The sequence below is a fragment of the Nyctereutes procyonoides genome, unplaced genomic scaffold (genome assembly GCF_905146905.1).
Source record: "Nyctereutes procyonoides isolate TBG_1078 unplaced genomic scaffold, NYPRO_anot_genome, whole genome shotgun sequence".
In the NCBI taxonomy this organism is placed as follows: Eukaryota; Metazoa; Chordata; class Mammalia; order Carnivora; family Canidae; genus Nyctereutes; species Nyctereutes procyonoides.
Window position 1 is genome coordinate 12,334,010 of NW_026575051.1, and position 71,724 is coordinate 12,405,733.

At 49.8% G+C, this 71,724-nt stretch overlaps 1 long non-coding RNA gene across 1 annotated transcript; it reads left to right on the forward strand.

Moving 5' to 3' along the window:
• Positions 1–10,428: 10,428 nt before the first annotated feature.
• On the forward strand, positions 10,429–31,287 carry LOC129512813 (uncharacterized). Its single transcript, XR_008665097.1, has 3 exons — positions 10,429–10,501; positions 24,045–24,210; positions 31,241–31,287. It is a non-coding gene; the product is annotated as an uncharacterized LOC129512813 (long non-coding RNA).
• The last annotated feature ends 40,437 nt before the right edge of the window (positions 31,288–71,724 follow it).

A 71,724-nucleotide genomic window follows, 5' to 3' on the forward strand; every position in this document is an offset into this window, starting at 1 on the left:
AATAAACAAAATCTTTTAGAAATGATAAATTAAAACATTTTCATTAGCCCCTCAGGGTCTCATGCTATCTTCTGGGCAGGGGAGCCTGCATGGGCCAGGAGTTGAGCCATCTCTGGCTGGGCCACCTTTCCCATCTCTTAGCTCTCACAAGCCTCACAACGTCTCTGTGAGCCAGGCAGGCCAGAATTCCTACCCCACACCGACGGCAGGGCCACGGCAGGGACCCCAGCAGTGGTGTGCTGCTCCGTGCCAGGTACTCTTCTGGGCACGTGGTCACCTTAATCTTATCTAATCCTCACAGCCATCTTGTGAGGCAGGCACTGTGATTTTTTTCCCATTTCACAGATAAGGAAAATGAGGCTCAGGGAAAAAGTGACAAGTTCAAGGTCACCTAGCCAGTCAGTGACAGTCAGCCAGAGGTCCTGGCTTTGGAAAGTCTAGGTTCTTTCACTGCACAGAAGGTGAAGGGTATGGCAAGGTGTAGGGGTCAGCCGGGGTCAGAGATTGGTTCTGATGTCTGCAGGTGGGTCAAAAGGAAGGTGTCACATACCTGCCCTGGGATTACCTACCTGCTCTCCTGCCCCATCTCCTCTCTGGCTGCCAGCCTTGGGGGGCTTTTTCGCTGGGAATTGTAGACTTGATTCCATGGTGGGGAAGGGGTACAGGGATTCCTGATGAGGTGCCCCCCACCCATCCCCCTGGAGGTGTGCTAGCTTTCAGGCTCTCTCCCCTCCCCATTAAGAAACTTCATTCCAAAAAAAAAAAAAAAAAGAAAGAAAGAAAGAAAGAAAGAAAGAAAGAAAGAAAGAAAGAAAGAAACTTCATTCTATAAGCTCCCTGGGAACCTCACCTGGACTGGGAGCCACGTGGGTCTAGACGGTATGTGCTAACCTCATGTGCAGTGTGTGGGTGAGCTCAGTGTGGGGGTCGGGGCTGACGGAACCCTGGTCAGTGAGGGCATGGGGGTGCTCAGGGTCCTGCTGTAGCCTCTGCCCCAAGGCCTCCCACCTGGGATGCCCTCCCTTGCCTTGCTGGCTCATCTCCACAGCCCTGGAGCTGGCTACCTCTTTTCTCCTCTTTGCTCTTTCTTCTTCATTTTTAGTCTGGCTTTTTAAAAAGTCTCTCTCTCTCTCTCTCTCTCTCTCTCTGCCTGTCAATCTCTCCTTCACATTCTTGTCTTCACCCTGTTCCTCTCTCCCTGTCCCTTTCAACCCCTGCCATCTCTACATTTTCTCACATTTTCTCGCATTCTCCTCTGCCCATCTGGTAGGCTTCTGCTGTCTCTCTCCTCTCTGGATCTCTGTCTCTGAGAGCTTCTCCTCCTGCACCGGCTGTCTCTCCATCATGTCATTCCATTTCTCCCTCTCCCAAATGATGGTGCCTGGCTCGGTGTGGACAACATCTTCCACAGTCTCATTGCCCAGCAGAGGTGATGGGACCATGCACGGAGGGGACCCCCAGGCCCTGCTGTGCGCGTGATGGAGGAAGGAGAGGCCTAGGAGCCAGTGGGGTGTGGGCATCCACCACCACCCTCTGGGAAGGGCTCAGCTTCGGAGCCCTGGAAAGGAAGCGGGAAAGGCCGTTTGTGCAGACTGGCTCCACTTGGCTTTTAAGCAGCACGTCTTTCTTCCAAAGCCAACCCTTTGATCCCTAGAGACATAAAAGGAGCCATCTGCATTTGTGTGGCACACAGGTAGTGAAGTGGGGGAGGGCAGGGAGAGAAAGGGGGAGGGAGGGCAGGAGACATCTGGAGAATGCTCAGAGGGCTGCACTAGGCCTCTTGAGCCCCCATTTGAGACCCACCTCTGTGCCTTCTCAGCTGGGGGACCTCTCTGTCAATGACCGTATATAATAACTAACTAAGGGGGCAGTTTTCAAGATCAAATCAGATGATGTGTTGTAACAAAAAAACCCTGTAAAGGGACTTTGAGGGATTTGGTGGGGCCAAGAGCAGAGCCATGCCCTCTCTAAGTGACTGCCAGGGCTTCCTTTTAAAGCATTCATGTCCTCAAGGTGAATCTCCTCCTCCAGGAGACTCCAGGGTTTCTCAGCCACTGAAGCTCTCCAGTGCCCAGGTACCTTGGTCACCCTCCACCAAGAATGGATGATGGTTGTTTCAATCTCCCTAACACACCAGAGGGTGGCAAAGGGCAGGGCCACAACTTCACTCTCCCTTATGGCTTCAGAGCCTGACCCAAATAGGATGCATGGGATGTTCTTGGTCATAAAAATGCTCTTCTGGGGACACCTGGGTGGCTCAGTGCGTTGGGCATCTGCCTTCGGCTCAGGTCATGATCCCACAGACAGACGGTGGGGAGCCTGCTTCTCCCTCTCCCTCTACTGTTCCCCTTGCTTATGCTCTCTGGCTCTCTCTGTCAAATAAATAAATAAATAAAATATTTTAAAAAAAGAAAGAAAGAAAGAAAGAAAAAGAATGCTCTTCTGTGGTCATGAGGAGCCTCTGATTTCCAAAGCAATTGATCCTTGACCAGCCCAGGGAGGACGGCAAGGCATGGATTGGTATCCCTATTTTAAAGTCAAAGAAACAGTTTCGAAGAGGTCAAGTAATTTGCAGATCAGTTAGCAGGTGGGATTAGTAAGATGACTGGAGCCTGCCTGCAATTCACATTTTACTGATAGGGAAACTGAGTCAGAGAACAGTGGAAAAACTTAATAGAGGTAGAGTCTGGATGAAAACCAGCTCTAAGCTTGCTTCCAGGATGGATGGAACCAACTCTAAGCTTGCTTCCAGGTTCTTTCTTTAGAACCATAATGTCTGGACCACCCTCCTGACTCCATATGGCAGAAACATACGGGGGGACACCAGGCTTTCAGAGAAGGTTCAGGAGCCTCAGGGCTATACCAGAGGGTCCTGCCAAGTGACTCACTGGGTTAGAGTTCAATGCTATGGGGATCCCAGATGTGCCCTCGTGAGGATAAACCACTGGTCCTGTTCATGGGTGACATGAGGCTGAGAGATGGGCTGGATGAGGACCCTCCTATCCTTTTTTCCTCCTCCCCTGCACACCAGGCTCAGTGCAAACCTCTGCCTTTGGCTGCCAGGAGGGGAGAGCAGTAGGAGACAAGGACAGAGGGCTGGTCCCATGGGAGTCTTCCACAGGCCACCCCAGCCCAAACCTCATGTCCCCTTCAGACAACGAAGAGCATCTCACAGGTGGTCTGAGTACTCACTGCAGTGTGCAGACCTCTCTCTAGCCATCGTGGCTCTCAGGACCTCCAAATTCTGACTCAGAATCCTCCAGCGTCCTTGATCTGAGGCTTCTCCCTCCCTCGGCCCCAGGACTTCAGGATTAGCGTCCCTGCCTAGGTTCTATGTTTTGTCTACCAAATATGCTGCTTTATTATGTCCTGATCCATTTCCCCATGTTATTAATGAAGGATGCCTATTCGTGAAATAACCAGAGTTTCCAGTGTTACTGTACTGATAAAGTGTTGGCTAAGGGCAGAAATTTGACATTTGAGTTAGTGGCTGCAACTGCGCAAGGCAACTGGTAGGATTTCCAGGTCAATGTTTGCAACACGGGAAAGAGCTCAGGGGTGATCCTTACTGTCTGTCATAGACTCCTGAGGGCTTAGGCCCCCATGCTGGGGACACTTAGAGCAGACACACACCCACGTGTGCATGCACACACACACACACACACATACACTCATGTTAGCACACATGCCTCTGAAGAACCAGCAGATTGGGCCTAGGATGATGTATGACTTGTTGACCACCCCAGTCCCTAGGCTCGAGCTTATCTCCTGGCTCCAGGCATTGTGATTTCTCGCTTTGGGCTGGTTCCCTTTAAGCCCTTCCCAGAGCTGTGAGCTGGGTCATGTGCAGGGACTAACCATCCAGTTGGGAAACAAGCCCTGTGGACTGGAATCCCAGCCCATGCAGTGAGGGACATGTGCTCTGGGTAGGAGGAGGCCCAGGAGAGCGGCAGAGGTGGGGGCCACATGGAAGGCATATCATATTGCATAGTCTCTGGCGTGGTAGGTACATTCGGGTACTTTCTTGCCATGATAACTATGCTCTGCAGGAGTGGCAAGGAATTCTAGGCTTCTAGCGGCTGACTGCCCTCAAGTCTCATGTATGCTGCCTTAAGCTACACTTGTAGGATTTGTTTTTGCAGGCAGATTTACCTCCTCGATTAGGTTTGGCTCCAACTAGAGTTAGAATTAGAATTCATTCCTTAAGAAGGTGCCCAGACAGATTGAGGGGCCTCAAATGTGTGCCTGGAGCCGAGAGAAGCTCATCTGAGAGGCAGTGACAGCCATAGGTAATCCTTGAGCTGTGCCATCCACCTGCCTAACAGAATTCACAGCCCCCAGCGGGTGCTGGGGAGATAATGCCAGCAGGTCTAGCCTCCAGTCTGGGATGGGAGATACAGCCCGTTGATTCAGAAGCTAGTCTCGTCTAACTCTTTCACTTCACAGATATAGAAACTGCAGTCTGGAGTGGAAAGTGACCCTCCCCCAATCCCACCTCTAACAGGACAGCCTGGAGTCACATCCCCTGTGGCTGCCATGTGAATCTTCTTCCCTCCTATAAGTGAGAACAAGGAGGAGGGGTGGGAGCAAGAAAGGAGGGATGTAGGCAAGGATGGGACTACTTTGGCTAACCTCTTCCTGGCTTGTCCTGTAGCCTATCTCAATTTCTTTATCCATAAAATGGAACACATGGCCTCCATGAGCTCCAAGGTTCCAAGATGTACCAGACCAGAACATTCCTCCCTGGCCGCTGAGGCCTCAAGAGATGGGATGAAGCCAGAGTGAAGCAACGGAAAGCTGTAACTCCAAGACCAGGAGGCGCCTGGTCCAGGGGAGGGGGGTGTGTAGAAAGCAGCAAAGTTAGTGCTGTGCCCTCCACCCCAGCTATTTTTACCCTAGAACACTGGACTACAAGAGGCCTGGCTAAAAATACCAACAACCCAAGCCCGGAGCATCTTCCCCCTAGAGAGACGGCGTGGGGGCTGGCAAGGAGCAGGCTGTGGGGACTGGGATTTCCAAGGGCATCCATCCTTCTCCTTCCCAGGGCTAGGATGCCAGGGGTGACTGGGAAGGAGACCCTTCCCTTCAGAGGGCCTTTCCTTCTAGATAGCCCAAGAATAAGCTTGTTTTTGTAATTTTCGGCAATTCTAGCCAGCCTTGTCCACACACATACTTTGTTTTTTCACAATGTAATCAGAATCTGCCACAGTTTTGTGTTCTATTCTTTTTCACTTATTCTTCATAACCATTTTATGTCACTATGTACTCTTAATACCTGTCATTCTTAATGGCTGCATAATATTCCGTCTTGGGGACTTTCCCCTTCCCTGATCATCGGGCCTTTGATGGCTTCCAGTGTTCCATTATTATAAATAAAGCTTCCTTGCACATCTTTGTGCATGTGGCTTTTTTCTCCTCATTAATTATTTCTGTAAGATAAGTGTCCAGGTCAGCGGGCAAGGCTTTTTTTGTGCTGTTTGATGTGGCTTGCCAAACTGCTTTCCAAAAGTAAACGAAGGAGGTTTAATGTAAGGATGCATCCCACACTGGGAGCCAAGTACAGTCAGGCTTCAGGGAAATTGGAACTGAGAGCCAACAGGAGCTCAAATACTGCCTCTGGCTCCTGGGGCCTGCCTGTCCCAGCTTCTCTCTCCACTTTCTGCTCCAGGTATTTTTCTTTTCTCTTCTCTTCTCCACTTCTCCCCTCCCCTCCCCTCCCCTCCCCTCCCCTCCCCTCCCCTCCCCTCCCCTCCCCTCCCCTCCCCTCCCCTTCCCTCCCCTCCCCTTCCCTTCCCTTCCGTTCCCTTCCCTTTTCTCTGTGATCCAGCAGAGCTGTCAGCTCTGAGAACATACCACTTTGTAACTAACCACTCACATGTCCTGAGGACTTACTTTGTCGCAGGCACCATACCAATCATCAGTATTGATTATCTTTAATTTTCACAACCACCCTCAGGGGTGGGGGTAATAATAATCCCCATTTTACAGATGAAGAAACTGAGGCATGGAAAAACTGAGTAACTTGTTTAAAGATGCAGTCAGTAACTGGTGGGACCAGGTTCCACCTCACTGGCCTACTTCAATTCAAAAAGGTACTCAGGGGATGTGTGGGTGGCCTAGTGGTTGAGCATCTGCCTTTGGCTGAGGTCATGATCCGTGGTCCTGGAATCAAGTCCCACATTGGGCTCCCCACAGGGAACCTGCTTCTTCCTCTGCCTGTGTCTCTGCTTCTCTCTCTGTGTCTCCCATGAATAAATAAATAACAGCTTTAAAAAAAAAAAAAGTACTCACGACCACTGCACCAGTCTCCCTGGGAGCACGGGGGCCCCAAATCCACAACTACCAGCCTAGCTAGCATTTCTGTGTTTCTGAGTTAGAGTTCCGAAAAGGGAGAATGTGTCTGGCTTAGCCCAGCCTATGGCTTGGAACCCTGAAGTCAGGGTCCAGTCGTCTGCAATGGAGGTAGGACCAGATAGGAGATGCTAAAGAGTAAGCTGGGCCATGGCGGCAGGTGGGTAGACAATTGTGATGTCCCAGTGCTTGATTTCGTTAAAAAATATTTAAAAAGGAATGTCATTGGCATAAATACTATCTTGTTTGCCTTTGCTTTTCATTGGTTATTTGAAAGACTGAACACTGTTTCCATAAGGTCCCTTTCCTCCTGCAGTGCTACCCAAACCTGCCTAAGTCAGTCCTGCTTTATATATTACAGTAAGAACATCACACAGAACCAAAATGTGCTCGGAGGGGTTGCAGATGGAGCGAGAATGGTTTCTCACTAAAATGACTTCTCCTTTGTCCTGAAGGCCTTGGGGGTTGGGGGGGTTTGACTGACTTCTTAATCAGCGTTTCTGAGAAACAGGCTTCTCCCTCCCTACCTGTCATGTTACTAGAACTAGACAGTCTTTAACAGGGACATCTCTCACCAGGAGGGTCTCTGCATTTGCCCTCTCCTTTCTGGCACCTTCTCCTGAATGAATTAACTTCTGGATGTTCTCAGGGGCTGAAACAGTTTGCTGGTCATACTGTGGGACTTGTCTTGGAGTTGCATCCACATCTGTTCTTTTTTTTTTTTTTTAAGATTTTATTTATTTATTCATGAGAGACACAGAGAGAGAGAGGCAGAGACACAGGCAGAGGCAGAAACAGGCTCCATGCAGGGAGCCCGACGTGGGACTCGATCCTGGGACTCCAAGATCACACCCTGAGCCGAAGGCAGGTGCTAAACCTCTGAGCCACCCAGGCATCCCCCACATCTGTTCTTTTTTTTTTTTTTTTTTTTTTTTAATTTTTATTTATTTATGATAGTCACAGAGAGAGAGAGAGAGAGAGGCAGAGACACAGGCAGAGGGAGAAGCAGGCTCCATGCACCGGAAGCCCGATGTGGGATTCGATCCCGGGTCTCCAGGATCGCGCCCTGGGCCAAAGGCAGGCGCCAAACCGCTGCGCCACCCAGGGATCCCCCCCCACATCTGTTCTTATTGGGCTTTTGCCTCATCTCGATTCTGGGCTACATGCACACTTCTGCTTCCAAGCCCTGGGGACAGAGCACCTGTGTCTGCACCACTGTACTTAGAAGATGTGCCATCGTACTGCTAAGATGCTAAGGGTCCTCTCCCACTCTCTGTCCTCAGACGCTGGGGGTGACAAAGTACCCACTGCCGTAGCTCTGAAGCAAAGAGCCTTCCACCAAAGAGGGTGAGGCCTGGGAGGTGGCATGCTACAAAGTAAACTATGCGGCTGACATAGACAGTAAGGGCCCCAGGCCTGGCGGGAGACACATGGCAAGGTTGCTGGCAGTACTGGGCAGGAGAAGCCCCTGTGGGCCGGGACAGCAGGCAACTCTTGGGTCAGCCTTTTACTCAGGAGCCACGTGAGCTGCCGCTCTTGCCAGCCGTTCACAGCTGTGGGATAGCTGGGGGTGGTGGAGGCACAAGCATTGCTCTCTGAAGCCAGGGATTCAGGTTTATTTGTGGGATTCCACCTGCGACTGTGGCCTCTGCAGCCTGGAGCTCCATATGAGCTCTTTGGAACCAGTCCACACCCGGGGCTTTGAGATCTGGTGGATAGTTCCTGGCATCCCCTTTGGAACTGTGACTGGTCTCTCCGTGGCCCCTCCTTGACCATGCCTTGGAGATGTTCAAGAGCTGCCCGTGGGCAGTGAAGTTGATAGAATTAGCAGGAAATGGTGTTCCTAGGAGGTCAGCTGGCTCCTGGTTGTGCAAAGCCCAGGCTGCCTGCCACCCATGGGCTACCCTTCTTATATCATGAACCATAGCGCAGGGTCATTTTTTAAATCTCTGCTCCTGATGTCAGGAATATGGTCCCTTCCAACTCACTAGATTGGCAAACAGAACATCCCGGGGATGGTCATTTGTTTCCTATGGCTGAGACCATCAATGGTTCCCTTATATCCATTCTCTTTTTCTACGGTAACAGAAGTTTTAGTTGGTTGCAAAGCTGTCCACCAGACACTACATTTTCCTACTTCCCTTGCAGTTTATTTTTTTAAAAGATTTATTTATTTATTTATTTGTGAGAGACACAGAGATAGAATCAGAGACATAGGCAGAGGGAAGAGCAGGGTCCCCACTGAGAGCCTGATGTAGGACTCGATCCGGGACTCTGGGATCACACTGTGAGCAGAAGGCAGACACTCAACCACTGAGCCACCCAGGCACCCCTCCCTTGCAGTTTAGATGTGGCTTATGACTAGGTCCTGGCCAATGAGGATGGTTAGGAAGGGGCACTCCCTTTCATCTTTCTGTTTGCCACTGACTGGAAGGCAGATGTGGTGGCAGGAACTGGAGCAGTCGTTTTGGACCACATGGAGAAAGCTACACAGTGAGGAAAGCAGAATGACAAGATTGAAGGAAGCTGAATGCCTGACACCAATCATCTATGAACTACCTGGTTAGATGTTTATGTGTGGGATAGATCAACCTTTATTCAGTTTAAGCCTCTGTATTTGGGGGTCTCTTTGTTCTAGGAGCTGAACTCATATACTCACTATTGTTGTCCCTTAGTGGAATGGCCACATCTAGATATGTTTGCTCACTGGTGATGCTGGGAACCCCATGTTTTAGTAGACCAATACTTGGTGGTCTCCAATAGATCATCCTTCTTAGTATTCCCACCCTAGTGTGACCTCTGCTCATAACCAGGCTTGGCTATGTGACTTGCTTTGGCCAATGGGACCTTAGTAAGTGTGATGGCTAGAAGCAGAGACTCGGTAAGCACTTGTCATAATGGGGCTTGTCCTTTTAGAACACTAACTCTTGGGATGCCTCTTCTCCAAACCCAGCTGCTGATCTTGAGAAGCCCAACACAGCCACAAGGAAAGGTCACATTGGGGAGAACAGAGGTGCTGCCCCCGCTGACCCTGTACCAATCTGCCAGCATGTTAGTGAAGCCCTTCAGGAAGTGAATCCTACAGTCTGAGGGATGGAGTAGAAATGAGCTGTCCTTGCCATACCCTGTCGAAGCTGCAGAATCAGGATCAAATGAACACTTGCCGTCTTAAGCCATTAGCTTTTGGGGTAGCTTGTTACACAGCACTAGACAACTGAAACAGAGGTGGATAGCCCAAGGCCCTTTGTACTGTCTGAAAAACTACATCCACCATGCTTCCTTTTATACAGCTTGAAACTAAACCACGACATGGGAAGTTGCTGATGCTCTGGAAAATACACAAGAGTGGCTACTTTTCCCTCCAGAACCCCATGCCTTGCCTTCGACCCTTGCCAGGTGTTTATCCTTTGCCTTCCCGCTTGGATTTGTAGCTTCTTCAATAGGGGTGGGCTCCATGGACCTTCCCCTGATTTTTCAGAAAGTTGGGAAGTGCCACATCACTTAGATCAGGGTTAGGCAGCATCTGACAGCCAAAGGCTGCCCGTGGCAACGGCCTCCCTAGCGCCCACGTAAGTGCTAGAGGAATAAACGAACGAATGAGCAAATGAATGAACTGTGACAAGAAGTGACTTAGTTGGACCCCAGCACGAGGGGTCACAATGTGAGCGAGGCGTATAGAAGGGTCTCCAGGAAGGACAGGATCAGTAGAGTCAGGCCTAATGATAGATTGCTTTGGAAATATGTTAACCCTTTTAAAATATAATTATAGTAGCTAACATGATTGAGCTCTTACTATGTGCCAAGCACTGTGCAAAGTGCCTTATGTGATTGCATTAATCATCCCAACAACCCTGGGAGGTAAGTTCTAACTTTCATCCCCTTTTATAGGTGAGGAAATAGTGGCCCAGAGAGGTTAGGTAACTTGCCTAAGTGGGGATGGGAAGATTTGAACTCAGACAGTCTGGCACCAGCACCCAAGGGCACAGCCCCCACGCTCTGACAAACAACAGGAGTCCCCGTATTCCACCCTTGTAGAAAAGGCCAGCACCTGGAATGCTTTAGGGCACAAGCCCCAGCCCGGAGTCTCTGAAGTGCTCCTGGGAACCTTGGAAAAGCCGGGTCAGAGGAGAAGAGGAAGGAAAAAAGGGAGGTGAGTCTGGGGTCCGCGTGCCAGGCAGCATCGGTGTCCTGCCCCAGCACCTTCACCAGCTGCTCCCACTCACTCCCCAGAAATGAGCCTGGCCCATTCACACGTGTCCCTAATGCCAGGTTCCAAGAAAGCCACCTAAATACCTGGTATTTGAGATGTAAAGAGACCGGCTCCCTGTACTTAGCGCTTCGCTAACTTTTCCAATTATAGCGCCCTATTTTCCAAAGTCTAAAATGGACATATGTTATAACTGTCTTGGGCCTCAAGGTTTCAGAAACACCCTTAAGGCTCCTGAAATACAATCGTATATTTTAGACTAATTCCTAAAGGGCTGAGTGGGGTTATCTTTAACATCTGCCAGCAGACACACAGATCTGGCCTTTGTGTGCAAATGAGCCCGGGGCCTGGACACGGGGCAGCCTGAGGTGCACTAGCTCCAAGCCGGGCTGCGTGGGAAGGCGTGAAGAAGGCAGATCGCAGGCTCGGGTTGGGCTGAGAGGGAGACACAGGCCTGCCCTCAGGGGGCCCTGGTCTGAGGGGAAGCTCCCGGGCTGAAGGAGGAGGCAGGACTGTACTGAAACACAACAGAGGACCTCGGAGGGCCGTGGGATTCCACGGCTGGAGGCTGCCTGGGGCCCAGAGAGCCCGGACACAAGCACTTTCGGTAGAAGCGGGCGGTGGAGCTGAACTGTAATCGCTCCCTGGAGCCCCTGTGGCTTCGGGCCTGCCAACCGGGGGGCACTTTCTGGTCAATCCCAACCGTCGTTATTAAACATTTATTATGTAAGGGAGATGTGCTTTTCTGGTGGCAGCGTTTGGCCAGTGGACTTGGTGAGTAAATGGACTAGAACTAATCCTGTAGCTAAGTAGTGAGGGCCTCAGAAAAAAAAATGCCTCACTTGCCAGGGACGAGAGATTTAGAAAGTACCAGCCCTGGGACTGCCCCTTCTCCCCAGGCTGCCTAGCTTGGCAGCCAGGCCTCCAAATGGCTTTGTGAACACGCAGGGCAGAGATGACACTGGAGCTTGTTAGGATGTAAAGCCCAAATTGGGAGTTCGGAGAAGTCATATGCAGGGGGCGGAGTTCTGCTTGGCATCGGGAGAGCTGGGTTTGAGTCAGCTCAGCCCTTAATTTGTGGGATATCACCTCAGGAGTTGGGAGGGGCATCCCGCCTCTAGGAGAAGAGGAGGAAAAGGAGAGTCTCCACTCTGAGGGGAGACACAGCCCTGCTTCAGGGAGCCCCAGTCTGAGGGGAAACATAGCCCCGTCCTCAGGGAGCCCCAGTCTGAGGGGAGACACAGCCCAGAGACTTAAGAGAAAGAAGTATCAAATAAGCTGGGCCTTTGGGAAACAGGGTTCATCCTTCCCCATCCACTTCATTACTTGTACAGAGAAGGCCAAGGACTCCTCAGATAGCTATCTGGAGGCAGTCATTCTGCGTCTGGACAGAGACCAGAATGGGGTAGGGCCTCTACTACGGCCTGGAGCCTCTTGCTAGGCAGTGCCAGCGCCTTACCTCATGTGAATCTTGCAGGTCATGCCCAGAGTGGGTACCCACAGGGTCAGGAAAGTGTCCTTGCAGTACTAGCCAGGCCATTTTTTTCCTTCGTAGAAAGGAGCTTTACTGACCCTCTTAGTGGAGAAAGACCAGGAAAAGGGCTTATTTGGGTCTGGAAAAGTCTCCTTGTCAGACTGGGAGCTTTAGTCCTAGGCTAGAATGGAAACTGCACATGGTAAGGGTTTGGACCTAACTTGTACACTGTTTCACCCCCAGGGCCTAAGATCCAGCCTGGCCTAGCGTAGGTGCTCACTAAGAAATTGTTGAATTAATTAGAGCCTTTTCAAGACTAACTTAGAACTCATCTCCTGCGGAAAAATTTCCATGATAAAACTTGCCCAACTTTAGTGACAACTGCTCAAATTCACTTGCAAATATAAGTAATTGAGTTCCAACACTGTCCCTTTTGAAAGGGAAGACCATGAATTTAGACTATTGTTATTGCTGTGCAGCAAGCCCTACACTAGTTCCTTTAGGGACGTCCTATCACTTAATCCTTGAAGGAAGACCCTGGTTTACAGAGGAGACCAGAGGGATGCCTGAGTGGCTCAGGGATTGAGCGGTTGAGCGGTTGAGCGTCTGCCTTTGGCTCAGCGCGTGATCCTGGGGTCCTGGGATTGAGTCCTGCGTCGGGCTCCCTCCATGAAGCCTGCTTCTCCTTCTGCCTGTGTCTCTGCCTCTCTCTCTGGGTCTCTCATGAATAAATAAGGTCTTAAAAAAATACAAAGGAGACCAGGCTTGGGAAGGTTACATAGCACACCTGAATTTACACCTCCAGAAAATTGTAGTGCTGGAATCTGAAGCCAACCTGGCTCAACAACTCATCCCTGGACTTTTTTTTTTTTTTTTTTTTTTCCTGAATCCCATGGAATTCTTTTTTCCCAATTAGCTTTGTGATCCCAAAGGTAACGCTACAAAGACTTGTTCAGCTCCTGTGCGTGCCCCATGCTGGATAGGGCACCCAAGAATTCCCAGTCCCTGGAGCCTCCGGGACAAGGACAGCAGAGCACTGAGCCCAGCGGAAGCTCCTGTGACAGTTGACCCAGTCTCCCTGTGGCCCTGCCAGCCCTGACTTAGTGACACCTGCCACGCAGACCAACAACGGATTAGCCTCCAAAGTGGAGCACACGTGGGCCTTGTCAGAGCTTCTGGGAAAGTAACCGTCACTCCCGGCCCCTCTCCCCACACTGTTGGCGAACTCGGGGACACGGGGTGGAGGTGGGGGGGGGTGGCTCATTCCCCCACCTTGTTCTTTCATGAGAATCTTCCTGTGGCAGAGCTGAAGGGACTCGTCCCGCAGGCAGCCTGTGTGAACTCTGTGCTGAAACATTGTGATCTGTTTCACCTTACGGCGCATGTCTGTGAATGTCTCATCCCCCCATCATTATTCACTCCTGGTAGGCACCAGGCACTTGCCATAAATTCTTTCTAACCTCCATGAAAACTCTGCCATTATTACTGGCCTGAGCACAGGAGAGCTAAGGTTTGGAACTGGGAGAGGTCACATATCCTGCCCGAGGTCACTTAAACTTGTAAATGTCAGAATCAAGATTCAGATCCAGAGCCATCAGCTCCAAAGAAGTTCTCTAAACTTGCCTTTTCCAAAACTAGCTGTTTACCGACTTTTGCCCAGGAGCTTTTTACAAGCACCTTCCTTACAACAGTATCATGAAACAGGAAGGAGGCAGCTCTCTGTATGCATCAATATGGTGCTGTGTGTGCCTAGAGCATCTCCAGAGAGGGGGCAAATAGCTAGCCATTGGTGGCCCTGGGGAACAGTCCCCGGGAAGCAATATAGGAGGGTGACTTGATTGTCACTGAATCCTCTTCAGTACTGGTTGATTCTTCCTCTCTTCCTCCCTCCCTCCTTCCCCACCTGCCTTCTTCCCTCCTCTGTTCTTTTCACTTTTTAAAAAATATATGAAAATAATTTTGAAATCAAACAAAACTATAGATCCTGGGGCCCTCTTGCTGGGATTCATGTAAATTAGAGTCTCCAAGGGTTAGGTCTTCGGAAGCTGTATTTTATTTTGTTTTTTTTTTTTTGTTTTTTTTTTTTTTTAATTTTTTTTTTTATTTATTTATGATAGTCAGAGAGAGAGAGAGAGGCAGAGACACAGGCAGAGGGAGAAGCAGGCTCCATACACAGGGAGCCCGACATGGGATTCGATCCCGGGTCTCCAGGATCGTGCCCTGGGCCAAAGGCAGGCGCTAAACCGCTGCGCCACCCAGGGATCCCTTTATTTTGTTTTTTATTTTGAGTAGGCTTCACACCCAGCACGGAGCCCAACCCAGGGCTAGAACTCGAAACCCTGATAATAAGACCTGAGCTGAGATCAAGAGTCGGATGCAAGCCACGCAGGCGCCCTGGGAAACTAGATTTTAAAAAGCATCCCAGGCAGGCTCCGGAGCCCTCTGATCCCAGCCTCTTAGAGGCCAAGCCTTGCCTTGCCTGGCACATCTCCACTTCCCTTGATCTTGAACTTGGTGCTATCAGCTCTGTGTGGGACCAAAGGCTGCCTAAGACACCCTGGGTCCTCCCATCAGTGCCTCCCTCAGGACCTTCTCCAGCCAGACGTCACGAGCCCCAGACCTGCCGAGAAACCAGCCCCACCCGAGGACACAACCCCTCCTCGGGTGTCCTGTGTCTGCTAAAGCTCAGAGGTCACACCCGTTCTCACACCTCGACGCCACACACATGCCAGACCCCTCTGCCCCCGAGGTCAGCCAAGGCTGTGTTAGCAGGGCTCCCTCCTATACACAGTGGCGGCCTAACGTCACTATTCTGCTCCTTGGCTTTTTCCTTTTCAGTCTGTCTGGGAGAACTGGTAGCAGTTGTCAGCAGCGCACGGAGAGCAGCGCAGCATTGCCCTGCGTGGAGGTGTTGGCATTTGTCCAGGAGCCGTGTGAGTTCCTGGCTCCTAGGTTCAAAGCCCTGCTCTTCTGCGCTTAGCTGTGTGACCTGGGGCGAGCTCTAATCTCTGTGACATGAAGATGGGAAGAGCGGAGGCACGCAGGGCTGTCAGGTAGTGACTGGCACATAGCAAGTATGCAGTGAGTGTTCTCATGATCTCTCCTGCCTTTCGAGTCTCAGAGGGAAGACCAGTGGGGGCTAGTGAGCCATGTCTAGAAGCTCAGCATCCCATCCCCACTCCGCGTCTTTCTAGCTCTCTCAAAGTCTACTTTTCCTCATCTGTAAGACGGGGATGACTCCTGGCTCACAGGAAGGTCCACGATGGGGTGTGGCACCAAGCCAACACGCGACAAATATTTATGGAATGAACAATGGAATGGAAGTGGGGCCAAACCTGGGTGGCTCAGTGGTTGAGCATCTGCCTTCAGCTCAGGGAGTGATCCTGGGGTTCTGGGATCAAGTCCTACATCAGGCTCCCTGCATGGAGCCTGCTTCTCCCTCTGCCTCTGTCTCTGCCTCTCTCTTTCAGTGCGCCTCTCATGAATAAATAAATAAAATCTTAAAAAAAAAAAAAAAAAGCAGGGAAGTGGGACTGAAGCAAGGCTGGGGGACAGAGGCATACTGCATCCACCCCTGCCTCTACCGCTGATGAGGCTCGATGGACACACCCGGCAGGGGGCACAGGAGTTCTGGCTCTTTCTCCAGAGTGCCCAGAATCATAGCCTGAGAAAGCCCTAGACTACCCAGGCATTCATCAGGGGTGGGAAATGGGCCCACCACCCAGGCCAGGCATGCTCCGGTCAGCAGCATCAGCCCACCCCTCCTGCCGAGAAGTGGGACCTCAGGAAGCTGACTATAATTAGAAGCCATGTCATTCACATCCAAGAGAAAACATTGCCACAAGGGCTGGGAAGTCTTCTCGGCTGTGTGGTGGGTGAAGGCTCTGGGAGTTAAGAACGCCTGGACTTGGCCAAGAGGGGAACAGAACAGGTAAAGTGTGAGCTGCGTGCTTCTGGCCAAGCCTTGCTCACTGGCCTTGGAACACCAGACCTCCATGTCCCCAGAGTGCCTTGTTCCAGGGCCATCCAGCCCTTTGGGCACTCCAACCCCGCTAGGGATTTAACTGGCCTGTCTGCTTTGCTCTCCTGATTGAAGCAGGAGGAAGAACTGCTGCCTCTGGTCCTCCCTGAGCCTATTGCCCATGGGCTAGCTGTCCAGGACCAGAGATTGTTAGGTGCTCACTGTCAGGCAGTTACCCCATTTATGCCTTAGTTTAGTAGTTACTTATCCATCCAAGCTCCCTTTAATAAACTGAAAATCCCATGAGAGCCAAAAGGCAAGCTCTTATTCATTACCATTCCTAGGGATTAAGTGAGTAAAGCTCCAATGCAAAACTGTTATTAATATCCCCACAGGTCAAGGACAAAATAGTAGCTAGATTAATTGAGCACATGGCTTAGGCACCTGCTAAGCTCTACGGGTATTAACTCATCAATCCTCACGACAACTCTATTGAGATCAAAGCTGTACGATCTTCAGGGATAGAGAGGAAACTGAGGCACAGAGCAGTAGATTGACTTCTCTCACAAGATCATGCAACTAGGAGGTAACAGGATTCAAATTCCAGTGCTCTGGAGCCTGAGCCCACCTTCCAGCACAGCATGAACACTCTATGGGTGCTTATGGAGTAACTGGGAGACTGGTATGCAGATGAGCAGGTACACTGTGAGGAAGGGCCAAGGGGGCCAGGCCTGGGTTTCTGGACTGATTCAGGCTTGACCTCAGCGGCTTGGAATCCGAAGGCCTCTTGGCCCTGGCTCCTCCTCCCCTAACACTCACCTGGCCCTGCAAGGTGACCCAGAGAAGACTCCATGGCGAGGGTGCTAGGAGGGACGCCTGGCTCGATAATCCCCACCCCCGAGGGAATCTGGCCTCTCACTGCCATGTCCATCAGGGTACAGCGTGGCCTGGCTGCCAGCTGCGCCCAAGGTCCTGGGCCAAGGGTATCGTCTCTTTCCCCACCTGCTTCTTCATGTGTTCTAGAATATTTCATGGTTAAGAGCAGGCTGCCTGAGTTTCAATCCTCACTCTGTTACGTGGCCTTGGGCATGTTACCTAACAACCTCTCTGTGCCTCACTTCTTCCTCTTTGAAATGGAAATCAAAACAGATTATTGTAAGGTTGGGTGCGAGGATTAAATGAGTTAAAACATGTAAAAGCTTAGAACAGCGGCACATCTCAAACAGCACAGACGTTCTCGTGACTGTTATTGCATTTCTTCTTACCCGTGCGTTTAGACCGGTAGCTAAATAGGCAGCTGAGCAGGAGGGGAGGGGCCAGGAGGGCAGCCAGAGTAATAATGGTCCACAGTCAGCATCATGGGAAAACCAGAGAGGAGCTGCCAGGACATCCCCTTGCTCTTACAGAAAGTCATCCCCAGATGGGGCAGGGAGGGAGAGACAACACAACACCCCCCCACCCCCCACCAGAACCCTGGTCCTGGAGACTCCATGTCGTCTTGCCCTCTGCTGAGACGGATAGCCAACAGCACCCCGTCCGATACTTAGAGCTCAGTCACACCTGACCACAGGCACAGGTCTCTACTTGATGTATTTCAATGGATTTTTAAAAATCTCTATCAAAGTTTTATGTGAGTCACTAAAAGAGTCACTCGGCTCTGTAAGGTTCCATAAGGTACAAACAACAGTCTCCTTCGGCAGAGGCGACCACGTTCACTTGCTGCGACAGATTCTTCTGGTGCTTCTAGCCACACTCACAGGCACAACCTTCTCTCCCTCCCTCTCTATAATCCCCATGTCATTCTGGTTAGATGAGAATGGACGTGACCTTATAAAAGCATTAACATCCAGGGTTGAGCCATCTAGTAAACTGCGATTATTTTTCTTTGCATAACATTTTATTCTCCCTGGAATTGATGGTGGTCCTTTTGGTTGTTCACTTCATTTTCTGTGTACTTAGAATGTATTCGGGGCCTTCTCTCTTTAGAACAACATCTACTGAGCACTTCCTATGTGCCAGGCACTCTTTAAGTACTTTTCACGTATGAACTCACTTAGTCCTTATAATAATAGCCCTCAGAGGTGTATACTGTATGATCTTGTTTTACAGATAAGGAAATTGAGGTACAGGGAGGTTAAGTGACTTGCCCACAATCCCAGAGCAAGTAAATGGCAGAGCCAGGATTTGAACTCTGGCTCTTACCACTGCAGGGTCTGTGGGCACCTGGCACCCCCTGGCACCTGGGAACGCATCTACATGCCAATCTCCTCCAAGCCCTTCCTTGTCCTCCTGCTGTTTTCTATGTCAAAGGGCAGACTGTAAGCTGGGTGAGGGCAGGCCCTGTGTCCTGCTCCTTTGCAATCCTAGAAGCAGGGCCCACCCAGCTGATCTTCCTGCGCCTGCCAGGATGGTCCTGCCTGCAGCTGCCTACTTGTCATGTTCCTGCACCGTGGGCCTTACAGGTGGGAGACAGAGCAGGGAGCAGAGCTGGTGTGGTTACAGTTGGGTGGAGAGAGGCTCAAAAATACCAAGCCTGGATTTGGCTGCAAATCCAGGGCTGTTCCTAACACGCAAGGCTGCCTCCTATGGACACAGGCACATACACACCACATATATTACACATACAAATATGCAAACATATAGATACATTGTTCACATATACTATTACGCACGTACATTTCTACATGGGCATATAATATACACATATAGACAGACATGCTCACATTTCTTACATACATCCATACATAGAGGCGCACACACATCCACACATAATATGTAGGCATGCCAATTATACACAGATGCATTATATCCACAAGCATATGTTAACATGGAAACGTATTATACAAACACATACTTTATTTATAGACACAAACCCAGTACATCATATATTCACACATACATAGACTCACATAGCATATACACATATGGTACATAAAAAACACATAAATATGTAAAATATATGTGTATGTACACATAAACATAAAATCCTCGTTTGCATAACATACTAAAGCATAGTCATACCGACATGTGCACATGCTTTTCACACATTAAAACACACATTCATCTGCACAAAACATATACAAATAAACACACACAAAATATACATATGTAGACATAAGCACATGTGTACATCCACAGATGCAAAAACGTGTACAAACACACCCGTACTTACGTGCGCACACAAATATACAAGCACGCGTGCGTGCACACATACAGGTGTGTGCCCGTCTGGGTGGAATACTGTGGAGCGGTGGGAGAAGGCCCATGTGTCCCAGACCTCACAGCTGTCAGCTGACTTGGGGGGAGTGTGTTTCCCGACATCCCCCCTTGGGGTTGCGTCATAGTGTACCTCCCTTGGGCAGGGCCAGGGCCAGCCCTGTTGCATCAGTTTGGGGGTGGGGACTGGGGAGGATGCAGTCCCCAGTCCATGGGGGTTTGAGGGTCCCCCAGACCTCCTGCCTTGCTCTGGAGCCCCACTTAGTGTTAGCACTGGTCGAATTTTCAGGGAAGGCCTAAGAGGCTGTAAGATTATCCTCTTACAAATGAGAAAATGGAGCCTTGCCTGGAAGGGTTAAATTTTGTGAAAGCCAGTTTAGGGAGAGAGGTGATTTGAACTTGAGTCTGTCAGAACCTAAAACCACCACACTCTGCCCATTCACACCATAGAGTATAGGCTTTCTGCACCTGTGGCTATGCATACAGTAGGTGCTTTAGCGGTGCCCACGGAGCAGACAAGCTCCTTGATCTCAAGGGTAGCATCCCTCTAGGGCCTGGGTGTGGCAAGTGGTTGGGGGTGCTACAGGGAACCAGTCAGTCCCAGAATTCTGAGGGAATGTAGACCTTCTTTGGGTCCGGAGACCCTGCCTTCATCACCCCCAGCCCGGAGGTCCAGCCGCCCAGAGAGGCCCCCTTCCCCAGAGGCCCCTAGGCTTGCTCCCTTCCTCTTCCCCTTGGCTTCCTTCCCTAACCTGGTCTCCCCTCCACCACCAGCACTCCCAGACACATTCCTCTCCCTCAGACATTTATTTCAAGGGCTCGGCAATTTCTTTGCAGGATTTGATTTGCTGCTCAGGCATTTCCTCGAGTGGCCCCTCGGTGTTTACCCTCGTCCAGATGGCATCCAGATGCAAACATCCCTCCTTTCCCCCCAGCTCTGGCTTCTCAGCTGGGGGAAATTAATCCGAAGCCCACCTCATACCCACCGCCCCGCATCACTGGCTTTGTTTCTCGGCCCTGAGGTCAGGGCTCGGGCTAACACCTCTGCCTGCTTCTCTCTCCAGAGCCAAGGCTTCTGGCTGACCTGTTATCTGCCTCTTTTTCGGTCTTTGTTCAATTTAACAGGTACTTGCTCCGTGAGCCAAAGCAAATGTCAGCACGATAATGAGGGCGATATGATGCAGTTCTGGCTCGGGCAAGAAGGGGGGAAGAGCAGGGTGTGTGATTGTGTTCAGGGAGCAGGTGGCAAGTGCCCTGGACCTCCAGCGGGGGTCCTTAGAGATGAGCAAACCCAGTGAGGACACTGAGGGGCAGAGAGGGGAACGGGTGACAGCTGTGCTGACGATTATGGACCGATGTCCGTGGGCCATGATATAGAGGCCGGCCCGCGTAGTCCTGTGAGCGGGGCATGATTAATTTTATTTTATAGATCAAGAAACTGAGGCCCAGAATGGAGAAAAGAATTAACTAGAACAACCATCTCTGGAATAATTTCATTTGCCAGGTACTAACGGAGTGACCGAACAACTTAATCTTTGGGAAACTGAGAGCTGGACATAACTGTCCCCATTGTATAGATGAGGTCATTGAGGCTCAAAGAAGCTTAGTAACTCCTACAAGACCATGTGGCTACCTCAGTGGCAGAACTGGTCTCTACCCCAGACTTGCAGAGCCCATGGGGCCTCCTGGGTGGGCCTGCTGGCTTGGCAGCAGGGCAGAGCCTCAGGCACTATCTCCAGAGCCCTGTCCTTGCACAGCAACATTAACCCTGGTGGGTAAAGTCCCCAGGAGCCTGGGGGGACAGTGCCGGGGAGGCACTCCTGTGCCTGGGGGAGCCTGACTATTCCTCAGAGGCCAGGCACGAGGCCTCCCAACCTCTGTCTGGTGCTGGATTCTTGACCCAGTGATAGAGCCAGAGGAGGCCAATCCCCAAAGGGTTAACTCTCCGCTGCCCCAAGAGAGGAGGGCAAGGCCCTGCTGACTGCCATGCAAACCCTCCGCTTCCCCTTCAAAATTAATATTTACACACCCTCTGCCGTATGCAATGCTGCTGTGGATATCAAAGTGGCCAGGAGGGCTTCCCTGGTCCCAGGCCCCCTAAATCCTTTTTGGGTTCCAAGTGGGCCCACTGGCCTCCAGCCAGCCAGAAGGATGGGGCAGTTGTGCTGTGCTCAGATGGACTTTACTCTTTTTTCATTGTGCATAGTCAAGCTTCCTTGACAGAAAATGGGGCACTTGGCTCCGGTTCAAGGCTGCTGCACAGGCACTTCCTAGAACCACTGGGCATCAGCCCCCAGAGGTGTGAGGAGCAGGGAGCAGGGAGGCAGGGGGGCAGGGGGGCAGACTGTCGCCAGGCTGAGCCTCAGGCAGCTGTGAAGATGCCGATGAACAGGACCCACCTAGTAGTACGAGAGCTGGACACACAGGGTTAGGTAGGGACGGGGCTGGAACTTCTCACCTGCCTGCCTCTCCCAATACCTCCTCCAGGTGGCTTCCCAGCTTGCTGAGCTGTGAGTGCCCCCACTGGCTAGGCTGTCTCCTCTTCTCATGCCCCGCCAGCCCCTCACCAGTTATCATTCCTTCCTGATTTGAAGTGAACTTGGCTTTGGAGCAGATGGATGGCAACCCCGAGGAACCCAGGATCTCTGAGCTGGGCTCCTCCCCCAGAGGGTCAGAGAGCTGGGAGCTGGGCTGAGCTGGAAGCTCAGAGAGCTTCAGGGGAGACCCCAGGCTGAGTGGAGGGAGGATCACCCCACCCCTGCAGTTACCAGTTTGGACAGATTGGCCAGACCTGTGCCCTTGGGGTCCTCAGGTGCGTGCTTCCTGCTGGAAGTGTGTAGGTAAATGTCTGAGAGTCACAATGATGGTCAGAGGGAAAGGATATCGTCACCAGCTGCATGTTGGTGGCCAGGTAGCCTGAGAAGGGACACCGTGGACAGAATGCCAGGTCTTGCAGGTTAATGTTTGACTTGGAGCCACGTGTTTTTCCACTGGGTATTTTTATCCTTTGTGCCTGGTAGTGGGCAGACAAGCACCCTCCTCTGTGAGCAAAGGAGTGGAGGACAGTGCCGAGGTGGGGTGCCTTGGGCAACGCAGGGCTGCAGAGGCCAGAGGGGCTGGCTTGAGAGGGGGGACGGGAGTGGAAGTGGGGGAGGGGGACAGAAGGCGCCTGGAGCAAGGCGTCCCTCTATATCTTAGTCCACAGTGGGCCCAGCCTAGCCCCTGGCTCCTTTCCCTGCAAGGACAGGCAGAGGTAAGGGGAAGAAAAAGATCTAGCAAACACCAAAAGAGCTTCCAGGAGTTCACAGCTTTTCAGGAAAAAGAGTTACCTTCATTGGTAAGGAATCACCCTCAGATCCTGGACACCACAAGTTAGAGATCACTTCCTTCTGGAGACACCTTGGTCTTATTCAGATGGTGGGCATAAGTCAAAGCTGATTGGCCCCACCTCCCAAGACCATCAGATGGGGAACACAGCCCTGCTCCCAGGGAACCCCCAGTCTAAGGAGTAGAGGCTGTATCTTATGACAGAGCTTTGTTCCTTTATATCCAAGAACCTAAACCTGAATTCAAGACACCCACTGGGTCACACAGAGCTGGGCTTCCCAGGTGCTCACCATCTCTTGGTTTCCCTCCCTGGCAGTGGGGAGTCTGGCTTGAGCTGGCTTTAGGAGGCTGCTTAAAGCCCAGTGGCTAGACTCCTTCTCACCCCTGTTGGGAGGTGCAGGGGGAGGGAGGGAGGCCCCCAAAGGTGCTCAAGCTAGAGCCAGCTGATGCCACATACCAGGGCCGAGCAAAGCCAACTTCTTTCCTGTCCCTGCTGAGAGATCCAGGTGGGTTTTCAAATTATGCTTGAGTCTGGTGGGAAGTGGGTCCCCTACAAATCTGCCCACAAGCCAGCTCCCCAGCTCACCAAAGGTCTCCCTGCCCTGCTGCTCAGCAGCACGGACCTGAAGCAGGCCAGCACCCCAGCTCCCAGGGTGTTCCTCAGGATTCTCTACAGGGCTTGCAGGGGAAGGAGGAAGACTACAGGAAACCACTTATCTCTGGCTGGCCCCATGAGGGGCTTCCACCCAATCAAGATGGAATAGGAGGCCTGCTGGAAGAACAGAGATCTCCAGGAAGGGGTCCCAGTCTTCTCATTGTCCCCCATGGTTGCCTTGAAGTGGAGTGTAGGAGCAGGGCTGGGCAACAGAGATCTTCAGCCTGGCCCAGGGAGGAGGGCCCACTCCTTGGTCTGTGGCAGGGCCCCTAGGCTGTCTCCAGCTGAGATGATTACTCCTTCCACCTCTAGCCTGGATTCCTGTTGGTCTTCCCCATCCACTGAACCCTAAATCTCCAGCCAGCTCAGACTTGGCCACCTCTCTGTAGCCCAGTACATGCCAGGCACTGGGCTAGGGTCGTTCACCCAGGGGACTCCCTCAGTGAACGACCTGGGTGGTGAGTCTCTTTATCTCCATTTTACAGATGAGGAAACTGAATAGAAGCATCATTAAACAATTAGCCCAAGGTCACATAGCCAGTCAGTGGCATAGCTAGGATTTAAACTCCAGTCTGTCTGACTCCAAATCCAGCTAATTAAGAGATGATATCAGCCATGTATCCTGTGTATTTTAAAGCCTAGATTTCTCATCAGCTTGCTCTACCAGAGCCCTCTCCCGGAGGATTGAATATAACTGGCTCCCACTGCCCACTGTCTCATATTTCCCACATAAGAAAGTCCTTCCAGGAGTCTAATTTGGGTGCCCCCTGCTGTCTCTCACCCTGAAATCAGGGAAAGAGGAACAAAGATGGTCCCGGTCCCATGCCCTGTCTTTGAATATTGTGTTCCACAGGACTGTGGCATTCCTCTGTGGCTCTGAAGTGTGGCTTGCTCCTGGCTCCAGAAGCAGGCATCCCAGACATTGGGGAAGAAGGAGGAGATGTTCTCTCAGGCCACCTCCCAGAGGAGACGTGGACTGTGCCTGCAGACCCTTCCATTTCCTACCAAGTGTGGGACAGGTGAGGACTGAACCGAGGTGAAGTTGGGGACCGCGAACCCTTCAGAGGGTCCTTGGCTTCTGATGCTGATTAATTCTTTGGGGGAATTTGAGGCTATTCTTCTGGGGGCACCAAGAAGTCCCAGGATCCGGAAATCCCCATGTGGCCCTTGCACTCCTGCAGAGGAAGGAATTGAGAGGAAAGGACACAGGCTTGCACCCATTCCCTGAAATGGAAGAATTCAGTTCCTCATCGGGGTGAGAAGGATGGGGGAATTCCAAAGACCCCGCTCCAGGGCTCTGGCACGGGACCCAGATCTTCCATTTCTCCAAAGCTTCCCGGGAGAGCCTTCCTGACTTCTGGTCTCTTCTGACCGAGTTTGGCAGGTGGGCCAGATCGTGTCCACATTTGGCAATGGCATAGAGGGGATGCGGTTCAGCTTCTATGGCCCCCCTGCCTGGGAGATTGGGATGGAGAGAGCCCTTTGCCCCTGAGCCCACTTGAGCTGCTTTCCTCAGGCTGCCTTGCCCTCAGAACCCCGGGACCAGAGGGTGAGCCTGCCTCCTGTGGGCCACAACGCTCTCAAGAAGGGCAAGAAGCCCACCAGCCCTGTGGGGAGAGGACCGTTGAGGGGATTAAGTAAATTGGCACTTAACTAACAACATCACATTTCCAGAAGCAGTCCCCCCTTATCTGTGGGGGCTGCCTCCCAAGACCCCCAGTGGATGTCCGAAACTGCGGACAGCACTGAAGCTTCTATACACTATGTTTTTTCCTACACATACATGCCCACGATAAAGTTTAATTTATAAATTAGGCACAGTAATAGATTAACAACAATAACCAACAATAAAATAGAACAATTGTAACTGTGTACAGTTATAAAAAAAAGTTACATGAATGTGCTTGCTCTCTCTCTCAAAATATCCTATTGTACTGTACTTACCCTTCTTCTTGTGATGAGTGAGATGATAAAATGCCTACGTGATGAGATGAAGTGAGGGAATGGCAGAGGCATTGTGACTTAGCATTAGGCTGCTATTGACCCTCTGATCCCAAGTCCGAGGGAGGATCAGCTGCTTCTGGACCAAGATGGACCGTGAATAACTGAAACTGCAGAAAGTGAAACCGCAGATGAAGAAAAACTATTCTACTATAATATCCACACTTTGCAGATGAGGAAGCTGAGGCCCAGAGTGGCTGAGTAACTAGTTCAAAGTCTTAACAGCTAGGAAGTAGGATGGGAAGCCACATGGTCCACCCCTGAGCCTGTGCTCTCACCCTCTGCACCTAAAGTGCCTAATACAGTAGCCACTAAGTTCATGAGACTAGAGATCTTTCTTAACTTATGGGGTTTCAATCTTATAGGTCCATTGTAAATGTAAAATATCGTGAGTCAAAAATGCATTTAATACACCTAACCTGAATATCATAGCTTAGCTTAGCCTACCTTAAACATCAAGATACATTAGCCAAAAACTGGATGAAATAATTTAACACAAAGCCTATTTTATAATAAAGTGTTGAGTATCTCAGGTAATTTATTGAACACTGTACTGAAAGTGAGAAACGGAATGGTTGTATGGGGACAGAATCATTGTAATCATCGTAAGGGCTGTTTACCCTCGTGATAGCGTAGCTGACCGGGAGCTGTGGCTGCCACTGCCCAGCATCATGAGAGAATATTGTACTGCATATTGCTAGCCTGGGAAAAGATCCAAGTTTGAAATTCAAAGTACAATCTCTACTGAATGCGTAGTACTTTTGCACCATCATAAAGTCAAAAAATTGTAAGTTGAACTGTCATAAATCAGGAGCTTCTGCATTTAACTTTGCAATAAAATTCAGTACAGCTAAGCACTCAGTTCCTCAGCTGTACCAGCCACCTTTCAAGTGCTCAGTAGTCATATGAGGCTGATGGCTACCATATTGGACGGTGCAGCTACTAAACATTTCCACCACAGCAGAAAGCTCTTTTGGACAACAGTCGACAAGTTACGGCCTCTGAATAATCAAGAGGGAGCAATGGAAAATCATTCTTCAGTTGCTAGAATAAAATAATAATTAACAGCATGATAATAATGGCTATAATTTACTGAGAGCTTCCTACGTGCCAGGCACAGTGCCAAGTTTGTAATCTTTACCCAATCCCAGGCTCAGGAAGGTTACCCAGGGTCAGAGCAGTCAGGAAGTGAACGAATCCAGGTCTGGGTGATCCCAGGCTGGTCCTCCTCCTGCTCCACCCCCTGCTGTGCCCCCTTACACCCCGGGAGTTTACAGTCTCTGGGGAAAGAAGAAGGCAAATACATGTATTTCACAAGAACGGGGATTAAATAAATCAGTGCTTAATTAACAACATCACATTTCTGCAAGCTCACTGACCAGAGCATTGCACTAATGAGGTCAAGGTCTCAATTTTTGAGCCCTGTGCACATCACTTCCCTTCTTCACACAGAGAGAGGCTCATTCCCTGCCCTAATGGCTGCATCCAGCCCCCAGATACTGGGATCAGAAGGCTGGGATAATGTGGCTGCTTCAGCAGGACCCGCAGGCTACTATGAGGCCCAGCCCAGGGCAATTTGCTTCAGGCAGGGCGGAGCTGGAAAAGAGGGGTGTTAAGTACTGGCAGGTGCTTGTCTTCTGAACAATGGGATGGAAATGTCTCCCACTTTTAGAAAGGATGGGGTTGGCTGAAAGTAAGTTCTGGATGTGAATAAAAGATGCAGCAAAAGATCGAACAGAGCTTCTGAGACTTGCTTCCCATTAGGAAACACTTTGAGGGGGGATATATGATTTATATGATTTATAAGGACTTTTGAGGGCTTGAGGGTGGGGGATCTACCTTAGTATCCCATAAAGATTGTTCTGCTATTGGAAAATCTAGCTCCAATGACACGTCAACCCCTACGTGTCATCTGGAGAGATAAGACCCAGTGAATGGCAAGAGTAGACTGTTAAGCAGAGAGCTGGATCTCTAGACGGAGCAGAGATAATGAAGGTTCAGTGCCAACATGGGGCCAGGTGCATGGTAGGTCTCAGTACATATTACTCGTTTAAATGATCTCTCTCCGTTAAGCAACTTTTCTCCTTGGGGCCAGCAAACCTGCAGGTTTGGGGGACTCTGATTATGTAAGCATTATGCCAAAAGCATGACCCAATGACTGGCTGGGTAAGTCAGGATAGTTCATGCTGTGCCATGGTAACAGATGACCCCTGAAATCTCAGTGGATTCACACCACAAAGGTTTCTTTCTAGCTCACACAATTTAGCCCAGGCAGATTGGCAGGGGCTTTGCTCTACATAGTCTATTAGGAACCCCAGATGTTGGCTATACCAAATTGAGACACATGGCTTCCATGGTTGTGCCTGTAGGGATAGAGAAAGAGCAGGAGAGCTATGTACTGGCTCTCTGATGCTTTGGCCCAGAAGTGATGGACAGCATCTCCATTCACAGCCGATTGGCCAGGACTACCCTTATCATCGCATCTGAGAATGAGGGGGTCTAGTAAGTGATGGGGAGTGCTGGGATATGTGGTGAGTAATAGATGTCTCTGCCACTCCACCACTTCCCCTCGCAAAATCCCATTTTCCTCTCCTGTAAAAGAACCCTGAGGTGTCTTTTAGCTATGGGATTCCAGGTCTCCATGGAATGTTATTCCACAAACACTTCTTAGATGTCTCACCTAAATGCTGACAGTGCTCAGTTGAGTTGGACCCTCCTCTCTTAGAGGCAGATTAAAAAAAAAATCGAAAGTTGGGGTTACTGAGTGGCTCAATGGTTGAGCGTCTGCCTTTGGCTCAGGTTGTGATCCTGGGGTCCCAGTATCGAGTTGCACATCAGGCTCCCCGCAGAGAGCCTGCTTCTCCCTCTACCTATATCTCTGCCTCTCTCTGTGTGTCTCTCATGAATAAGTAAATAAAATCTTTTAAAAATAAATAAATCAATCAAAAGTTATTTGATGACTCAATCTAAAAATGGGCAAAATATCTGAATAGACAGCACACCAAAGAAGATATATATATATATATATGAAAAAATATATATGGGAAATAGATTTATGAAAAGGAGCTCACTGTCATTTGTCCTTAGGGAAATGTAAATTAAAACAATAACAAGAAGCCACAGCATACCTAATCAAATGGCTAAAATCCAAAAAAATACTTGGCAATATCAGTTGCTGGTGAGGATGGGGAGCAACAGAACTCTCATTCATCATTGATAGACATGCAAAGTGGTACAGCTGAAAAAAGTTTAGCAGCTTCTTATAAAACAAAAATACTCTTTAAAAGTTTTAAATTTTAGGGATCCCTGGGTGGCGCAGCGGTTTGGCGCCTGCCTTTGGCCCAGGGCGCGATCCTGGAGACCCAGGATCAAATCCCACATCGGGCTCCCGGTGCATGGAGCCTGCTTCTCCCTCTGCCTGTGTCTCTGCCTCTCTCTCTCTCTCTCTCTCTTTCTCTGTGACTATCATAAAAAAAAAAATTAAAAGTTTTAAATTTTAATGAAATTCAGTTAATTAACATAATAAAGTATTATTGGTTTCAGAGGTAGAGTTCAGTGATCCATCAGTTGCATATAACACCCAGTGCTCATTCCTTCCCATGCCCGCCTTAATGCCCATCACCCACTTAACCCATCCCCCACTCCCTCCCCTCCAATGACCTTCAGTTTGTTTCCTATGATTAAGAGTCTCTTATGGTTTGTCTCCCTCTCTGATCACATCTTGTTTTATTTTTCCCTCCCTTCCCTATGATCCTCTGTGTTGTTTCTTAAATTCCACATATGAGAGATCTCTGAATGACTTATTTCACTCAGCATAATATCCTCTAGTTGCATCCACGTTGTTGCAAATGGCAAGATTTCATTTTTTGATGGCTGAGTAGTATTCTATTGTGTGTGTATATATATATATGTAATACCATATATGATCCAATCATTGCACTTTTAGGTGTTTACTCAACTGATTTTACAACTTACATCCAATATGAAAACCAGCACATAAATATTTATACAAGCAATTTATTCAGAATTTACAAAAATATCATTGCCAAAGTAACCAAGATATCATTTAATGGGTGAATACATGAACCGTGGAATATTCACTAATTTTAACAGTATTTAGCAATTAAAAAAAAATGAGCTGTCAAGCCACACAGAGACATGGATGAATCTTAAATGAGTATTGCTGAATGAAAGAAGCCAGTACGAAAAAGTTATATACTGTATGATTCCATTATATGACACTCTGGAAAAGGCAAAACTATAGAGATGGTAAACTGATCAGGGTGGGGAGAGAGTTGAATTGATGAAGCTCAAGAAATATTTCAGGGTGGTTGGGCCATCTGTGTGACACCAAATTGGTGAATACATAACACAGTGATGGTCAAAACCCACATAACCTAACAGTATAAAGAGTGAGCCTCAATCTATGTGCATTAAAAAAAAAAGCACATAGGGGATTGGGAGGTCATGGGCCAGAATGTAGACTGTGGCAAAAGAATCACGATATTACAAAACTTCAAAACTTTAGAACACCTCACTGAAAGGAATGGAAGGAAAGATGCTAAGTTACTCTGGAAATGAATAGAGTCTGTAAGAGCAAAGACAGAGGAACAGCGCATAAGCACTGGACTCTCATTGATCAAGTTGTTTCCCATAGAAATATAGGTTAGCAATCTGAAATCGTATACATGTGTACTGGAGTCAAGCAATTAAGTAGATGAATAGCAGATGGTGGGAGCCAGGTTTCTCACTGCTGGAATGAAAGATTACAGACAAGTAAAGGGGAGAAGGCTAGAATGATCCATGTGGTAATCGAGTTGGGGCCATGTTTAGCTTCAGATAGATATAGATGGTTACATAAGAAATACTTATAGAGGGATCCCTGGGTGGTGCAGCGGTTTGGCGCCTGCCTTTGGCCCAGGGCGTGATCCTGGAGACCCGGGGTCGAGTCCCACGTCGGGCTCCTGGTGCATGGAGCCTGCTTCTCCCTCTGCCTGTGTCTCTGCCTCTCTCTCTCTCTCTGTGTGTGACTATCATAAAAAAATTAAAAATAAATAAATAAATAAAATTAAAAAAAAATACTTATAGAGGGATTCCTGGGTGGCTCAGCGGTTTAGCGCCCCCTTCAGCCCAGGGCGCCATCCTGGAGTCCTGGGATAGAGTCCCACGTCCGGTCCTGGCATGGCATGGAGCCTGCTTCTCCCTCCTCCTGTGTCTCTGCCTCTCTCTCTCTCTCTCTCTCTCTCTCTCTCTCATAAATAAATAAATAAATAAATAAATAAATAAATAAATAAATAAATAAATCTATCTTAAAAAAGAAGAAATACTTATAGAAATGTATGCATACATGGGTTAGTACCCACACATATATTTCCTTTCTCTGTCAGCTGGGTCTATTAGCAACTATACCCCAAGCACATCTAGGGCTTAGATCTTGGCTCTATACTCCAGGGCTCCTTGGAGTAAAGGCTGATTCTGGGACTGGGACAGGAAATACACAAGGCAAGCCAGTATCTTGTAGTGTCAGAAAGTAAGGAAGTGCTCAAAAAACCCCAAAGGAGTCAACTAAAAGGACTCCCAAGGGCCAAAGATGGAACAGTTTCAAATGAAATAAAGTAGTTTGGATTATAACCTGAAGGATAAAATAAATTTCCATGAGTCCATATTGATATAAATAAATGATTGAATAAGTAAATGGGAATGAAGAGACAAATCTCCTGTGCAGAACTGACTTCCAAATAGTGAGGTAGATGTTTCACTCTCAAGGAGGGAGATCATAGCTCCTCAGCTGTTCAGTGTAAGCTCTGCATAGTGGCTTCCTTCCAAAGAGATTAGTATGGAAAGGGTTGGGGTAGGGGGCAGGGGGCAGGGGAGTGGCAGTGGGCATGAGGAAAAGTGAAGAAAACTGACAAACAGCACCACAGCCAGACGATCAAGGTCAATATTCATGGTGATAAGTGATCTTCATAATTTGTACCTTCGATATGACATGAGGAAAGTTAACACTTTATCTCTCTGTATTCCTCCTTCATAAATACCTAACTCAAGCCTAGTCATGAGAAAAACACCAGACAAATCGTGATGGAGGACATTCTACAGAAATACCTGACCAGTACCCCTCAAAACCTGTCAAGGTCATCCAAAACAAGGAAATGAAGAATTGTCACAGCCAAGAGGAGGCTAAGGAGACGTGACGACTAGATTTAACACAGTGTCCTGGATGGGATCCTGGAAAAGAAAAAGGACATTAGTAAATCTGAAAAAAGTAGAGACTTCAGTTAACAATAAATAATGTATCAATTTGAGTTCATTAATTATAACAAATATACCAAACTCTGGAAGATGTCTATCATAGACATGGGTGTGGAGTGTAAGGGAACTCTGCATTGCCTTTGCAATTTTTCTGTAAATCTAAAACTGTCCTCAAGCAAAGAGTTTGTTATTTGAAATCAAGTTCAAAGAATAATTGGATTAAATTGGGTAAAAAAAAAAGTTTTGATTCTGATGTGATAAGTTTAATTGACTTTAAAAGTGCACGTGAGTGAATTAAACCACGGGAAGCCGGGCAAGAATGCTCTCGAGGCAGGGGATGCTTCAGGGTGGATTCACCACAGCTGAAGCCCCTGGAAAGAAGGGGCCCATGGCACTGGGATATGGCAGAGACTTGCTTTTTGGCCTCTTGCACTTGTTGATACAAATAAATGAAATGTGAATCAAAAAACAAGAACAAAAAGGTACTGAAGGAGCAGCATGATCAGGGCAACTGCTCTTTTCGGAGATCAACTGTTTGAATGATCACCTCACTCCCTTACTAAAACAAAACCCCACCTGAACCCTTTCTGATCCCACCTACTAGAGAACGCATTGCTCCTGGATCCATGGGGCGTGGGGTTGGGCGGGCAAGGTGGTGCCGTTGACAGAGCACAGCCATCGGACCCCATCCCACTCACCAGCTATGTCACCTGGGAGAGAAGAGCCAGCCTCTCGCAGCCTCGGGTTCCTCCTTGCTGTAACGGGCGGGAAATTCCCACCTGCCGCGGGGTAGTGGCAAATTGGAGTGCGCGTCTTCGAGCTAAGGAGGCAGAGGCCAGCGCTGGGAGTGGCAAAGACCTTCAGTGAATAGTGGTGACTACTAGCAGGAGAGATGGAGGATGAGCAGATTAACCCGGATGAACTGGATTGGGTTGTGTAGACGCTGGGAGAAAAGAAGGTCTCGTTGACCGGTGGGAAGGGTTGAGGGGGGCCCTCCAGGTACAGGAGCTGCAGGAGCGGGCACAGGAAGCCGATGCAGGGGCAGCCCCCAGAGCAGGGGAGGAGGGGGAGGCCTGGAGGGGCCAGGGAGGAGGCTGGGAGGTGGGCAGGGCCTCCACACCCTGGTAGTAAATCCCTCCAACGTTTGTCAGCCTCACTGACCTCTTTGGTGACCCTGGTAACTTTTAAACAAACAAACAACAACAAAAACAACCAAAAAGGAAGGAAGCCATGGCTCATCTGCTGAAAGGAAATGGACCCAGGCTAGAACCAGCACCAGAGCCAGATAAGGATGCCTGCTCTGAATGAATCTAAGGAACAACTGGGATATTTCCCCCGGGAAGGCCTGAAAGGCCACAGCCACCCTGAGGGCCTTTGCCCATTCCCTGAGTGAGTCTGCCTGAGGCCTTGAACCCTGAGGTGGTCCCGTCCACCCTCCGATTGGGCAGGGCTTCCCATTCTGAGGAACAGAACTGTGCCTCCACTCTTAGAGAGTGAGCAAGAGCAAAGGAGAGAGCTGAAGACGGAGCGGAGCTGCGTCTCTGCCTTCAGACCAGAGGCTGCTGCGGGCAGGCGGCCCGCTTCTTTCCCACACACCGGGGGCTCCTGGGGAGCAGAGCTGAACCTTCTTCCTCAGGATCGCTGAGGAAATCTACCCCAGCGCATTCTCGGGGTTGAGGGCTGAAGCTCCTGCTTACTTGAAAAAAGTGCCCACCACAAAATGGGCTAAAGGACAAGGGCTTAAACAAAACAAAGAGATTTTGTTGTTCTTTGACATGCCATAATTTCAAAATACAGTTTTTTCTGGGCTGGGAAAAGATGCCTCCCTTGGGCCATGCCAGGCCCTTGGTTGGGTGGCAGCGGGGAAAGTGCCAGGGATCTGGTTCCTGCCAAAATAAATCCTTCTCCCCAACCATCGTGGCCTGCAGAACTGAGGCTGGCCCACCCACCCCTGCATGGCAGGGTCTTCCTGGGGCCGCCAGGCCGAGGCCATGGTAAATAGTTTAACTGTGTTTATGTAGCAGTAATATGCGTGTTACCTTTCACAGCGACCGCATTCCAGAGGGCAATCGCGGGTGATTTACCTCGTCCCCCAGCGGCCGCCAGTCCCTGCAGTGGGTGGGTGGCCTCTGGGGCCCAGCTCAACTGTCCCAGGAGGGCTGTTTTTTTTTAAAAAAGCTGCTTCTACCTTGCCATGCCTTGCCATGTGTGTGTTCCCAATCTGGGGATTCCTAGCAGCCTCCCCAGGGTCTTCTATGGAGTCTGAGGGAACTGTCAGGGGCCGTCCCCTCCCCTATTCTCGCCTCTCAGGCCGGGGAAGCCAGTGTTTGGAACTTGCCCATCGCCTTCATAGAGATGAATGGATACAGGCCCCAACCCTGTTCTCAGCAGCCAATTCAGCAGCAGCCCCCAGCCCCCAGTACCAGCCCGGGTACTAATAACAGCTAATTTTTGTTGAGCCCTTACTAGGTAGGTACCAAACACCAATTTTCATACCTCATAGCTTATGAAGGAGGTGCTGTCATAAGCCCCTTTTACAGATGATAAAACTGAGGCAAAGAAGGTTTATGTAACTTGCCCAAAGGCACACAGTGAGTTAGGGGCAGAGTCTAGACTTAACCAGGCAGCCTGAAATCCCAAGGCCATGAGTAAGTCTGGCCCCTGGACCCGGGGGGTGACTGGCTCAGAGATGAAGTCCAAGCAGCAGAGGATGGCCCCTATGTGTGCAGGTACTCCCCAAGTGGGCACAGGTGCCTCCCACCTAGAACATGTACACGTGCATGCACCTCATGCCCCGTGTCCCTACCCACACTTGCACATCCCTCATCCCGCATACGTGTGTATTATGTGCACCCCCAAGCAGACAGGCATATTTCACCTCGATCAAGATCGAGAACTTCACCCTCCATATGATAAGTTCACCCTATACACGTATGTTCCTCACACATGCTTTCCCACAAGGACACACATACACACAGATGTGCACATAACTCATGTGTGGAGGGAGTATGTCCTGCCATTTTGCTAACCAAGAGCATACTTCCATTCTTTGACCTTCAAGCTAAATGTCAGCCCTAAGACAAATGAGGCAGGAGTCGATGTCCTCCTACCTCGTGTGTTCACCAGTATTTCCTTATGCTGAGGACCATGGTGGCAGACACAACTGGAACTCAGACCTGCCCCTTAGAGACATCTTATGCAGGGCGGAGGCGGGCCATGAGCCTGTGAACACAGTCATCCCTGTTGCCAAGGGTCAGCCTGGGGGATGTAGGCTCAAAGAAGGCTCTAAGTCCTTTCTGGTGATAGAATACCCTCCTCCAGAGGCCAAGCTACCTGCCCGGTTCTCGGCACCCACAGGACCTTGGGCTTTCCTGCGGGCTCCAGGTCTGTGGTAGCCCAGCCAGGGAATCTGGATACCCCAGGACCTCTCCCCAGTATCTTCTTAGTGGAAGCAGCAGCACAGTATCTCTGAGCAGCCAGGCGGGTATGAGTCACCAAGCAGGCCCAACACTGCCTCCCTGCCTGCCTATCTGCCAGCCATCCCAGCAGTGTGCTGGCATGGCCTTGTCCACATGGCTTCCAAAAAAGTCCCCAGCATGACTTTTCCCGATGCCTGGCCCTTCTGTCAGCCCTGCCATGCCCTGCCCTGTACTGTGGGTTACATGGGCCCCGCTAGGCAAGGAAGGGCCAGACCTTTTACACGGTATCTACTACCCAAGAGCCTTGCCAAGAAGAACCAGGGGCTGGGAGCCTGGGCAAACAGCCTACTGGCCGGGACCGGCCTCATGAATATGTGACCCAAAAGGCCCACACTTGAGAGGACCCCAAGGTCAGTTTAAAGTTCTGCTGTTACCATATTGAAATTCTTAATAGTTTTGGACAAGGGCTTGGCAAATCGTGTTGCCCACCCTGCCACCAGCGGAGGCCTTCTGTGGGTGAGCCTGGCAGGTCCCTGCCTACTCCCTGCCTTCCTGCCGTCCTGCATGCCCCTCAGCCGCCCTCTGCCACTGCCAGCTCGGCCTCCCGCCCTGGGCTGGCCCGGCCGCTGAGATGTGGGCGGCTGTGGTTTCCCGGTGCCCACAGCGCGGCCGCAGTGTTTGAAGATGCACTTCAGTGGTGTCCTCAGACTGTGTTCCTTCTGTCGCCCAGCCTGCAGTCACCCTTGCCAGCCGCCCGCCCCCCACCCCCCAATGATTGTTTGCCCACTGCCGCCCAGGCCATAAAGAACCTGGGAAGGGGGGCCCTCAGTTGGTAGCACTCTGTTTCTGGTTCAGAGCCCGACAGCGACAGCGGCAGCTCAGCCCCAGCCCCACCCCAACGGACACCAGCCGCAAGCTCTCTCGACCTCGGTTGCCTTAGCTGGAAAGTGGGGATTAAGAAGTTTTCCCAGGAGCACTGTTGGGAGGATCCCCGGTGACACATAGGGAGCACGGGTAGGAAGCCTGGCACAGAGTGGGTGCGAGGAGAGCATTTAATTTCAGCTGCTTATTAGCTCAACACTGACTGAGTGCCTATTAAAAGCTGAGCCAGCCAAGGACAGGCCCTACTGCAGGAGCTCCCAGTCTAAGTGGGGTGGGTTGGGTAGCTGTAGGCAGAGATGTAAACAGCTTAGCTAGAGCATAGACTGAATGTTGAGGTGTGAGCTGGAACGGTGGGGAAACCCGGGCCCAGGGAGAGGATGTGGCTTGCCTAGGCCAGGACTCCAGAGTCTTGTCCCTCTGCCTGCCAGACACCCCTCGCTGATGGGCTGGGCCATGTCTCTGGTTGCTCAGAGGGACATCAGTCCTGCTCCTCCGCAGCTGGGTGCCATATGAATGAGGCTGTGTTCTAGGGTCCGTCTTCAGGGCACGAGCTGAGGTCTTCAGGGTGGGTTGTGGACATCATCTATGCCTCTGCCCCCCCTTCCGACTGCTATTTACTGAGAACCTCCTGTGTATGCAGCACCTGCAGAGGCTCAGTGGCCGTTCATCGGACATACCACGGCAGTCCCCGGAGGATGATCCCAAGCCAAGAGCCTACCTTTTGCCTCCTTGGAGCAGTGATGGAGAAGCCAAGGCCACACCATGTTCCACCCCATGGTCCTGGGCACCACCGAGTGAGTCTGAGGCTCCTCCATAGCAAAGTGACAGCTGGCTGCATGTCCTCTGCTCACCACCCCTTCCAATCCTCAGACCCATCTCTTAAGATCACTCGGCTTCCCGGGGCCCAGCATGCCCCTATAGGGTTTGCTGAGGACAGACATGCCATGGGGATGGCTAACTGAAAGCCGAGAGCTGAAATGAGGGCCCAGTGGTAAGGGGACGACCTGGAGGCCATGAACAGGAGTCTGGGCAATGCACTGGCACAGCTGGCCTCATCTTTAGAAGCTCACTCTGCTGGGACATGGAGAGGGGCTGCAGGAGCAGTGGCAGACAAGAAGTCACAATAGTCCAGCCCCCTGCCTGTGGGAGCTTGAACTCCCTGGATGGGTGGGGAAGCCCTCCAAAGAGATTTGGAGCTCCAGCCTTTGCCCTCCTGCCAGCTGCACCCCCATGGCCCAGGAGCATCCGTCCTTCCTTTGGCAGGTTCCTGGTCCAGCCTGTGGTCCCCAGGGCGTGGAATTGTTCAGCCTGGGAATCAGGCAGAGTCCCAGGTCTGCCCCAGGCTGCAGAATAGATGATTTTTTTTTTTTACTAGCTGTCCCTTGTTAATTCATAATTGCAATCATGTAACATTTAATAGAGACACAAAGTGATCCCCATCGCTGCCCCACAATCATTCATTAGCTAACAAGATGGAGTGGCTCATAAAAAGGGCCGTTAAAAAAATTCTGGAGAAATGGAAAGCAGGAGGTGATGCAAGCCTTAGTTAACAAAGGCCGAGGGCCGGGAGGCGTGAGCGGGTGTGAGCAGAATAACCCAGCCCTGATAAGCCACAAAGCAGAGCCGGCTGCTCCCTCCTCCCTCTGCCGCCTGAGTCACAGAAGCCGGGATGTGTTCAAAATCGAGCAATGTAATTAGCAGGTTGCATCATGCCCCTCGATTATAAATTACAACGGGTGCAAAGACGGAGGATGGAGGAGCAGGGATTACAGGGGTAACCCAATCCTGGTGCCCAGGATGGGGGGCGGCGGGGGACCAGGAGCTACCCCCCAGCTGCTTAGGGACCCCAGTAGCTCCTGCCTACCCTGTCACGGGGCAGCGCCAAGGCCTGCTCAATGCCTGCTTTGTGTAGCCAAGGATAATGATTTACAAACTTGGGGAATCAGGAGGTGCGAAAAGAAGACGACCCTCTTAACCCAGCCATTGTCTCCCCCCTGCTGGAATGCCCAGCACGCCGCCCGCCCGTGCACCTGTGCACACGGATGCTATTTGAGGATGGTCCAGGTGAGGAGCCCTCAGAGGGGCCGGGTCGATAAGATCTAAAGGGGCTGAGCTGGGGGCTTGGGACACCGTCAGGGATGACTGAGACAGCAAACAGAGAGGGGTGGCAACAATCCCCTGAGGCTTCCCTCTGCGGATGAGTAGAAGGGGGGCGGGGATGGAACTCGGGGCAGGTGACAGAGCCAGCTCTGTTTTAGGGGTCAGGGACCTGGAGCAATCCCAGGCTTTCCGCCAGCAGGCTGTGGGAGCCTGGACAAGCCACTTCTCCTCTCTGAGCCTATTTTCTCCCACTACAAACCATCAGCCGGCCAGGTGACCACCCATCTTGGTGCCTCAGTTTCCCCACCAGGCCTTGCCTGTCCGTGTGACCCGAAACAAGCTCACCTGTGTCAATGGGGACTCAGTTACAAAAAAGCGGTAACCCAGACGATCTTTCAAGTCCGGCTTGGGCCTTTTCCGATTCTAAGATGAAATTTTCCCAGTCAACCCACACCTTGGAGACCAGGGAGATGGGACTGGCAGCTCTGCAATCTGGCCATCTGTGTGAATCAGAGCCCAGTGAGGCAGAGGGAAGTCAGAGCACAGGCTTGGGCAAAGCAAGGTCCTGGTGGCACGGTTGTCCCGGAGCCTGCGGAGGCACACCCTTTACTTCCTCCTGGTGGCAAAGATTTGGCCTTTCGATCTAGCCTCTGCAAACAATATTTTCTTAGCAGCCCTGTTCTTGGGTATAGGAAATAATCCCATTAACTGTATTATCTCTGCAGAGGAAGGACAAGGGTATATAGATCAGCCCTTGAGTTCAATGAACTCACTCTCTCTCAAAAGGAAAACCAGAGTTGGAGCAACTACTTTACAGGAAACTTTCTTTGAACAAGGCCTGGCCCCAGGAGAGTTTTCTTCCCAGTGTGGAAGAGAGATCACCACTACCTCCTAACCTGCGGCCCTCAGCCACTCTGGGCCTCCATATCTTCTCTCTGAGCCTCAGTTTCCTCAAACCTGAACTGACACAGAGGAATAGGGACTCTCGACAGGTAAGTGGAGGCTGGGATGGACTCCCAGGGAGCACTGCCTTTCTGCAGACCCCGGTACCGCTCTCTTGGACTGTTGCCCAAGGATGCTGGTCTCAGCCCCCGACTCCCTTTGCCACTGTGTGGCCACAGGACCTTGCTAAGACTAGTGACCCTGAGCACACTGGCTCTGCTTAACGCCCACCAAAGTCACCCCTCCCCAGATCCCAGGCCTGGACCCTCCCCTCCTCTCCTGCTACTTCCTTTGCGTGAGCTGTTCCCACTGCCCAGGTTACTGTTCCCCTGGTTCAACTGAACACTTTAGTTTTATTTATTATTTATTTATTTATTTATTTATTTATTTATTTATTATTTATTTATTATTTATTTATTTATATTTTATTTATTTATTTATGAGAGACACAGAGAGAGAGGCAGAGACACAGGCAGAGGGAGAAGCAGGCTCCCTGTGGTGAGCCTGATGAGGGACTCGATTCCAGGACCCCAGGATCACGACCTGAGCCGAAGGCAGACGCTCAACCGCTGAGCCACTCAGGTCCCTCAACTGAGCACTTTGTCTTTTTAAAAAAATAATTTAATAATAATTATTATTTTTAAAAGATTTTATTTATTTATTCATGATAGACACAGAAAGAGAGAGAGGCAGAGACACAGGCAGAGGGAGAAGCAGGCTCCATGCAGGGAGCCCGACGTGGGACTCAATCCTGGGTCTCCAGCATCACACCCTGGGCTGAAGGCAGGCACTAAACTGCTGAGCCACCCAGGGATCCCCCTCAACCGAGCACTTTAGATTCAGTTTTTAGGAACTCTGTGTCACCCCTTCCCAGAAACCCTCCACAACACGCCCCTTCTGTGCTTCCCCACCTGAGCAAAGCTCTATCTTCACGAGTGCTGGTTTTATTGAAAAGCAGCCTCTGTGCTGTATCCTCACTAGGCCATGAGCTCCCATGGGGAGGAAGTGGATGCTCCACACTCAGGACCCTTCCTGCATACAATTGGTGCTCAGAAGTATCCTTGTTGAGCTGCTGGCTTTTCCCACAGTGGGGAAGAAGCAGACGTAGCCTGAGACCCAGGCCTGGGGGGTGAAGTCTGAGACCCTTGCTCATTCATTCATCATTCATTCATTTATTCATTTGTGTAATCTGAATACATGTTATGAGCCAGGAATGGGGGAAATACCAGACCAGTCTTCAGTCCCTGAAGGCACCTCCAGGCTCTGCATAAGCCCCTGAACCAGGGAGAAAAATGTTCTTGAAGCTGTCCCCCAGTGTAGGCAGACCCAGGGTGGGCAGACCCCCAGGGTAGACAGCAGCAGTGGGAGGTCACCCTGTCAGCTTAGCCCGGCAGGGCCTGTACCTTATCAGCAGCGATCTCCTGGCTCCCTGAGTCAACAGAAGCTGGGTGTGAGGAGGTGGTGACAGAGAGGGGGCCATCTGGAGGCCTCTTCCCACCTGTCAGGAGCTCCCAGCACGTCCTCCCGTTGGTGAGGCAACCGTCCTTGTGTCTGCACCGCCAAGGCAGGTGACAACTCTGCTCCCATGTCAGGGTGACATTAGATCCCTAAGTCGTGACCTCACTCAGGCATCTGTCCTTGGGTTCCTGTCTGCTTCTGAGCTGAGAGCCAAAATATCAGCGGAGACATAGCACCCGGAAACCCTTCCCAGAAACGCCAAACAGAACAAGTACAGCATCCCCATCTGATCAGATAGGAAACTAGGACGCAGACACATCGACACACTTACCTGAGGTCACACAGATCACATGAGCCTACTTCAGCCTGTTAAGTGCATCCTTTCCCTCTTTTTCCACCCTTGGGAGCCTGAGCCATGCCTCATATTTGGTCTTTACCATGTCCAGTGTTGGTGCAAATGTGAATGAGAATAATACCTTCATCTATCAGACACCTATGATGTACCCAGCACAGTTTCAAGTATTTTATTTTCATACATTCAATCAATCATATTTATTGAGTGCCAGGCACTATATTCTAGATGCTGTTCTGGATGCTATGGCATTAGACGAGGCAAACTGAGTCCTTGTCCTGAGGAAGCTCATGATATTGTGGGAGAAACAGAATAAGCCAAGAAGTAAAAAACAAAAAATAATCTAGGTGGTAAAAAATAAATCCAGAGAAGGGCTGATCAGCAGGGGTCTTTGATCTGGTGACATTTGAGCAAGCCCAGAAGATGCTGAGAGAGGGAATTTGGGACTACCTGGGCGACAAAAGTGCTGGGCAGAGGGGACAATAAGTACAAAGGCCCTGGGGCAGGAACAGGCATGGTGTATTCAAGGAATAGCTAGGAGGCTGCTGTAGTTGGAGCAGAGTGAGGGAAATGGAGGGTGAAGGAGGTGAGATATTGTGTCAGTTGTGTGTTAATTCGTTTATTATCACGACAATTATCACCGGTTATTATCGTTATTCCCTTTAGCTGATGAGGTTCAGAGAAGGAAAGTAATATGCCCAAAGTCACAAAGCTGGCATTAGGTCTGTCCTGATGATTTATGAGCATCCTTCATGGTTCCCAGTCGAGAGGCTGAAGGAGAATCACCCAGGGAGCTCAGAAAGAATCCAGATCACCAAGTTCCTTTTCTTAAAATTTTAAATTTATTCATGAGAGACACACAGAGAGAGGCAGAGACATAGACAGAGGGAGAAACAGGCTCCCTGCAGGGGATCCTCATGCAGGACTCGATCCTGCATGAGGACCCCAGGAACACAACCTAAGCCAAAGGCAGACACTCAACGACTGAGTCACTCAGGCGTCCCCGGATCACCAGGTTCCTAGTTTCAACAAGCTGCCCAGGTGATTCTTCATGAACCTAGCTTTGGTGAGCCGTTGGGCAATGGCTGTGGGCAGGCTGGAGCAGAAGAGTAAGCCCCGGGCCCGGAGCCTGACTTTAGTGTGTCTCTAATCTGAGTGGCTACAGCCTCTCTGAATCAATCTCAGTCTCTTTATCTGTGAAATGAGAGGGCTGAACTCCATCAGCGAATTCCTCACACTTTTTACCTGTAGAATTCTTCATGTTGTCGGGTCTTAGGTCGAGCCCAAGATACAAAACAGATCAGAGGAGCTTTATTGGGGGTGGGGTTCAGGTCATCCCCTTCACCTCACCCCCCGGCAGCCTCTAAAGCACAATTTACCCAATTTCCTGAGCTCCAGTCTCTGGAGAGCATAGGCATGTGGTCAGGTGCTTCAAGTTCCAGATATCCATGCTGGATCCTCTTCCCAAAGCAGTGTCCCCTAGAATGGGCCAAAATCCCTGGTGTGGGTTCCCAACCCCAGAGCCGAGCAGATAACAGGGCAGGGGGTGGGTGGAGAGGGACGTGGAACTGGACACACAGCCTCTTTCAGCTTGCCAAGTTCCCCTGCCTGCTTGCCATCATTGCTGGGGATGGGGAAGTGGCATGTCCTAAATGTCTGGGGTGACATTGGACTGGTTGCTGGGGACAGGACAGCAGGTGGCAGCCATCCATCTGATGGGGTCAGGAATTTGCTTCTATGTGAGCTGGGCTTCTGGCATCTTCGATTTTCTCTCCCTCCTTGTCTTGGGTTAGTAAGAGTGCCTCCATCCAAGCAGAGAGACCAAGAGATGTGCGCAGAATCAGGCAGCTTACAGAGGCCGTGAGACCAATCCTCAGACCTCAAACCAAGAACTTTCATCTGCTAGACCTGGAGTCCTCTTGTACAGGGGAAGACATGCCCTGCAGAAGACAGGCAGACAAACAGACAGATCCCTGACCTGACAGCCCGAACCCTAGAGGAGGACAACTTCAGGCTGAAGTCCTTCTCTTCATTCCTTCAAAATCCAGCACAGTCCCCTGCACCCAGCAGGTGCCAAATAATAACTTGTGATCTGCTGGCTTTAGAGTTAGAAGTGAAATGAGTTTCCTGCCTGAGATGCCTTGGGCTCTCCTTAGAGTTTTAGCCTCCTCATCTGTAGGATGGGATAATAAATACTATTACCTCCCTGGCCTGGTTGAGAAATAGGAAGAGGGCGTTGCAAATGGAGAAAATTCACACAGGCATCTGCTACGTGCTATGCTTTGCCTCCAGTCCTTACAATTACACTGCATGATAGAAATGACTCTCCCCATTTTATGGAGAAGCATCCTGAAGGTGAGAGACCCAAACCTAGATCTCTCACTGAAACTCATGTTCTTTCTGCTGCATCTGGCTGCCTCCTTATTATTGCCCCTGCACTGGGCGTGTGGTTTTACTTTGTTCTGATTTAATTTGAAGTCCCCAAGTGAGACAGAGCAAGACTGAAATGGAGTTTGCCGAGCTCCTCCCTTCGAGTTGCAATCAGCCAAGGGCCCTGGGAGGACAGGCCTGGGTTTGTAACTCTGGGTGCAGAGACCCCTCTCTCTGGCCAGCATGTGGAAATGACATGGATTCCTCAGCATTTCCTCTATGTGTGTGGGGTGGGGAGAAGAGATAGTCCCTGGGGTCCCCTTTCCCCAGGCTAGATGCTGGCTGCTTTGGAAGGCCTTGTCAGGATCCGCTTTGAGGGCCTGGCTGTCAGCTTAAGAGTCTTAAAATTTCTGCCCTTCCCGACACAGCCATAGGGGTGCTCTGGCCACCCACATGGGGCTGTGGCCTTGGACAGACAGAAGTCCAGGAGTTGAGAGGCTGGGCTTGATGGGAGGACAACTGGCTCCTGTGGGGAGACCTTCCTGAGCCCCCCAGGCTGAGTCTCCTCAGGCCTGGCAAGGGAAGTGGCCCAATGGTAGGCCCAAGCCTTAGGTCCCCTGACGTCTGCAGCTGCTCCTAGGACCACCCCATGAGACAGAGGCTACTGAGCCCCCGAGAGCCCCGTGGGGCTAAGGGGGGGGTAGTATTTTCTCAGCAGGATTTATGTGTATGTGCGTGTGTGTGCGTGTGTGTGAGTGAGTGTTTAACAAGGAGTGGGGCCTGCTTGACTTCTGAGCCTGGAATTTATACAGCCGCTCGATGGCGGCTGCAGTTTATCTTGACTAAAAGAATAATAAACTCAGTTGACAGGATGATGTATTCAAAGCATCTTCCCGGCCCAGCACAGAGCCCCCTGGCCCACCGTTAGGATGTCTGGCGTGGTGGGGACCGTGTTATCGAGTGTTTAGCCCCCATGGATTGTCAACAACGCATTGTTTGCAGGTTTGGGGCAAGGCGGAGATGGGCCGGGCTGGGGTGGGAATGGGGGTGTCTGGCCACACAGGCGGGTGAAAGGCTGGCCGCCCAGATGGGGTCAAAGAGGCGTCTGCCTTTGATAGAAGCTCAGAGGCCCAACCCCTCCTCCCTGCCCCGATGTTCCCTTTCCTGCCTCACAGGGAGTCTTGCTCACTGACCTCCGCACAGGTCCCAGCCCAGCTCTAGATGTAAAGGGACACACTCAGGCCACACTCTGTACTCCAGGTGTTGGGAAAACCTCCTCCACCCTCCACTTCCCGTTATTTCCTTAAGAAAAAAAAAAAATCAGCTGTAAACCTCAGCTTCAAAAAACACTCTGGAAAGGGTGAGGAGGGAAAGCCAATGATCTGGGCTCACTCATGAGAGAGATCTCAGCCCAGTCGCCTGGCCCTCCGCCTGCCAACCTTGGGCTAGTCCCGTGACCTCTCAGAACCTTCTTCCCTCCCTGCATGACAGGAGAATCATGATGCTTGTCCCACCTCTTTTACAAACCACAGTAGCCCCCGTCATCCACAGGGGATATGCTCCAAGACCCCCAGTGGATGCCTGAAACCATGGAGAGTACCAAACCCTATATATATACACACACACCATATCTTTTCCTACACATGCATACCTGTGACAAAGTATTAAGTTATAAATTAGGCACTGTAAGAGGTCAATAACAATAACTAATAATAAAATAGGACAATTATAACAACATGCTAGAATAAAAGTTATGTAAATGTGGTCTCTCTCTCTCTCAAAATATCTTACTGAGTTATACTCACCTTCTTCCTGTGTCGTGGTTAAGATGAGAAAGGCCCACATGATGGGATGAGGCGAGGGCAATGACACAGGCTTCGTGACGAGGAGCGAGGCTGCTTTCGACATTCTGACGGTGCCAGTAGGAGGATCATCTGCTTCCAGATCGAGGTTGACCGCGAGTAACTGAAACCGTTGAAGATGAAACCACGGATGAGGGGGGCCTGCTGTATGCTGTTGCCCTGTATTCAGGGCTCATGATGGGGATGAAATGAGATAAAGAATTAGGCAAACACTTTGATAGCTTGGTAGCAGAAGGTAAATTCAAATTGCTTTTTTCCTCAAGTCCTCCTAAACTTCAGGCAGGAAAGCCATGGCTTTTGTCTCTGACCATGTACTTCTCCCTCCACCTGCCTTATGGGAAGTCCCTTCTTGGACCTAGCCTCAAGCTTGCTTCAGTTTTAGCTGTTGCTTTGGAATGCTTCACACAGAGGTTCTAGTTCCGCTTCTCTTGTAGGGTGCCTACAAGACTGCCTCTTTTCTGGTTTAATGGTCCCTTCCCTGCTCCTGGTGGTTTTCCACCCGAACCAGCTCCAGGACTCCCCTTCCTACAGAAGTGAGTCCTTTACTCCTGCTTCTCGAAAGCAGTGTGTGTGTGTGGGGGGACTGGAGGGGGTTCTCCTGGGCAGACAGAAGCCCCACAGGGGCCTACAGAGGCAGTGGCAGGCACAGGGAGTGAAGGAAGAGCCACAGATGGAATACTTAATTCAGCAAGCAGTTGGCTCCATTTCAGGAGTCAATTTGGAACCTCAGGTAAGCCTCTTAACAGCTGATATCATCCCCACTTTACAGATGTGAACACTGAGGCTGGAGAAGATTCAGCCTCTTGCCTTTGGCAGATGGCAGAGGGCAGACAGACTCAAGCCCAGAAGGTCTAGCTGGCTTCCAAGCTGCCTTGACCTGGCAACCTCAAAGAAGGAAGGAGAAAGCCACCCAGAGGCTGTGGGGCTCTAGGCTAAACAGCTAGATGGGTAACGAGGTGATGGGGGGGCACAGGAAGAGCCACGGGATCAAGGGAGTGGGAGTGGGAGCAAAGGCCTGTAGACTGGCATAGGCCCTGGGGAGAAGTCAGAGAGGAGCTTGGATCTGAGTGCAGGACACACGTTGTGTGCTCACCCACCTTGGCTGGGGCTGGTGACACTGGCAGCCAGCAACAGTATGTTCAGATGCCTGGCAGCACTCAGTCATTTATCCACTCACTTATTCATTTCCTTGCTCATCCCTGTACTTCATTCTTTATGTGCCCAGGAGTCCAGACCCTCAGGATCGAACAGGAAAGAGACCTGTCAGTAGGTCAGGACCCTCAGAGGTCCCCAGTCACCCATCTATCCATCCCACATGTAGTGAGTACCTATTGGGTACTACAGACAAGTGAGCCTGTCCTCACCCTCCAGGCACTCGAGGCCTGGCAAGGGGGAGAGGAAAACAGGCAGACCCTTAGAAATCATGGGGTTGTGTATTCATCGATTCAGTCAACATTTGAGAGCCCTCCACGGAAGAAGCCAGGACCAGAATGATGACCAGGACACACTCCTGCCCATAGTGAGCTCAGGCTGCTTGAGGGCATGAGGAAGGAACACAAATGTTTCAGCTCCAATACACGTGCAGCTGTGAGAGATCCTAAGGGAGCACAATGGTCCCCAGAGGGAAGTGACCATGCATTTGAATTTGTGTTTGTGCATTCATTTATTCCACCCTTCATTCATTATTGAGCATCTTTTGTGTGCTGGGCATCGCAGGAAACAACAGGAGGGCCCATGGAGGAGGTCATCTTTCCTGGGCAGACCACTGTCTTGGCAACCTCATGGTGGAGGGGGCAGGGACAGGCCAAGCTTGGCGTGGAGACTGCAGTCACAGGAGATGGGCAGCCACGGACTCCTCCCAGCCGTTCCGAGGCGGACAACGGTTAGGAGCTGGAGGGCATTGAGCAGCGCAGCCTGGAGGAAGTACAAGGGGGCTGGGCCCTATGGCAGGCTCTGTCTGGGCCATCCTGTGCTCTCCACAGCTCTGAGTGACCTGGGGTCAGATCACATGATCCGAGCAGATGGAGGGGATGGAGACACAGTTGGGAGCAGGAAGACCCAAGCTCTGTGCGAGGATATATTTGGGGATCCCTGGGTTTTGTTCACTGGAACAGACTCCCGATGTCGAGTTTCTGGAGCTCTGATTTGCACACATCCTCTCCACTTCCCCATCCTCTGGGGTCATTTTGCATGCCTATTTGCATATTTTTGCATAAAGCATGCTCCTATCCATATTCATTTCAGGCATTTTGATTTATGTCATTTCTCCCCTCCCCATAGCCAGCTGTCCCCATGCCTTTTGCTCCCCCTTCTGGAAGGGAAGACAGGGCAGGGGCCATGCCCAGCTGCATGCAATCTCTGTGGCATTACCTGGCATTTCCTCAGAGCTAAGTGCTTGCCTGACTATACTGTGCTCTGTCTGCAACTGCTATGAGCTCAGAGGTCCCTGGGGACTCGTAAGCTGAGCCTGTCCTTGGTGCTCTTGCTGGGCCTTGGGGAGCACCAGGCCAGAATGAGAACCGTCTGTGGACTGTTCGCTGGAGAGCAACTAATGGAGTGATGAGTGAGTGTCGCCTGGAAGTCTGGGGGCCTTCCCATGTGGGTCGCCTTGGCTGTGCACAATCAGGGGCCAGATCTGGGCTTGGGACCCCTTCCAGGGCCCCACTGCGGCCACTGGGCCTGAAGAACACAGCCCACGGCGTCCATGCCCATACACGGAGCAGAGTGGAAGTCTGACTGCAGTTCCGGTGCGGGTTGGGTGGTCTTAGGCAAGACTTTCCCTGCCATGATCCTCAGTTTCTCCTTCTGAACCTAAAAGTTTTCCTAATGTTGGCTTCTGCAAATGCATACAGGCAACCCCAGCTCATCCCCCAAGCCCCAGAGGAGATTCTTCTGTCATGAAAAGGCCACAGCCAACTCCACCACCCTGAGGCTCACATTCTCACTCCCTGGAATAGCCTCCCTCTGGCCTCTAGGTCATATGAACTTCAGTGGACGTGCCGGCTTGCTGCCAGTCAGCTCACACTCGATATGATGTGACCAAGGGAGGAGCCTAGAAGCTGCTGGGAATCCAGGACTCACACCCACACTCACCCCACCCACACACTCACACACACACACACACACACACACACACACACACACACATTCCATCCCCACCATCTCCATCTTAACGAGGTCCCACTGGAGATGCTCCCATGTCAGGGAATGGGACTGTTTCCACCTGGGCAGAGACAGGAGGCGCTGGGGGCTGCCCTGGGAAACCTCCTACCCGCCAGCCCTGACCTCCAGCTGAGAGCTCCTGAATCGTGCCCACTCCCCGACTCCCCTACCACACACATCCTGAGCCGTGCAGGGCTCGGCTTGTCACCGACAGGCTCTCCACTAAATGAGGTGGCTTGATTGCCCCTTATCACAGGGCTTATCTCCTATGGTTTTTCGCCTGCCAGACACCAGAGAGCCACTCAGCAGGCCTCTCCCAACCTCTTGCTTCTCCAGCCCCGACTCTCCCCTGCCTCAAGGGGACACTGGATTCCAGTGACCCTCCCTGTAGGTCAGTCAGGCTGGAGACAGAAAAGGGATAGAGGGAACTGAGGATATTTTTCCCCACTGCCCCTTAACCTTTCACAGCTTCACACATCTCCTCACTTACCCCTCTGTGTGATATAGATTTGGGGGGCCACTCTGCCCAATGTCTTGTCATCTTGCATCAAACGTGAAAAACAGGTTAATATTTGTAGTGTGGTTCTTTATTCCCTCAAACCAGGGGTTTCTTAGAGCTCAGGCTGCATCTTCCCCCTAAGACTAGGGATCCCTAAGGATACAGCTGTGTTTCCCCCTGAGATTGTGCATCCCTGAGGTCAGGGCTGTGCCTCCCCATTCAGAAACACTTTGCCCACCATCTAGCCTCACCTGCTCCAGGGTAGTGGTCAGTGGTTGGTCTAGACTGGGCCTCCTGCCACCCAAGAATCATTCCCTAGAGTTCTGCTTGCAGGCTGAGCAAAAGAAGGAGCCAGAGTGGAGGTCATGGGGCTCCTCTGAGGGAAACAGGGCGTCCTCTGTAGGAATCTATAAGTGGTTGCATCTGGAGCAGGGGAATGAACAAGATGACTCTTTTATTAGCTCTGGGTCAATAAAACCTTTTCTAGGTCCTCAGCGTTGAGTACAGGATGGCACTGTGATGGGGGCGTTGCTTTTATTTTGTTCTGTTGATCTGCGGGATAGGTGGTTAATAAAGTCAGAATAAAAAAAAAAATGAAAGAAAGAAGGAGGATGAAAGCCAGGGAGTGAAGAAGAGAGAGAAGGAAGGAAAGAAAGAGAAAGGGGAAAGAAAACTCCCAACCTTTCCCCTTCTTCGGCCTCCTGTATGGGAATGTATTTGTTTAAACTCCTCTTATCTTCAACACTTGTTTCTCTACTGGCGGAGGGGTCTGTGGAGTGAGGCTGGTTTTTCTCCCAGTGACAACAGAATTGCAGACTCCGTAAATGGCCCGCCGGTGCCTGGGCAGAGGAGGAAGACAGGTTTGAGCTGAAGCCCCCGCCCCCGCTGCCTCTACCTGCCCATTCCCCGTCCTCACCCAGCCCCGGCCCCCTGTAACACAGGCAGCCTCCCTCCAGCCTCCCTCCAGCTTCCCTCCTCCCTCCAGCCTCCCTCAGGGCTGGGCTCCTCTCCTTGAGGGCCTCCCCTGCCACCAGCCCAGCCAGAGGCCTCCTGGCCTTCCCTCAGACTTCCCTCTCCACCTCTGTGGGACCCTAGCCGCCAGTGCTGCCTCTTCCAGGAAGTGTCTCTTGATGCCATAGGCTCCCTGATTCATTCATTCCTGTGTTCATCCTTTCAACACACATTCTGAGTCTCTGAGATGTGCCAGGCATGGGAGATAAAGGGCCTGGGGAGCTTAGAGCCCAGTGGAGGAAACCAAATGTCAACAGTCAATTAAAGCTCTCTAGGGTGGGTTTTGGTTTACTCCAGTCTTTAACAATAATATCTAACGTCCACTGAGGGCTCACTCTTGTGCCAAGGGTGATTCCAGTGTTTTACACCGAGAAACTCATTTAATTCTGGAAAGAGTTCTACCAGGTAGGGCAACTTCATAGAGGTCCTGTTTGCTCATGAGAGTCAGACCTGAATGTGAACCCAGGCAGTCGGGGCCAGAGGCTGAGCTCTCAAACCCACAGCTGCTGACCTCACAGCCTGGGGGTGCTTCTCTATACCTCAGATCCATCCCCTGCCCCTCACATGGTGGGAGGGCCCTGTGCACCTGTTCCAGCTCCTTGCCCACTGCTGAGTCAGCCATCTCTGAGGGAAGGGACTTGCGTTTGGCCATGCCGAAGACTTGAACTCTCTTGAGCCTGACCGACTGCCTGGGGCCCATCTCTCTCTGGGGAGTCTATATCTCCGAGCCAGACTGTCAGACCCTGGCAGGCATGGCCAATAATCTCCTCAGCACTGAGCCCAGGATGGGCTCAGGGAGGAGCTTGCTTAGTTGGCTGAGGACGGCAGCCCTCAGACTGAAAGGAGGGTGGGTGGGTGATGAGGGTTGACAGCGCCAATGCTGCAGGTGGCCAGCACAGGGGCTCTGCCCATGATGACCGTGAGGGAGATGCCAAGCCCCAAATGGTCTCCTATGCCTCCTCTGAGGAAGTATGTCTCCAGAAGAAAAGATCCTGCTGGCCAGCCTCAAGCCTCAATTTCCTCAAGGTCCAGAGAGGCTGCTGAGAAGCAGCCCTCAGCTCAGGGATTATTTGGGGATTTGGTCCCTGCTGGGAAGCCTCTGGAAGATCAGGTTATGATCTTTGGGGGTTCTAAGCAGGCCCGGCAGTGTGGGATGTCTCAGGTCTGACACACAGGAAGGGAAAGAAAGAAACCAAGCACACAGAAAGACAGGAATGGGGAGCAGAAGGGATGCATTTGCACACTTGGCATGTCTGTAGCACTTGCTGTGCACCTGGCCCCACACTAGCACTGGCTGTATAATAGGAGGATGGAGGCCCCCACCTTAAAGGAGCTCCCAAAGTGGGTTGTAGTTAGGGGTAGCTCATGGGCCCCCAAATCCATGTGGGGAAGGGAAGGCTGCAGTGGGATGACCGACCCCTGAGTCAGCCCAGCTCATTCTCCACAGAGGCAGGGCCAGATGACCAGGCCTGTGTCCAAGACCCTTGGCTCCAGATACCCCCACCTTCTGGCCCAGGACAGTGGGACCACAGCCCCAGCTCTGTTGTGGGAGTCAGCTCCTGTCTCTGAAGTTAACATGGAGTGGGCGTGGCTCGGGGGTTGTTTGGGTCTGAAGTTAGGGTCTGACCTAGGCCTGCGGGGGCTCCACTCAACAAGACCAGCACTGGCTGGGCGAGTGCTCCTTGGGCACCAGTCTTGTTCCTCACTGTGTGGGGGTGGAGGGCACAGGAGGCTCACCACGGTGGCCCTCCCGTAAGCCCATGAGCCCCTGTAGGTCAGTAGCAAAGGGAGAGCAGAGCGTCTCAGAGCTGATGGCCTCTCCTGTCCTGGAGCCCAGCAGCCTGAAGAGAAAGGGATGGGGCTGGGAGAAGCCAGGAGCGGCCAGGGTGAGGCCTTCTTAGACCAGCCTTCCTGTGACCCCAGCTGCCACTGTCTGTAGCAGGCCATCCTTGAGCCTGGGGCTCCTTTGGGCCTGCAGCCCTGAGCCCGAGAACATGTGCAGGTGGGTGTTTGTGTGCTGCACATCTGCCTGCCAATTCACGCATATGTGTGCCTGTGCAGACTTATGAGTGTGGAGGCCCCGGGAACTGGAGGACTTGGCTTCCCCTTCCTTCTAAACCACAAGGCCACGGGCCAACCTCAAGCCTCGGTTTCCAGGCCCAGAGAGGCTGATGAGAAACAGATTTGCCTGAGATGTCCGTGGGCGTCGGTGGCCAAAATGCAGGAAGAGGGCAAACCCTCAGGCCCACGGGTTCCTACAGGGTTGGCCCTCTCCTGGGATCCAGGGCTCCTCAGATTGGCCGAAGGCCCTTTCGAGGCCTTCTCCATCGTGGATGCAGAGAAGCAATCTCTGAGGCTGGGGCTGCCAGGCTGGCCCGAGATGAGGCTGGTGAGCCCCTCTGCCAAGGACGTGCACACCTGCCTTCCCACCATTGCTGTGCCTCTGAGGGCCTCCAAAGGCACTGAGCGGTCCTCAGTGGATGAGAGGAGTGGGACTCCCCTGCCTGACCCAGCTTAGAGGGTGAGCTAGGAGAGAGGAAGGAGGCAAAGGGGTTCTTGTAGGTCCGAGTGTCTCCGAGTCAGACCACAGATCTCTTGCATCAGTGTCAGTTGTGATGTGCGGGTAGGGGCCTCACTGAGAACACAGATGCTTGCGATTGTCCCCACCCCTAAGAAATCCTGACTGAGCAGGCCTCGGGTGGGTAAGGAAATCTTGCATTTGCCACAAGTGCCCCAGGGGACCCCGAGTGGTGCCAATACAGAAAAGGTAGTATCTGAGACATCAGGTTTTTAGAGACCTGAGTTTGAATTTCCACTCAAAGTCTCCCCAGCTTCCCTGGAGTTAATAGCATGACTTCACGGAGATGATGTCACATCACAGGTGCTCACTGCATGGTGGAAACAAGAAGAATAATGGCAGGGCTGACCAAAACCCAGGACCGGCTGTGTGCCAAGCCCTCTCTGCCATTACAGGGCTCGTACCCAGGAGGCCAGGCTGGGGTACAGAGTGCAGAGCCTCATCCCCATTGTCCCTTCCCTTGTAATTGGCAGCCAGGAAAGCCCTCTCCCCTGGATACCTTGTGGGTTCCAGGCAAAGCCCCACGGCTGCCCCTGTTCACCTAAATCAGCACTCCCGGAGGTCCCTGCTTCCTTGGGAGCTGCAGCTCAGAGCCCCCAAGGAGCCAGACCTGGTTTCCTCCAGGCTAATTGGCTAATCGTCAGCTGCCTTGATAGCAGGAGGCCTGGCCATGACTCCTCTCTGGGCCAGGCCCTCAGTCTGCCCATCTCTGTGGCCAACTTAAGGCAGGCAAGGATTAACATGCAGGCTGGATTTGCTTCCCTAATTCCTTATCGAGGCCCTGTCCTCCGACAAGGCAAGGCAGATGGTTTCTTTTTCAGGCAAAGGACCCTGAGAGGCTTCTGGACCGGAGGAGAAAGGGAGGGCAGCTCTCCCTCATCCTCGCCTGCCAGGCCTCATCAGTCCCTCCCTCCCCAAGGAGGGTTGGAGCCACGGAGCCATCTCTGCTTACTCACCCTGAGCCCCTGTGGGAGTAGGCTCCCCCAAACAACCTTGCTTTTCAGACAGGAAGGCTTAGTGAGGGCTAGTGGTTGACCCAGACATTCAGTGAGGCAGGACCACCTTGAACCGGGCCTCCAAGGCACTCGACTCTGGGGCATTTACACTTCATCACCTGCCAGTGGAGCAAAGGCAGAGAAAGAGCTCATGGTGGGACTGGGATCCCATTGGCAGAGCAGTTGGGGAGCACAGTCTTAGGAGCTCAGGCCCCACCGTGGAGAGGAGGTGAAGAGATAAAGTAGGAAGGCACTCATCGCTCAGCAAGTTAACTCCAATGAGTAGTGATGGTTTGGGTCACGGAGGGTATCAGACTCCAGCAAGGAGGCCTCTGAGGAAAGACAAGAGAAGTGAAGGTGCCTGGAGAAGCGAAACCCAGAGAAGAGGAAGAGGAACAGGTGAGGGGGCACTGGTACTGTGCTAACCCTCTAAAGGACTCACTCCTAATGAGACTTCATTAGGTCTCATTATGTTAACAACTTCATGGGGTTCATTTTATATTTCCAATTTTACTGATGAAAAAACTAAAATCTAGAAAGTCTCTCCAACTTGCCCATGTTCACACAGCTAGCAATGGACAGGGCAGTGAACAGCTGCCCCTGTACCCAGCCCTGAAGGGGGTCCCAGTTGACTCCCCCAGGGGTTAAGAGGCTTAAGAGGGGCAGAAGTGAGTCTCCCTCCCCATGCTTTTACCCTCCCTTCAGTCTGCTGCTGAATGCAGAAATCAGCTAGGAATCTGAATCTTGGCTCTCTATCCCCACCAGCCCTTTCCCTCCATGGTGGCCGTCCCCATACCAGGAGCTGCTCAATCTCTCCTCCTCCAGGAAGCCTTCTGACCATCCCACCCCTATTGCCTTGCCAGGTCCCCAGAGTAGGCCCTGTATTTGCCAAGATTCAAGGTGTTGGGTCCTGGTCTACTTGGGTGGCAGTGCTGCGCATAGCATGGGATCCAGACTCACACAGCTCCGGCTTTGAAACCAGGCTTGCATCTTCAGACCATCTGTGCCTCAGTTTCCTCATCTGTAAAAAGAGACCAACAATAGCACCTATTTTGGAGGACAGTATGATTAAAGAGATAATGCAGGTAAGGATTCACCCAGAGGGGGACAAAATGAAGCTTGGAAAGTGTGTGGACTTTTCCCACACTACAAAGCATGCTGGTGGCATTAGAACCAGAACATTAGAGCTGGCAGATGAAGGATAAGGCCCACAAGAGAGGCCATCCCGGGTCTCTGGACTCGTGGTCCAGTGCTCCTGTCCCTTGGCCATGAAATCACAGAGTCACCACGGCTGTGAGTACTCAGAGTCAGGCCCTGGGAAGACCGGACAAGAACAACTTCCCAGGACAAGCCTCTTGCCTGCCCTTCCAGCCCCCACACTCCCTCAGGGACTGTCTCCACCTGACCCTGGTGGTCTGTCTCGGGTGTGGGGCTATTTGCAACAGGCGCCTATTGTCTGCTGGCCTGAGTGCACCTGTAGTGCCTTGTCCCAGCCCGGTGAGTCAGCTCTTGGCAGGCCACAGAGCAGCCACTCCACACCATCTTAAGCCTGAAAGAGAACCTTTCTCTTCGCTTTTCTCCTCCTTCCTCCCTCTGCTCTCCATGAAGTGGTCATCTCCGCAGGGCAGCAGGGAATAGCATTCTTTGCCAAGATTTCTTCAGTCTCCTTGGCCAGAAGACAGGGTGGGGCCTTGGAAACAAAGAGAAAGCAGCCTATGACTGGCCAAAGCCCCTAAGTTGTTTTAGGGCACTGGATATGCCCCCTAACTCCCTGCTTCCAGTGGGGGCACCAAAGTCAGGGCAATTGGAACAACATTCTACTTATCCAGAGGCCATATACTTGATGACCTCTGCCATTCAGACTGAAGTCTGAGCTTGTAAGACTTTTGAACAGACTAAAGATATGCTTGACAATTGTCCAACTAGAGTCTGACAAACTTTAGAGCTTCACCTATCGATTCTTCCCCCACCCAAGTCAGAGCCTATCTGCTCTTACCTTACACACTATTCTAATATGCATGGTTATCTAATTTATGTATGAATTAAAAGAATAAAATCAGAATGGAGGAAAGGCCACTAAGGGCATTCTTCTCAGTGATAGCAAAAGGTGTCAGGTAGCAAACACATAAGCAATCAAAGGTAGACCCAAGAGCTAAAAACAAAAGCAATCTTGAGTTATTCAGAGTAGGTGCAAAAAATAAAAAATAAAAAATAAAAAAAGACACACTCCAATTCCTAGAGGCATCACTATATTTTGACTATAGTAGGGAATATTCTTAACAAGGATCCCAAGGCTTCAGTGGAAAATTGGATTATGGTCAATCTCTGTTTAAGAAAGTTTGAGACTATGTGATGATACATTTTTTTATAGGGACTTTCAAAGATCATGATTTCATATTTCTTTATATTTTTGACATTTGAAGAATTAAGTAAATAAGATTTAATAATAGCAGCCTAAGTGATTTAGACCCATGTATCACTGAGGACAACTAGAACAGCTGGACAAAATATCTGAAAAATCTGCTTGAAGCACTGAGGAGCTAACAAGATAGGAAGAATTTCTGGGCCATGACTGAGACCCGGAGAGGAAAGAGTGGCATTTATGGCCATTTCCCCTCCTAAGGGTGTTTGCCCATTCGGGAGAGGTCAACTCAGAGTCCAAGAAGCTGAACAATTCTGATGGCCCTGTGGGACACAGAGGACATGAAGTGGAGTCCCAGGTTTAGAGTTGGACTTAGTGAGCCCTCTGTCTTTGGGCAGGCAACTCAAAAGGGCTATACCCTAGGAATTAAGGGTGAACCAGAAGTAGCTCAGTTTCCAATCACACAGGGCTAAACATTGAAATAGGTAATTCTGTATTAATAATGCCCCAAGTAGCTGGCAGATACAAATGTAAATCCTTTCTGAAGGAAGATAGTAATCATTCCAGGGTCCAGGTTATTGCTACAAAGAAGTCCATAAATACAATGTCCAACACATAATTGAAAATACCTACACAGACAGAGTCAGATAACATAATTTCAAAACATCAGAACAGCAGACAAGAGAAACAGACCCATAAAGGCTACATGTATTAGAGTCATCAGCAAAGACTTGAAGTAACTGCTTACTATGTTCTAGGAGATTGTTGTGGTTACTACCGCTACATTACAAAGTGTCCCAGAACTTAGTGGTATAAACAATTTTATTGTCTCCTGGATCAGGATTTTGTGGATCAGGAATTCACAAAGGGATCAGCTGGGTAATCCTAACCTGGGGTCTCACACAGTTGCTGTCAGAAGTCAGCTAGGACTGGACATCCAAGGCAGTTTGCTCACATGGTTGGCAGTTGGTACTGAACACTGGCTGGGACCCCGGCTCGTGTTGTTGACCCAAGCACCCATGCATGGCCTCTCTAGCATGGCAGTCTCAGGGTAGTTGGGTGTCTTATACATCAGTTGGCTTCCTCCAGAGTGAGAGTCCCAAAAGAGCTGGGCAGAAGACACAGAGTCTTCTCTGACCTAACCTCAGAAGTCATTCAGCATCACTTCCGCAAAATTCTGTTGAGCACAAAGGAGTGACTAGGGTCAGCCCAGATTCAAGGGCAGGAAACACAGACCTCTCTCCACTAACCTCTCAGACAGGAGTGTTAAATATTTGCAGTCAAATTTTAAGACTTCCACAGATGAAAGAGTTAGCTTCTGTTGTTGAGAAAACTCCAGTGGATTGATGACCTCTTCCAAACAATGAGCTATTCTAGACTTTACCCAAATGAACAGTGTATCATCTCCCAGGAGGATCTCAAAAGCTTCTCTGGGTCACATCATATGAACATCCTCACAATGCAACACACTGCTAGAGATGGAGCTGGGTGCATCCCATCTCCACATCCGCATTCACAATGACTCGCCTTATCCTCAGCCCTCCCCGAGGCCTCTGTTTTCCCCATGGAGATGGCCAGGAAACTCCTCAGAAAGCCCAAGAAGCTTAAAAACATTCAGTGGCAGAATTAGAAATGATCTCAAGTGCTATATATCCATCCTGAAGCTTCCCAAGCCTGGCTGATCCTTAAGACACCTGCTAAGATGGAAGAGTCTCAGGCTGGGAGAAGATATTTGCAACTTCAGAACTTGCCTGGGATTAAAACTAAAATAGGGAATAAGTAAAAACAAAACAAAACAAAACAAAACAACAACAACAAAAAAACCCCAGGAAATCCAATAGAAAAAAATAAGCAAAAAAAAAAAAAAAAATTGAAGAGGCATGCCACAGAAGAGGAAATGCAAAGGCCAGGTATATGAAGGGATGTGCAAATTCACTAGCCATTGGAGAGACGCATCAAACAACTGTAGCTTTTTACACACTCTACTGAATGGCACAAATTAGAAAGGTGAATTCTATTCTATGTAGGGAGATGAGACCCTTGTGTCCTTCGGGCAAGAGGATAAATGAAAATAACCATTCTAAAAGCAGCAATCTGTCTGTATTTATTGAAGCGAAATATGCATCACCCTGTATCCCAGAATCCCACAAGTGGATATATGGCTTGGAAAAAATTATTATAGAGGACGAAGAGAGGAAATGCATGGGATCCTCATGACAGCAAAACTTGGGGGGTAATGGGAAGTTGGAGGCAGCCTAAGTGGCCACCTATGGGGGAGCGGATCAGTCAGATGCCAAGAGACAGTTAGAAACAAGGCAGACACACACACAAGAATGCATAACAACAGCAGCATTGAAAGATAAAAGTAAGAAACAGAGGGGAGTGACAGCATAACACCATTTATATAAATGATAAAACATGCAGAAAACAACACAATGCAGCATACGCAGAAGATGCATGTTTCATGACCTCTACCAAGCACATAAAATGAGGGTCTGGAAGCAGGGATTTGGGGATGGTGGAAAATGGGAGTGGACGGCAGCCAGCCCGGGTGGCTCAGCGTTTTAGCGCCGCCTTCAGCCCAGGGCGTGATCCTGGAGACCCAGAATCGAGTCCCACATCAGGCCTCCTGCATGGAGCCTGCTTCTCCCTCTGCCTGTGTCTCTGCCTCTCTCTTTCTCTCTCTCTCTCTCTCTCTATCTCTCATGAATAAATAATAAAATAAAATCTTTAAAAAAATAAAAAATAAAGGGGACTTTGACCAGACCAATGATGATAATACACCATGAACGGAGGAGTGTACTTAGTTCAGTTGTCTGCATCAGTGGTAAAAATCAATCAGTAAAGCAGATTTCTAGACTTCAACTCCAGAGATACAGCTTTCATAGACCTGGGGTGAGCTCCAAACCTAGGACCTGGTGATTTTATTGATGTCTTCCGCAGCATCCTAGTGAGATGTCATCAGTGGCTTCTTGAATACTTCCAGTGACGCAGAGCTCATTCCGGTACTAATTATTAGAAAGTACTTTTTATTACATTATATTGTTAAATTACATAATGCATTATATATTCCTCTGATTATTATATTATTATATAATTCAATTCAAATGATTAGAAAGGTCTTCCTGAGGCCAAAATTTGTCTCCCCATACCTTCCAAACCATTGATCCAGGTTCAATACTTTGAAGCAAGTTAAAATAATCAGGCTCCTCTTGGGCACTTGTTATGATGAGCACTGGAGGTTATATGTAAGTGATGAATCACTAAATTCTACTCTTGAAACCAAATAAACGGACAGGCAAACGTAGGGGCTCATGTAAAAAAAGATCAGGTCCCCCAGGCTTCCACATGGCAAGCCTTTAATGACCCTCGATCTCTTTGGCATCTCTTTACCTGTCAAGTTACCCTCCCTCCACCCACCTCTAATTTAGCCAAGTTATCCCCTGAGGTATAATCTAGCCCCCAGGGTTTTTCTTCAAACATGGCACCCTCAGAGAGGTCCCACATTCTGGGTACAGCCTGTTAATTAACCGTGGATTATAGGGGTCTTTTTTTCTTAAAGCAATTTTTAGTGAGTTTATGGTCAGCCAAACTTCCAGGTCTTTTTCCACAAAATTTCTCTATCCATGCCCTCCTACACACACACACACACACACACACACACACACCTATATGGCATTACATAAAAGCACAAAAGATATTCAGTGTAAAACAAGACCCTAGCTGCATACTTGGTTTCCCATGTATCCTCCGCAGATGATCTGCGTATACAAATATATACACATCTTTTTGATTATGCAAACAGAAGCACGGTCTACACTCCAGTGCACACGGCCATGACCTTGCTTTTTTACTTAACCGGGTGTGTTGGGGAGCCTTTCCTGTTAGTAACTTAAAGCTTCTTCCTCATTCTTCGTATCAGACCTGTGGCCTTCCATTGCACAGACCTACACAAAGTATTTAACAGACCCCTCCATCCTGAGGGACACATACACTGTTTCCAGTCCTTTGCAGCATCAAGACCATCCTGCCAGGAGTCCCTCTGCACAGAAACCATTCGCTAGGTGTGCTAGCTTCTCAGTCCCCATGTGCCTTTTCCCTCCGGTTTTGTTTCCATCCTAGAGCTGGCCTTTGTCGTTTCTGCCTACCGCTTGTTGCTCTCATTGGCTCTGCCCGCCATTCGTTCCAGGCGCTGTCGGGGAGGCTGAATCTTCTCTGTGCTGCCGAACCTGTTTCTCTCAGCTGAGGGGTGTCTGCAAGCCGGGGGATGCAGCCACTCAGGCCTCCATTCGGGCCATTGATAAAAATGTTCAGGACAATGAGGCCAAGGAGGAGGGCCCTGGGACAAGCCCTAGAGAATTCCAGTGTCCCGTTCATCAGCTGTTGCCATGGGCTGTGTCTCCGCTGTTGTCATGGGAGCCAGCCTCCCTAGAGTATCACGACAAGCTCTGCCACCCTGCGGGTGGGGGGACCCAGCACCCCTGCCTCCAGCAGCCTTCCAGTACCCTTGTGAGAAAGAGAGCTGGGGCTGTTAACGTGGCATCCCAGGAGAGGTGACTGGAAGGTCACCTGACTTCTGTGATCAGCAGAGCTGGGGTCCTGACCTGCCTGTTTCTAGCAATGTGGCTCCCGGCAAATTACCTAACTTCCAGAAACCTGTTTCTTTACCTGCCAACCGGGGGTAACAAAACCCACCTCTCGGTGCCGTGACGATGTATGGAATCACTTGCCTCACTCGGGTTTCTACTGCCGTCTGTTCTGTCTCGCCAGTCGGTCTGTCCTCCTTATCTATGAACTTGTAGTCCAAATGATCAACTCCCAGGTATCCAGCGGGGATTGGTTTCAAGCTCAGAAGTCTGTCATTTCCCAAATAGACCCTTCCTGCTTTTCAGAATCAGCCCAGCCCTGGTGTTCTGCTCCCCGCCCTCCACCACCGAACTGAGGCTCTGTGTTCAGGAGTGGGTCTTCAACTTAGTTGAATGAAGGAAGGACAAAAAGAAAAGTGGCATCATGGTAGAGATAGTACTAAAACAAACACCATTTTTGAAAATCCATGTTCGAAATCTGGTAAGATGGGCTCTTGGCCAAATACCAGTGCGTGGCTCATCCTGCAGAGAGTGAGGCCATCCTGGAAGGAGGGGCTGAGATCTCAGGGATAAAGAGCTAGGATGGCATTCTTTCTTTTAGCTCAGTTGGAGCAAGAAATAGATCCAAGTCTTCCCTGTTAGGGAGACCAACAGAAAGCAGAGGAAGAGTGAGTCTCGGTCAGTCCCAGCAGAGAGAGGGGATGTTGGGATGGAACTGGCCGTACTTGTGGTGTTTAAGTCTGGGGCCAGAGGGAGTCTCGTGTGGGGGGCTGGGAGTTCCATCAGGAAATGATCCTCCCAACACCGCCCCGGCCCCCCAGCTCTGGCTTCGGAGACCTGCAGAGCCTTTGTCTGATGGGGCAATGAGAGCATGTGTTCCCTAAGGCATCTCTTCTATTCTCAAACACTTTAAAGGGAGATTGGGCCTGTTAGGCAGAGTCAGGACACAAACCCGCCTCCTTAGGCCACCCACCCCAGGTTCGGTTTGTTCCATAAGCAACTCCCACACCGCTGTCCTCCCCACCCCTGACCGACTTCTGTCCTGCTATCCTCTGGAAGGGAGGCAGTGAGGAAGACCTAGCTGGGTATCAGGCCCTGCACTGAACAGACTCAGACCCAAGTCCTGCTGCCCCGGGGGCTTGTCTCTACACATGGGAGATTAGAAATGTGCATGAATGACTGTCAGTCAAGGGGAAGGAAAGCTGTGTCCAGGTGAGAGGTATGGTTCCTGGACATTCAAGTTCAGAGGAGAGTGGCCACCCAGCGGAGACAGGAGGTGCAATTGTGCGGAACTCCCATTTGCAGAGCACTTTGCTACTTGGCAGCTTTCCTCCACCTTGTCCACTCACCTCCTGGAGTCAAGGAGGCAGCGTCCTGGCTCAGAGAGGGCAGCTTTCAGCCTCCTCTGCCAGGAGGAGGCACGGGTCTGACAGCCTCAGTGGGAGCCTATACATGTGGGCCCCCCAGATCTGTTCTCTGCCTACAGGAAACCCATTTTCAGCCCAAGTAGGGAGGCTGGCCTGGCCTTGTTTTCAGGACCTCTCTCCAGAGGACACAGCTGGCCTAGACATGAAGGGTGAGCAGCAAGTGCCACAGCAGATCAAAGAAGCAGCAGCACGTTCTGGTGGTGGTCCGAGCCCTGCCAGCTAGGTCCACTCCCGGAGCGGAGCCAGGGATGGGAGTGGCCTCTCAGTCCCACCAGCCCCGGGCTCTCCTAGCTCCCAGGACCCCAGCCTTTTCTCTGAAGGGCAAGGCTGAAGTTTGACATACTCAGCTTGGCTCTCACAGGAGGTAGGGGTGCCCTGAGATGAAACTTGTCTACTTGGCTGCTTCAGGGCAGTGGCAGGAGGGGGCAGTTCTGGGCCAGGGCCCTGTAGGCCTCCTACCTCCCATCCAGGAGGGGCACCTTGGAAGCACCCTCAGACAACTCCTTTGACCTCTTGGAGCCCCAGTCCCTTTGACTGGCACGTGGAGGCCTCTAGAGCTAAGCGAGATAATGCCGATGGTGTGTTTAGGACAGAGGCCGGGCATGTGGTCAGTGCCTGATGAAGGTGAGCTGTTGCTTGGTTGTCATCAGTATTACTATGCTAGGCCACTCCCCATCACTGCCCGAGCTTTGGGTCATTTGGCTGAGGCCCACAAAGCCACTACCCTGTGTGGGGTGTATGGTAGCTCCCCATAAGCGGTGGCCCCTCTGATGAGGCTCAGAGGGGAAAGAGAAGAACCTCAGACAAGAGGCTGGGTTTCAGAAGGTGGGAGTCCTGGCACACAGTGGAGCCTCTGAAGCTGCTGAATGGCTGAGGTGTGTGTGTACTGGAACCACGGTGTGCATGTGGGGGTGTGTTGGGCGAGGTGGCTCAGCACAGAAATGTCACCAAGGAGCCATCAGAGACACTCCACAGGAGACCCCAAGGGGAAAGAGGTAGGTGAGGCCTTGGCCACACATCTCAGAGGCCTGGTTCTGAGTGTTTTGCCCTCAGTGTTTGAAACCCCGCAGCTTAGTCTCTGCTGCTGTGGGGAATGAAGGGCAGAGCCTGTGTCCACCATTCCTTCACTCTTTCTTTTTGTCCTTCCTTCATTCAACTAAGTTGTGTCGAGCACCTTTTGTAAGTCCAGGAACTAAGGACATAGAGTCAACAAGGCACCCCTGCCCTCAGGTTGCTCTTGACCCTTCCTAGAGAGGCCCCTCTCCCGAAGACCAATGTGGATGGCACTGGATGCTGGTGAGAGACCATGAGGGGCAGAGCCTCAAGACTCAGAGTGCTGCCCTTCTCAATCAGGAGTGTACCTCCAGTACCAATCTTGAAGTTCCGGGGCTCATCTTTATTAAAGCAGGTAGCATTTTCTTTCTGATCCACTGCCCATTAGGGAAAAGAAAGTGTCCGTGTTCCTTCTCTGCAACCATGTTTGCTCTGTGGCCCAAGTCCTGACAATGGCCTACCAGCCCCTTTAGGATCTGGTCCCTCTTGCCCCTCTGCCTTCATTTGCCACTACTTTCCTTCTCACTAATTTCACATTGACCCCTTTGCTGTTCCTCAAACGAGCCAACTCCATGACTGCCCCAGGGCCTTTGCACTAGCTATTCCCTCTCATGGAATATTTTCCCCTAGTTGTAAATGTGGCTTCATCTTTCAGATTTTTACTCAGATATCCTCTTCTCATGGCCTTCCTGATCTTTCTATTAATGTTGCATCACCCACTTACACCTGCACTCCCATCCCTCAACCTCTTCTTATTTTCCTCCAGAGCACTTATCACCCTCTAATATATTCATTTTACTGAATGTTTTCACTCCTCACTAGAGTGCCAACTCCACATGGTCAGGGACTATGCTCAGCTCTGCTCACTGCTATCCCCCTAATGCCTAGAACAGGGCCTGGTACATAAGGAAAATGAGAGAACACCTGGAGAGCTACATACCCCAAGGAGACCTTGAAATTGATGGCAGTGCAAGAGGCCAGTAAGTCCTACTGGGGGCTGACATACAGCCAGGGGCACATGAATGGAAGGGTTGCTAGACAAGTGCTCAGTGAAGAGCCAATGAGGCCATGACCCTTGCCCTCTCACTGCCACCTCATTCTGGCTGCAGTTTGACACGCCTGCATTAGGGGCCAAGAGGAAGCATTTCTCTAAACCCAGTTCAAACCTTGTCTCCAAACGAAGCCTGCTGTGGTTAATGCCACCTGCCCCATGGCTGGCATTCGCCCCAGCAAGCTTCTCCCATCCTCAGCCATTTAGCTGTTGCTCAAAGGGAAGCAAAGAGGAATGGAGTGAGGAGGAAAGAAGTTGTCCTAACTGGGCACTTACTGCATGCCAGGCATGTTTCATGCGCTTTCTCTTCATAGCAGCCCATTTTACAGGTGAAGAAACTGAGGTCCAGAGAACTTATATAACTTGCCTAGAGTCATAGAACTAGTAGGTCAAGGATCAGAATTCACACCCAGGACTCTGATCCCTTGCATTACAACCTAGCCCAAGAGCAGTGGAAGGACTCCATAGATCGAGCTGGAAGAGTATAAAATTTGTGACTCTGCAGAGGAGTCTCGGTGGGGCAGCCCTGGGTGTTGGGGTGGGCTGAAGGGTCCTGGGCCCCAACGTATGCTGCCAATGCTCCAGCTCCAGCCATGGGTGAGTCTGCCACCCTGGGTAGGCAGCGGGAGCTTCTCAGGGCCATCTCGGGGGTCAGGGCCGGCTTGTCTCAGCTCCTGCTGGCTGCCAGCTCCCTCTGCTGGACCCAGCCCTGAGGAAGAGCTCAGACACAGGGACGCCGCTGTCTGTCCTCACTTAGGCTCTGGCAGCCCCTCCCTACTCCATGTGGACTGTCACAAGCAGGGCACCTGCTGGGTCCTCCCAGGGCCCAGGGAAGGGATTCTCCAAAGTATCTTTTCTGGGTGACCTGGGAGCCTTGCACAGGAGTACTGAGTAGCCTGGGGCGGGAGGGGGGGTTCCAGCTGCTGCCATCACCATGCTCGGCTCAGACACAGCTGCTGCGTCTGCGGACTGGGGCTCTGTCCTCTTCCTCAGACTGGGAGCCACCTGTGGGCAAGGGCTGCTGCCCACCAGGGAAGTAAGCCCAGCACAGCCCCCCAAGTACCCTGGGACAGATTCTCAGCAGCCTGGCTACTTCCAGCCCCCAGACACCTGTCCCTGCCACTCTTGCCATTCCCTAGGCTCCCCCTCCCCACTGTCAGAGCTGAGCTGACACTAGGCAGTGCTGGCAAGTACCATCATGACCTCAGCAGCCCCGGAGGTGGTGCAGTGAGCAGCCTAAGAGCCGTGCCAGGGATGGGACGTGACTGCCCCCCTGAACTCAGCTGCAGGCCTGGCCATGAGGAAAATGATACCTTAGAGAGGCGGAGTGACCAGTGACATCAGCGTACGTGACTGTCATCCCAGCTTTCCTCTCTGCCCTTCACCCCTCCTACCCACAGTGCCTGCCGTGTACACTGACCTTCAGCTCATGGACACGGGCCTCTCTGTGTGCCCACCCCAAGGACAGGGGTAGAACCAGGAGGAAGGGTCTGTTCTCTGAATCCTTGTCATCTAGTGAGTACCTAGGGGACTGAGGAGGCCACAGGCACCAGCTCTTTCCAGCCTGGGCTTCTTGGGGCAAGAGCCAGCTGCTTCCTGGGTGACCCTCACCCCCACTCTGCTGGCAGCCCTGCCCTGAGGGAATTGATCGTTCTCTTGGCTACATTAGATCTTCCTCCTGAGTGCCTGGCAGGCTACCAGTAACTGGAAGCCAGGGAAAAGGGCACCTGGCTCCACACCCCAAGCCTGCTGACAGAGCAGCCAGGCCTGCATCCCTGTGGGAGCAAAGGCCCAGCCAGGAGGGGCAGAGCCAGCTGTCCTAGGGAGGCAAGTTCAACCACCTTGGATGACCACCACTTGCCCCTCAGGTACCCCCTGGAGAATCCTATTGCTGCAACAGCTCTTCTCAAGTACCCCCTAGATCCCAACCCAATGGATGCCAATCCCAAGCTCAATATCGAGACATAGCTCCCAGCCAGGGCAGACCAGTCAGAGATGCCCAAAAGTAGATTGGCAGTCACCAAACATGTTTCATTGTGCACTCTTACCAGGAAATATGATGTGCACATGCTCTCAGTATAGGTATATATTTTTTTTTTAAAGATTTTATTTATTTATTCATGAGAGACACAGAAAGAGAGAGAGGCAGAGACACAGGCAGAGGGAGAAGCAGGCTCCATGCACCAGGAGCCCGACGTGGGATTCGATCCCGGGTCCTCCAGGATCGCGCCCCGGGCCAAAGGCAGGCGCTAAACCGCTGCGCCACCAAGGGATCCCTATAGGTATATTTTTAAAAATTATGTACACTGAGGCCAACATTGTAGTCTTAGCCTGAGGTTAATACTAATTGGAGCAAGTAACAAATCAAGAGAACAGCAAAACATTTAAAAGGGATACCCGGAAACAAGAAAGCCATAGTGAGCCTTGATAAGCTCCCACATATCCCTGGGGGTGTGGAAGGCTATGTGCACACTAAGAGGAGGCTGAAAAGGGCCTTAGCTATCTAGTGATCCCTGGCTAAGCACACAGAGACTAAAAGTTGGAGCAGATTTGTAAACTGTCTAAATCCTGAATGTGTTTCCCAACCAACACAAAGATGCATTGGCAGAGGATAGAAGCCTAACTGGATCAAGGTATTTAAGCACACTTTCTGACCAGTCATTGGCATAACACTAAGCTATGCTGATCCAGGGCAATTTCTAGGACACCAGGCTTAAAAATAAAAAGAATTAAAAAAAAAAAAAAACCTGAGCAGAGACACCAGTAGCCTCATATTATGGGAAAGACAGATTCTTAGTCTAGGCACCAGCAGGATGGGGGTAGGGGTCACCCTAGCAACAACAACCCTGGTGTTGGTCACGGGGAATCAGAATTCAGAGTTGCCACAATGTATTATCCAAAATGTCCAGTTTTCAACCAAAAATTACAAGACATTCAAAGAAACAGCAATGTGATCTATTTGGCAGGGGTGGGGGAGCAGTCTGTAGAAACTGCTTCTGAGGTGATCTACATGTTGCACTTACTAGACAAAGACTTCAAAGAAGCTATTATAAATATCTTCAAAGAACTGAAGAAAACTATGTATAAAGAATTAAGAAGGGTGCCTGGGTGGTTCAGTCAGTTAAACATCTGTCTTTGGTTCAGATCATGATCCCAGGGTCCTAGGATCAACCCACATCAGGCTCCCTGCTCCACAGGGAGTCTGCTTCTCCCTCTCCCTCTGCCGGCGCTCTCTCTCTCTCTCTTTGTCAAATAAATAAAATCTTTAAAAAGAAGAATTAAGGGAAAGACTCATCAGATAGAGAATATCAGTAGAGATAGAAACTATAGATACATATATCTCATATGATATATATATATATATACAAGTATATGATTTATATATATGAGATAGATAGATAATAGATAAATATAATATTTTTAAAGAACTAAATGGAAATTCTGGAGTTGAAAAGTACATTAGCTGAAATGAATAATTCACTAGAGGGATTCAACAGCATCTTTAAGCTAGAAGAATAAAGAATCAGCAAACCTGAAGCTAGATCTATTGAGATTATCCAATCTAAAGAACAAAAAGAAAAGAAAGAATGATGGAAAAATGAACAAAGTTTCAAACACCTGTGGAATATCATCAAACATATCAAATATACTTAATGGGATTTCCAGAAAAGGAAGAGAAAAAGAGCCAGAAAAATATATTTGAAGATATAATGGTCCAAAAGTTTTCAAATCTGATGAAAAACATTTACACATTCAAATAAAGCTCAAATAAGAGAAATAGAAAAAGGTTCCTAGACATTATAATAAAACTGTTGAAAGACAGAGAGAAAATCTCAAAAGTAGCAGGAGAAAAATGATGCATCACATAAGGGAACCACAACAAAATTAACAACTGATTTCACATCAGAAACAATGGAGGCCAGAAGGAGTGGGATGGCATATTCAAAGTGCTGAAAGAAAACAAAGCCAAACAAGAAATCTATATCTAATAAAAGTATCCTTCAAAAAATGATAGTAGACTGAAGACACACCCAAATAAAGAGTGAGAATCTGTTGCTAACAAGCATGCCTCATAAACAAATATTAAAGGAAGTCCTTCGGAAAAATAAATAAATAAAAATAAAAAATAAAAAAGGAAGTCCTTCCGGGTGAAAGGAAATGGTACTAGACAGTAACTCGAATCCTTATGAAGAAATAAAGAGCACCAAAAAAGGTAATCATGTAGATAAATTTAAGTGACACTCCAAATATGTTTTTCTCTTTTCTACTTTTAACTGATTTAAAAGACAATTGCATAAAATAAATTAGAAAGCTATATTGTTGGGCTTATAACATAAAAATAACATTATATATAACAAATACATAATAGCACAAAGTGAAGGAGGGAATAGAGTTATATTGGAGCAAGGAAAGGACACCAGATGGTAACTTAAATCCACAGCAGAAAATGAAGAACACCAGAAATGATAAAAATGTGGGTTAATATAAAAGATCCTAAAAATACATTTTTTCTCCTTTCTTCTCTTAAAATTTTAAAAAGACATAGTATAAAGCAATAATTATAATACAATTATAGGATCTATAACATACATGGATATAATATACATGAAAATATTAGCAAAAAGGGTGGGGAAGGAAATGGAGTTACATGGAGCAAAGTCTTGATAATTTATAGAACTAAATTAGTATTAATCTGAAGTAGACTGTGATAAATTACATACTATAATCTCCATAACAACAATTAAGATAATAACTCAAAAATATAATAAAGGAATGACAACAAAGGAATTAAGAGATACATTAGAAAAATCTGTGTTTAATACAAAAGAAGGCAGTAAAGGAAAAACAGTATAACAAAATGACATGAAACATGTTTTAAAAAATAGCAAAATTTCAGTGATAAATCAAACCATATCAATAATTATACTAAATGTAAATAAAACATTCAGACTAAATGTGATGACTTAAACATTATCAGACTGGATTAATAAAACAAGATCCCATTATCTGCTGCCTACAAGAAACATTTTCAATCCAAAGACACAAATTGGTTGAAAGCAAAAGAATGGAAAAATACATGGCACGCAAACAATAACCATTAGAGAAACAGAATGTCAGATAAAACAGACTTTAAGACAAAAAAATGATACTAGAGACAGTTTATAATGATAAAACAGTCAATTCATCAGAATGATACAGTAATGAACACACATGCACCTAGCAACAGAGCCCCAAAATATACAAAACAAAAACTGGCAGAATGGAAGGGAGAAATAGAAAATTTGCTAATAAGAGTTGGAGGTTTCAACACTTCAATTTCAGTAACGCATAGAACAACCAGACAGGAAATCAGCAAGTATATACGAGACTTGAGCAACACTATCAAACAATTTAATCTACCATATATAGAACATCCCATCCAACAATAGCAGGAATACACATTCTTTTCAAGGGCACTGAAAATATTCACCAGGATAGACCATATGCTAGATTATGAAACAAGTCTCAATATATTGAAAAGGTTTAAAGTCATACAAGTAATGTTCTCTGAACACAACAGAATTAAATTTGAAATCAACAACAGTAGAAAATTTGGGAAATCACCAAATATTTAAGAATTAAACAACACATTTCTAAATAACTTGTAGGTCAAAAAGAAATCACAGGGCAAATGTGATATGAAATGAAATGAATAACCACACACAATACAGCAACATTTCTAGAATGCAGTTAAAGCAGTACTTAGCAGTAAATTTATAGCTTTAAGAACTTAACACTAGAAAAAGAACATGCCAGATCAAAAACCTAAATGTCCAATGTGAGAAATCAGACAAAGAAGAGCAAACTAAACCCAAAGCAATAAAAAATAAGGAAATAATAAAGATTAGAATAAAAATCAATGAAATAGAAACCAGGAGAACAATAAGAAAAAAAGCAATGAAACTAAAATGTAAAGATTAACAAAAATGATAATGCCTTTAGATAGACATGCCATGGGGGAGGGGAGAAGAAAATATGAATTACTAAAATCAAAATGAAAGAGGGAATATCACTGCCAATCTCACAGAAATTAAAAGGACAATAAGGGAATACTACGAACAACTTTATGCCAACAAATTTGAGCACTTAGATGCTTAACATCATCAATCATTAGAGAAATGTAAATTAAAACCCCAAAGAGATACCACCTTAGACCCACTAGGACAGCTACAATCAAAAAGATAATAATAAGTGCCGATGAAGATGTGGAGAAATTGGAACCTTCATACATTGCTGGTGGAAATGTAAAATGAAAATGAAAATTTGGCAGTTTCTTAAAAAGTTAAATGTAAAATTGCCAGATGATATAGCAATTCTCCTCCTAGGTATATACCCAGGAGAAATGAAAACTTCTGTCCGCATAAAATCCATGAATGTTTTTAGCAGTTTTATTCACAACAGCCAAAAAGCAGAAATCATTAAAACGATCAAATGCTGGTGAATGGATGGATAAAATGTGGTATAGTCGCACAACAGAATACTATTCGGTCATAAAAAAGGAAAGAAATACTGATACATATTAAAACATGAATCTCAGAAACGTCATGCTAAGTTGAGCAAACCAGACACAAACCACCACACATTGTATTCAGTCCATGTATATGAAATGTCCAGGAAACGTAAATCTGTAAAGACAGAAAGTAGATCAACGACAGTCTGGGGATTGACTACAAACAAGCAAGAAGATGATGGAAATGTTCTGAAATTGGATAATGGTGATGATTCCACTACCATATATGTTAACTAAAAGTCTTAAACTGTACATTTAAAATAGGTGAATTTGGGCAGCCTGGGTGGCTCAGCGGTTTAGCGCCACCTTCAGTCCAGGGCGTGATTCTGGTAGACCCCGGATCGAGTCCCACGTCGTCGGGCTTCCTGCGTGGAGCCTGCTTCTCCCTCTGCTGGTGTCTCTCTCTCTCTCTCTCTCTCTCTCTCTCTCTCTCTCTCTCTGTGTGTGTGTGTGTGTGTGTCTCTCGTGAATAAATAAATAAAAACTTAAAAAAAAATAAAATAGGTGAATGGCATGTGAATCTTACTCAATAGAGCTCTTAAAATTATATACATGTATTGCATGTAAAATACATTCACTAAAAAAAACCGAATATTTAAAGGATGAGATAAAATTAATGTAACATAATTTCTAGTAATTTCTTCCTGAACCCTTCCAACTCTGGAGACCACTACACTCAATTACAAGGAGGAGCAGGTGGTCCAATCATTAGAGATGTGGGCCCTAGAGCCAGGCTGCCTAGGTTAAAATCTTAGCTCTGCCGTCTACTAGCTGAATAACTGTGAGGAAGCAACGTAGGTTCTCTGAGGCTCCCTCTTTTTGTTTTGTAAAATGGGGATGATGAGAATAATAATTAAGCAGAATATCCAGGGGCTCTTTGGAGCCGGCCTGTGGGGAGGAGCCACTCCCAACGCATCCCTGGAAGTAACAGTGGACACAGGTCTATTGCCCCTTAGAAGTCTTCCTCATTCCCAATTCCTAGGCAAGTCAGACTCACCAAACCAATCCATAAAGCACCTGCTGTGTACTTAGCACCGAGCACTCAGGTTTGAAGGATGCTGTTTCTCTACCCCAGACACATCATAGGTTTACAGAGTCTAATGAGAAATTACCTCTATTGTGCGGACAGGGAAACTGAGGTCTAGAGAGAAGACAGTAACTCAGGAACACTGGCAGGACTGGAGGTGCCCATGGCTGGAAAGAACTTTGAAAAGAAAATGTCAAAAGTGCAGTGGCATTCTGAGTAGCGCAGGGAAGAGAGGGGGAGTGAGCTGAGGACAGTGGGTGGTGCACAGAGCAGGGTGTGGATGTGGACATGGGGGAGCTGCAGCCTGGTGCTCTGCTCAGAGCCACCACTGCACCAGCAGCTCCAGTGGAGCAGGGAAGCTGGTGGAGGGTGGGCAGGGTTCTGAACTCCCCAAGACTTGTCAGTGAGGCTCACCGGCTCACCCCGCCCTGGGCCTGCACTCCATCCTCTGTGCCTCCACCAGCCTCCTCGAATCCCTGCTGGCTCCGAGAGACTGTCCAACTCCAAGTTCATGACCTCAGATTGGAGCTGTTCCTGGGCTGCTTGGGCAGACCTGACTGCCCCCAGCTCGGGTCCTAGCTGAGCTATCGGGGG